Source organism: Lactuca saligna, chromosome 9 (assembly GCF_052625555.1).
Source record: "Lactuca saligna cultivar CGN05327 chromosome 9, ASM5262555v1, whole genome shotgun sequence".
In the NCBI taxonomy this organism is placed as follows: Eukaryota; Viridiplantae; Streptophyta; class Magnoliopsida; order Asterales; family Asteraceae; genus Lactuca; species Lactuca saligna.
The window spans coordinates 147,436,476-147,497,423 of record NC_136425.1 but is presented as its reverse complement, the minus strand read 5'-3'; the positions used below and the strand labels follow the sequence as shown (position 1 = coordinate 147,497,423).

At 36.6% G+C, this 60,948-nt stretch overlaps 5 protein-coding genes across 7 annotated transcripts; 3 read left to right on the top strand and 2 right to left on the bottom strand.

Moving 5' to 3' along the window:
• The first annotated feature begins 9,078 nt into the window (after window positions 1–9,078).
• Window positions 9,079–13,278, top strand: LOC145018308 (65-kDa microtubule-associated protein 1-like). Of its 2 annotated transcripts, none has more exons than XM_078976206.1 (10): window positions 9,079–9,208; window positions 9,888–9,968; window positions 10,104–10,307; window positions 10,401–10,649; window positions 10,746–10,961; window positions 11,064–11,219; window positions 12,036–12,347; window positions 12,417–12,504; window positions 12,580–12,728; window positions 12,792–13,278. In XM_078976206.1, the coding sequence occupies exons 2-10, from the start codon at window positions 9,897–9,899 to the stop codon at window positions 13,053–13,055; spliced, it is 1,710 nt and encodes a 569-aa protein (XP_078832332.1). In that variant the 5' UTR covers window positions 9,079–9,208; window positions 9,888–9,896; the 3' UTR covers window positions 13,056–13,278. The 2 variants fall into 2 exon arrangements, with proteins under 2 accessions (XP_078832332.1, XP_078832331.1); XM_078976205.1 differs by having other exon boundaries at window positions 9,876–9,968.
• A 1,585-nt stretch (window positions 13,279–14,863) lies between these two features.
• On the top strand, window positions 14,864–17,258 carry EXT-LIKE (hydroxyproline-rich glycoprotein family protein). Its single transcript, XM_078973486.1, has 6 exons — window positions 14,864–15,056; window positions 15,168–15,268; window positions 15,505–15,614; window positions 15,784–15,859; window positions 15,999–16,130; window positions 16,285–17,258. Exons 1-6 carry the CDS (start codon window positions 14,963–14,965, stop codon window positions 17,080–17,082), a joined length of 1,311 nt encoding a protein of 436 aa, XP_078829612.1. The 5' UTR covers window positions 14,864–14,962; the 3' UTR covers window positions 17,083–17,258.
• Window positions 17,259–17,520: 262 nt separating this feature from the next.
• Window positions 17,521–19,469, bottom strand: LOC145015032 (uncharacterized). 2 transcript variants are annotated; one of them, XR_013665708.1, is made up of 3 exons: window positions 18,604–19,469; window positions 18,257–18,510; window positions 17,521–18,034 (listed from the first exon to the last, which is right to left on the bottom strand). XR_013665708.1 is itself a non-coding variant. In XM_078973487.1 (3 exons), exons 1-3 carry the CDS (start codon window positions 18,827–18,829, stop codon window positions 17,697–17,699), a joined length of 762 nt encoding a protein of 253 aa, XP_078829613.1. In that variant the 5' UTR covers window positions 18,830–19,469; the 3' UTR covers window positions 17,521–17,696. The 2 variants fall into 2 exon arrangements, 1 of the variants encoding a protein (XP_078829613.1); XM_078973487.1 differs by having other exon boundaries at window positions 18,660–19,469.
• Window positions 19,470–55,413: 35,944 nt separating this feature from the next.
• LOC145017164 (syntaxin-52-like) lies at window positions 55,414–57,305 on the top strand. The gene is made up of 6 exons (XM_078975239.1): window positions 55,414–55,602; window positions 56,030–56,248; window positions 56,335–56,540; window positions 56,674–56,774; window positions 56,854–56,898; window positions 56,984–57,305. The coding sequence occupies exons 2-6, from the start codon at window positions 56,034–56,036 to the stop codon at window positions 57,113–57,115; spliced, it is 699 nt and encodes a 232-aa protein (XP_078831365.1). The 5' UTR covers window positions 55,414–55,602; window positions 56,030–56,033; the 3' UTR covers window positions 57,116–57,305.
• A 1,846-nt stretch (window positions 57,306–59,151) lies between these two features.
• Window positions 59,152–60,062, bottom strand: LOC145017420 (V-type proton ATPase subunit e1-like). The gene is made up of 4 exons (XM_078975453.1): window positions 59,886–60,062; window positions 59,683–59,794; window positions 59,441–59,488; window positions 59,152–59,341 (listed from the first exon to the last, which is right to left on the bottom strand). Exons 2-4 carry the CDS (start codon window positions 59,778–59,780, stop codon window positions 59,275–59,277), a joined length of 213 nt encoding a protein of 70 aa, XP_078831579.1. The 5' UTR covers window positions 59,781–59,794; window positions 59,886–60,062; the 3' UTR covers window positions 59,152–59,274.
• Window positions 60,063–60,948: the final 886 nt, after the last annotated feature.

The window sequence follows — 60,948 nt, the reverse complement described above, 5'->3', positions numbered from 1 at the left end:
CCATTCTGAAATACAAATAAATAACAACTGTTAGCGATACTGATACCCCCTGGAGGGATCCCACCCACTACAAGTTCCCTGGTCTTATCTTAGCCTTCCTCGGTTCGGGTACGGATCCTCTGCTTTCAGTAGTACGGGCCCATACTACCTTCCACATCTATCCGTACCTTCCTCAAAGACCGCCTCGACTCAACCAGGTCCCTTCCACTACCGTTGATCACTGCTACTCTTTATCCTAGGCTTACCCTAGGAAACCTCTGACTCCACCCAACCCAGTCCTCAGCTGCTGAAGGCCTCTTGGTGATGCCAATTAACTATTACCTGAATACAATCACATGTGATGAGGCTCGTATAATCCTTCGAGTAAGGGACTCATCTCTACGACGGTTAGGACTCAAACAAGAGCTACGCAATAGAGTCAGATCCAACACTCTGAGATTATTCAACCCTGATCACATGTGACTTTAACGTATTCAACTAACAGTTAACTCCCATCACTTCAAAGCCCACATAGCACAAAGCAAACAACATTTGGACATAAGGAAAACAATCTCAAGCAACTCTATCCTCGTAGAGAAAACTGAACTAGCATACAATGCTAAACTCGTACCATCAGTAATAACCTAAATAGGCTACCCTACTGTTGTCTACTCAACTCTGGCATGTAACTCTTTCATATACTGAAGCACATTAAGCAGGCACATAAGGCATCACTCCTAGATCCTTAGTCCTATTCTAGCATGTTGTTCTACAGAAACTGATAAACATAAATAAACTTGTATGGGTACATTGGGGAATACTTACTTGAGCTCGGCCGGTCGCGCACATCACACACTTTGTTCCTTCTTAAAACCCTTTACTTAGCCTTTTAGAAAACATTTTCTCTTTCCAAAATCGTTTAATCCCTAGATTTGAGTTCAAACACCCCCGAAGGTGTGTCTGAATCCCTCAAACCAGGGCTCTGATACCAACTTGTAATGACCCAATTTTCACGTCCAGAAATTTCGTTTTTAAAACTTTACTTAGAAAACACTAATAATTAAAACATTGTTTAATTAAACCATTTCACATCGAAAAGCCAAATTTGAAATCCACAACATGTAAACAACCAAAATATCAGAGTATCAATCCCAGAATAAACTCATAACTGCGGAAACAATAGTGTGTGTGATATGCTGCTACCGCGCCGACTCCTTTCCCTTAGCTGAAGAGGTACCTGAAACCAAAACTGAAAACTGTAAGCACAAAGCTTAGTGAGTTCCCCCACTATACCACATACCATATAATCACATAACATACATAATTGTCAGGCATATCTCGGTGCCCAACCTACCCCTTCGGTCCTCTCGACCGGATACTGCCTAGCATATCTGGGTGCTGGCCTCCCCTTCGGTCCTCTCGACCGGATACTGGCTAGCATATCTGGGTGCTGCCCTCCCCTTCGGTCCTCTCGACCGGATTCTGCCTAGCATATATGGGTGCTGGCCTCCCCTTCGGTCCTCTCGACCGGATACTGGGGAAACTATTTCTCCCCTCTACTACTACCACATAACATGTATCACAATATCAGAATCTATCTAACATGGTTGGGTATGACTACCCTTTCGGCCCTACCGACCGGATATCTTGGGGACTATCTCCCCCTACTGTCACTAGCACATAAATACAACACATGTAGTAGTAATCCCTTAGATTAATATTTCAGAGACAATCATCTACATACAACTCCTACTGGTGGGCCGGCATTGTGGCCTTAGACCCACCGCTACTGGAAGGTAACTCACCTCAAAGTAGCTATTGATCTGATCGGAAACTGACTGTCTATTGTTGTTGTTGCTGCTGCGGACGCCCTCCTGCTATAATTCCCACAAAACGATCAATCAAACACTGCTAGATGTACTTAGGGTAAAATGACCCTTTTACCCTTGACCAAGTCGAAATCCAAGTCAAAGTCAACTTCCAGTTGAGTGGACTCGCCGAGTCCGCAAGCAATTCGTCGAGTCCTTCCCTTACTAATCCGGTCCTACTCGCCAAGTCCCTCTCCCCACTCACTGAGTCACCCTTGACTCACCACTCGGAACTATGGGGCCGACTCGAGTACCGACTCGCCGAGTCCGCAAGCAACTCGCCGAGTTCCTCGAGCGGATCCCCTACTTGCTTCCAATCCACACCAGAACACCCCATACGAGGGTTTGGAGTTTTGGGGACTTCGCTACACGGTTAATTCTGTGTGCGGTTACGAAGGGTTGATCCTTCAACGCTTAAACCCCTCTTGCTCTGCGAAAGTTCATATGACTCGTCGAGTTTGAAGAAAAACTCGGTGAGCTCCAGGCAATCTTCATAGGACTCGCCGAGTTGTTCATCCAACTCGCCGAGTTCCACTTTGGGACTCGCCGAGTTCCTCGACCCATTTCCCAAGTAGGCCAGATCTGAGACATGCAATGCTTCAAAACCACAGATCTAAGGTCCTAGGGCATGTTTACCACGTAAAGTTGCAAACTTTACGTGCATGCACGGCCTTATGAGCTCAAACATGCAATTCCAAGCTCTTTAAGAGGTCCTACACTCAATAGGGACCTCAATCACCTCAACCACAGAGACTTTATGCTACTAGGATGTCCTAAAGGTCCAAATCCGAAGTCCTTGCAGATCATTAACCATAAACACATAGAGATTTAGGTTCTTAGGGCTTAAAACCTCTTTTTAGGGACAAGAAGGGGGTTCAATGAACTAAAGATCAAGGTAGGAACTTTTCTACCTGAATAGAAGCCCTTCACAAAGTAGATTCCGGATCTTCTTCCCTTCTTGCACTCTCCAACCTTCACCTTCTTCTCCCAAGCTCCAAACCACCTTCACAATGCTAAAAATCACCCACAAGGACACAAAGGGGGCTAGGGTTTCGTTCTACAGATCTTTGGGAGTGCTAGGGTAAATGGAGGCTGGGTTAGATCGTTTAAATAGGGTGCAAACACCCGGGTTAGGGTTTCAGTCCAGACATGGTCTACTCGCCGAGTCCCACGAGCCTACTCGCCGAGTAGACAGAGCTGATCCTGTGACTAGTCCTGCTCCTACTCGGCGAATTAGCCCTTCAACTCGCCGAGTCCAATATTAAAATGCAATACATAAGGAGAGTTAATAATCAATAATACATACCAGGAACCAGGTGCTACACATTTAACCCTAATTGTCATTTTATGTGAAACCTTAGTCTCACTTGGACCTTGAGTTGGGCTTTATATTGGGCTTTGATGATTGGGATGATAATGGGCCATCCAAGAACAAGCAATTGGGCTTAGAATAATTTAATGGGCCTAGAGTAAGACCCATGTGAGGTTTTGGGCCTAATTTGGAAAATTGGGGCATAGTTTTGGCCTTGATGGTTATATGTTATTGGGCCATTAAAATGCCAAATGTTGGACTAGACTAAATGGTTGGGCCTTTGATCAAGACCATGTAGAGACTTGGGCCCAATTAGGAAAATTGGGTTGTAGATAGGTCATAGTTGGGCCTTGGTCCATTATTAGACTTTTGGGCCTTTTTATTGGGCCTTGAGCTTGAATGGGGTAAAGTTGTCTTTTACCCTAAGCATGGACTTATGGGTATATGTGTTGGAACCTAATTATTAATTGGGTGTTATTTTGATATTGACAGACCGGGAATCTATCAAATAGAAGCTATGGTTTTATCAGTGAGACTTCAACATGTGAGGTGAGTTCCTTCCAGTAGGAGCGGGTTTACGACCACAATGTTGGCCCGTTTAGATGATAGTAGTTATGGACTGTGGTCCGATGCCGGGGTAGTCCCGAGAAGTAGTTTTGTATGCTTGATGTCTTTGTGATTCATGCATGTATATGTGATTATGTTATATGTTTACGATCATGTTTATGCTATGTTCATTTTATTCCGAAATTCGGTCTGATGCAGGGGGCAAGGCCCTAGTTATTCCGGACTTCGGTCCGATGCAGTGGGCAAGGCCCTAATTATTGTGGACTTCGGTCCGATGTAGTGGGCGAGGCCCTAGTTAGTCCGGACTGTGATCCGATGCAGTGGGTGAGGCCCTAGTTATTCCGGACTTCGGTCTGATGCAGTGGGCGAGGTCGTAGTTATTCCGGACTTCGGTCCGATGCAGTGGGAAAGGCCCGGTATTTTCTTTATATGTTATTGTATGATATGTGGTAGTTTGGGGGAGCTCGCTAAGCTTCGTGCTTATAGTTTCAGTTTTGGTTTCAGGTACTCAGTTTTCAAAAGAGGAGCTCGGGAAGATTGCAGTGCACACACCATTTGTTCAGCCTGGGATGTTTATACTCTGATATTTTGACAATTGTTACGATATTTTGAGATACACTGTTTATGGTTTTTATATGATGTTCGATGACTATGGTTTTATTATTAAATTAAAACGAAATTTTTAGACTGTATTTCTGGGATGTTTTAAAAATATAGTTTTAGATCAATACAAGGTATCAAGATGAAACACCATCACGAGTTTTGATTCATTAGAGTATTAAATGGATGAATCTCATGGCCGCTTAATAAATAAAATTCACTATCAACTTCATCCTTGCCTCTTTTTCTTCAAAACTGATTCACTAGCAGTTTTTAATGTTTCGGTCTGGTTAACCACGTTTTTGTAAAAACCGTCTGGTTCGTTTCAGTCCATAAATAAACACTAAATTGATGCTAATTGAACCACTTTCTTCTAAAGGTGGCAATCGTGTCGTGTTGTGATAGGTTCGTGTTGTGTTGAAACACTAAACAGGTTAAAAGTGTTTGACCATAACCCAACTCATTTAATTAACGTGTCGTGTCGTGTCAACCCGTTTATTTTCGTATCGAATTCGTGTCGGGTTTCGTGTTAGAGGTATACATTGAAATATTTCATGTCAAGTGAGGTTAAAAGATTGAGCATTTTAAAAAAATTAGGAGTTTGGTAGGCGGAAAGGAAAAACTAATAGTTTGGATGAAGTCATAGCAAGTTCAAACGACAAAATTGAAAGAGTATGAGTTGAGGAGGTGGACAAGATCATGAGGATGGGAGAGTGATTAAAATGACTAAATAGTTTGGGAGAGAATAGAAAAACTGAAAATGATGTCTTGATCTTGATGAATAAGTCATTTCAAGATTACAAAATAACTCGATCTAAATGTTTTCTTTTACTTATTGTTTTGGTTTTGTATCTTTCTATTTTATTTAAAGCATTCAAAAACCTTGCATATAAATAAACAAACCATTTTCGAGTCATATTCGAGTTGAAATTCTCAACCCTAACCTTACCCGTTTAGTTTTCGTGTCAACCCGTTTATTTAAATGAGTTGAAATATCTTATCCAAATCCGTTTATTTCGTGTCGGATTGCGTGTCCTGTCAATTTTTGTCACCTCTACTTTCTTCCCCATGTCCCAATTCAACCGATTTGACCGACCGATTCAATCCATTTTTTAAGATATTACATGATAGTCTAAAAAACGCATTATATTACTTAACTAGATTATGACCCGCGTTAAACGCGGAGAAGATAAATAAAATACATATTACATTAATAGGTGACATTGTTTTAGGTGAAATTTTAATAAAAAATGTTACTTAGATTCATTTTTAGACTTTTTGAATTAAACTTATTAAATTAAAATATTTAATATTTATATTAGAGCAATTTGATTTTTAATATAATAATTTTTAACATAAATGATCCACGTGATCTTTGTATTATCACAACATGATGCGACTTATTGATTAAAACATGTTGTGTAGTAGCTTTATGAATTGACTTTGTCCGGTGTACCAATCTCCGTGGAGGCTCACACGACTCTTTCATATTGGCATTGTAAACCAAAAGCAACAATAAGTTGTTATATGTATCAGCAACATTAAAGTCTGCAAAAGAAATTCGCTAAACATTACAGTTTAAGTGCATTGTCATAACCATAAACATCAAATTCAGATATTTTAATTTGGTAAATTTATAAAGTATTTTTTTTCCTATAAGAATTAAAATATGATTTTTCAGGCTACACCCAATCACATACACATATCTTCTTATCAAATAAATTATTACAAGAAAAAAATGTTATGAACAAAAATATAATATTAGTTTCATAATTTGCCAAAGGTTAACACTAATAAATAATAATGATTTTTCACAAATCTTGCATTTTGGTCACTGCATCCAACTAACAAATTAAATTCAGTTTAGAGGATTGATTCAAGAAGTGCATCCATGACTTCTTGTAGCCAAATTTGAGGAAATGCTAAGACCTACCAAGATATGAAGGAACAGTCTATAAGGCTACAGCTGGTTTCTGGAGGGCAATACAAATTCAAAATCGTTAACATATATCTTTCCTACCTGCTTCAATTATTAAATTTAGATCAAACTTATCAAAATCAAATAACAAAAAAAAATAGATATATAACCTAGCAATCAAACAACATATTTTTCATAGAATAAATATCACAAATCCACAATTTATACTTTATATAATATTCTTAAATTATATCTTACATTTTCATCTTTAATGGTTACTAACATCTCTTTCTGCCTTATTGTTGTAACACCAATGTATATCAAAAATAAGAGAAAGAACTTTAGAAAATGAATGTTGATAGAGTGATCCTTCATTAAAAACGCAACAAAAGTATCATAGAGCCACTAGGATTCTTCTATAGACCGCTAGAAGATCTGTATAGTGACAACTGGTGTGACTTCTATGAGAACGCACCATTTAAAGTAACAATTTTGATTAATGTAAGTGAAAAATCATTTGTAATACTTACCAATTGTAATTGTTTCTACTTGAATGTAAACATTAACATTCTTGTAAAGAAATAGAACTTCAAATGAATCGTACATAACCAAATCAACAAACATGACAACACAAAAAGAAACCTAAATTGATATATAACCAATTAAGTTTTGTTGAATAATTTTTTCAATTTATCAAAAATTTATTTTATTACAAACCTATATGAGTAATCAATAATCTTAAGCAAGTGAAAGAAATAATTGTTAATTTAAAGTTAGTAAAAAAAATACAATATTGTGAAAGTGCTTATGATTTGCATGTTTGTTTATTGTCATGGAGGTACCCAACCACTTGGACATGTATTATTATTTGATTCATTAGTACATTAATTACATTATAGAATATGAAATTTAACAATTGTTCAAATTCATTTACACTTGATTTGTTAATAGAAAACAAATTTATAGCCATAAAATATGCTTAATTCAACAATTTTTTTTTTATCAAAATTAGTAGAAAACTGAGTTTCTTGAAGAAACAAATCAAATACACAAAAACGATATAAATAAAAAACAAAGAACTGAGCAAAGAACATTTGAAGATTATGTGAGAAAGATATGACCAATATGATCTTTTTGACACTTTTCAATATAATCATGGTTAATGTTTTCTCATCTTCAAGATGATAAGTACAAGTGAGTAGAAAAAACAAATTTATAAGCATAAAAATATGCTTAATTCAACAAATTTGTTATCAAAGTTAATGGAAAATATTTTTTTCCGAAACACTCAATTATTAAATATGTAGGATATTACCACTAAGGTATTTAGAGTTTTGCATCATCCTCAAACTTCAATACAAACCTCGACTAATGTTCATCACTTTCAATTAAAATTCTCTGCAATTTAAACTTAAATATAATAAATATAATCAATAACATTATAAAAAATGGTAAGTTTAAGAATAAATACATACAATTATTGAGTTAGATGGTTGGGAATAAATCAATTGTAATTTAACATGTATCAAACCGATTATTACTTTCAAAACTTAAGGTATTTACTATATTAATAAGATTTAAATTCGAGATAACTGTTTTTCCCTTGATGAATTTTGGAGATTTTCGGTTATTCATCTAGAAAAAAATAATATCATTTATATTGAATCAAAATTTCAAATTAATTGACTTGCTTAATTAATAAGTTTTAAATTTAAAACCATTATCTCAAATTGATTTATTTTACGTATGATATACCGAGAGATAAGTTATAAATAATATTGACTTTATTTTTTACTCTTAAATATTTTGCTAATTTAAATAGATTAGATTAGATTTTATAGGTTAATGACCAAATTATGGATATGCTTATTTAATGAGTTTTTTCAAAAATAAATAAATCAATAAATAAAAACTAAAGGGTTTGAATTTTGAAGCCAAAAACTATAAATAAGAGAGTTAAATTATGAACAATATTAATTAGAGAAACTAATATATCGTATATAAATGGAATGATATGCTGTAATTGATAATGTAATTATTGAATTTAATGATTCTATAATTATTAAAGATTCTATAATTAAATGTAGTTATGTTTGAATTTTATTTGAACAATATGATGTCAGTAATCTAATCTAATGGTGGAAAACATGAGATTGAAATGCAATCAAGGGTCCTGATTGCTTCATTGGTAAATTAAAAGTTCTCTTTTAATAATATTTAGAGATATGATTTTTTCTATGAAAATATATATTGATTCGGTCTGAAATACGTAGAGACACATTTAAACATTAAGGTTTTTTTATTTGAGGAATTCGTATTATCATTTTGTGAATTTAGGAATTTTTATACTTGCCTTGCTTCTATTTGAAGGCGCAAACACATAAAAAGTTTGATCTTGGTTTTATGTTCTTCAACTTTGAAATACGAATAAGCTACAAATATATTTTTTGTTTCAAGTAATATTTTTAAGCGTAAAATAACAATCGTAGGTTATCATTTGCTTAAAACTCTAGGCAAAACCTCAAAACTATTCGGATGAGAATAATTATAGTACAATACACCAATTTAAATACATAAAAGTTGGCGGACAAAAAACTTATGCTATTTTGTATAAAATAAAGATAACGGTCTTAAAATAAGGAACAAATTAATTAATAATATTATTTTTAGTAAAAGATATATATTACCAAAAAAAATATACTGTTATTGCAGCTATTCAAACCCAAAATTAATGGAAAGAAATCAAAGAATCCAGAATTGCAATTATTTTAATTTTTTTTAAAAGAAGTAAAAACCAATTTATGACAACTTTTATTGTTCAACGACTGTATTTTTGACACGCTCCATTTCTTTCGTTTTTTTCTCTCTTTGGTTTCGAACAAAAAAAGAAAAGAAAAGAGAGGGAGACCAGAAGAACTCTGAAGGCAAAACCTCACGAAAACCCTAATCCAGAGTCCGATTGCTGTAAGTGTTTTTATTTTTTGCTTCATCATCGGTACAAATAAGCTAGTTTGTTGCTCAATTTTGATTTAATTGTGCATTTTGAGTACATTCTGTTCGTTTTTTTGTTTCTGCTTGAATTCGGTGCTCTTTTTGAGATCTATGACGTTTGAAGTTCGTAAAAACGCTTGATTCGTTGGAAATGTAGCGTTGTTTAGTGTTACATTGACGTACATTTTTGTGTAGCGACGACATGTTCAGAGAAGGGAATTGTTTATGTGTGTTGTTTCAAGGTTCTGGTTCTTGTATGAGGAATGTGAACATATTTTTTCAAGTGGTAATAGTAATTACAAGATTGGGTCACGATCGAGTTTTTGGAGTTGGTAGCATCAATGCCGAATGTAGGGTTTTATAGATTTTGTTCATACATGCCTATATCTGGGTTGGTTGTTTTAATTTTCTTACCGATGCAACGTATTTTATGAAATTTAAATACACAAATCACTTTTCTTGTCTGAATTTAGTTATAGCTTGAACCTAATAGTTAAACTTTTGTTATATTCTGATTGAAAAACATGATATTGCATTCAAGTGATGCCAATTGAAACAAACTCGCTTATTACTTTTAGCAATGTTTTCTCATTAGTTGTCAAGCACATTCATACTAGCTGTCTCATAAAAGCTTTGTTAGGCCAATTTTCAGGGATACCAAATGGCTGGGGTTGATGTTCAAAATCCTCTTCTTGGAGAAACAACTTGTGGCTCTTTGCTGCTTCAGTTGCAGGTAAAATACATTTGAGCTACTTGCTAATTTCATCTTTAATCATTTATTAGTTTCACTACCTTTCACAAAAGCTTCTCTGATAAAGGGTTTGATATCTTAATTGATTGGGTAAGTGGATTCTTTGTGGTAATGCAGAAAATTTGGGATGAAGTAGGTGAAAGTGATGTGGAAAGGGATAAGATGCTTCTTCAACTAGAGCAAGAATGCTTGAATGTGTATAAGAGAAAAGTGGAACAAGCTGCAAAATCAAGGGCACATCTTCTTCAAGCACTTGCAGATGCTAAACTTGAACTCTCCACTCTTCTTGCATCCCTCGGAGAGAAATCATTTATTGGCATTGTAAGTAACAGACTATATCCCATTTTGGAACTCATTTTTTTTCTTCTGTTATAGTATTTATGGTTTTTTGTTCCTTTGTGGATTAATTTGTAGCCTTTGAAGACTTCTGGAAGCATTAAGGAACAACTAGCTGCCATTGCACCAGCTCTAGAACAATTATGGAAGCAGAAAGAGGAGAGATTAAAGAAGTTTGCAAATGTCCTGACACAAATACAAAAGATCCGTGGAGAAATTTCAGGGACTAATGAACAAACAGGAAGCTTTACAGTTGATGAATCCGACCTATCTGTAAAGAAGTTAGATGAATTTCATGATCATCTGCAAGAACTTGAGAAAGAAAAGGTAAGCAATAAGCACTTCAGCTCATTTCTTAGAGGTGAAAATTTTGACACATTTGCCTAAAGCTGTGATGACTAATGTCAAACTCATGTTTTTCAGAGTGAGAGATTGAACAAGGTTCTTGAATTTGTGAACATCATACATGATATTTGTGGTGTTCTTGGGATTGATTTTTATGCTACAGTCACAGAAGTTCACCCTAGTTTGAATGACACCACTGATACACAATCTAAAAGCATAAGTAATGACACACTTGCCAGGCTGGCAAAGACTGTTTTATCATTAAAAGAAGCCAAGAAGCAAAGGTTACAAAAGGTAAACACACTTTCACACCTTCACTTCTTACAGCCTTTTACATACTATAAAAGGGTAAAAATATCTCAGTGATTTGAGGTGACAAATTTCTTGTCTTTTCAGCTTCAAGATTTGGCAGCTGAGCTAAATAAACTTTGGAATTTGATGGATACATCTGAAGAAGAAAGGAGCTTGTTTGATCATGTTACATGTAAAATATCCTCTTCAGTGGATGAAGTGAATGTCCCTGGGGCTCTTGCTCTTGATTTAATTGAACAGGTACTCAAAATTTAATGTTACAAAATTCAGCCCCATTTTTGGAACATGGATCAAAATGTTAGAAAAACTTCAAATAAGTGCCAAACTGTAAGGCAACTTTTTGGGACCAAAATTGCAAAAATCAGCTAAATATTTGACCATTTTTTAAATAGGGACCAAAACGTTACAAAAACTTGTATTAAGGGCCAAAATTGCAAAAATTAGCTAAACTTAGGGATCATTTTTGAAATACAGATCAAAAAGTTACAAAACCCCGACTTTAGGGGCAAAATTACAAAAACCAGGTAAACTTAGGGACCAAAATGTTACAAAAACCTCATGTAAGGGCCAAAATTGCAAAACTAGCTGAACTTAGGGTTCATTTTTGAAATACAGATCAAAAAGTTTCAAAAACCCAAATTTAGGGCCAAAATTGCAAAAACAAGGTAAACTTAGAGAGCAAAATGTTACAAAAATCTCATGTAAGGGCCAAAATTTCAGAACTAGCTAAACTTAGGGATCATTTTTAAATTACAGACCAAAAAGTTACAAAAACCTGAATTTGGGGCCAAAATTGCAAAAACCAGCTAAACTTAGGGACCAAAATGTTACAGAAACCTCATGTAACGGCCAAAATTGCAAAACTAGCTAAACTTAGGGACTGTTTCTGGAACAAACACAAAAACGTTACAAAACTCTCAAATAAGTGCCAAAATTGCAAGAGAGAACATTTTGGTACGAAAATTGTATAAAACCATCTAAACTCAGGGACCATTTTTGTAATTTACTTTAGATATATTATATAAATTCTTGATGTTACATTGTTACAATGTTAAGGCTGAGGTGGAAGTTGAAAGATTGGATGAATTAAAAGGTAGCAGAATGAAAGAAATCGCTTTAAAGAAGCAAGGGGAGCTTGAAGAGATATTTGCACGTGCACACATAGAGATTGACACGCAGTCTGCAAGGGAGAAAATTTTGGGTTTAATTGATTCTGGACACGTGGAGCCTTCTGATTTGGTAGCTGACATGGATGCTCAAATCATTAAAGCAAAAGAAGAAGCCCTCAGCAGAAAAGATATTTTGGATAAAGTTGAAAAGTGGATGTCAGCTTGCGAAGAAGAGAGTTGGCTCGAGGATTACAATAGGGTCAGTTTTATAAATTAAATTATTTTATTTTACATTTTTAATTTTTAATTTTTAATTTCATTGTGACAGGATGATAACAGGTATAGTGGAAGCAGAGGGGCCCATTTGAATCTTAAACGAGCTGAAAAGGCTAGAATTTTGGTTAGCAAAATCCCAGGTAACAAAATTCCAGAATTTTAGTCCTACTAAAATAACCAAGGGCAGATTCGTAATTTGTATTGTATTGGTGCAGGTCTTGTTGACACATTGGTTGCTAAAACTCGAACATGGGAAGAAGAGCATGGATTTACTTTTGCTTATGATGGTGTTCCACTACTTGCCATGTTGGACGAATATGCAGTGCTGAGGCATGATAGAGAAGAAGAAAAAAGAAGGATGAGGGTTAGTTTTGTAATTTCACTTAACGTTTTAGGGCTAAAAGTTAATTGTATTTGTATGTAACAGGATCAGAAGAAATTCCATGAACAACTGAACACAGAGCAAGAAGCCATGTTTGGTTCAAAGCCAAGCCCTGCACGCCCGCTAAGTAGCACGAAGAAGGTGGTGGGCCCGGGGTCACGAGGTCTTAATAGACGGTTGTCTTTGAATCAAAATGGGGGTGGGGGTAAATCGGTAAATAGAGATGTGAAAAGGGATGTCCCGAGGCCCGTAGCACCTTTGAACTATGTTGCTATATCAAAAGAGGATCCTGGTCTATTTACACCGTGAAGGTTGTTTAAATAAGTGAAATAGAAATATATATATAAAAAAATTATATATACATAATGGGTATATTTATGATGTAAGTTATTGGGGGGTTTATGTGGTTGATGCTTTAATATTCGTTCATAGTTCTGATTAGCTAAGACGATGCTACATATAATCATGGGGTGTCCATTGGATTTTTTTAGTGATGATATTTATTTTTTAGATGAAAAACCAAATCAATTAATATTTATATCGTTGTAGAGACTAGAGAGTAATATCTTTATAATTAAAATAAATAATATACATGCTTAGATAATATTATTCTTATTCATAACCCAACTAGATAATCAATTTTTATTTTCAGCAATTAGTTTTGTCACCTCAATATGGTGGACAAACATAAGTTTGTATCCTAGAGTTGCAACTTGCAATTGCTGATTAATGTGATAACCTGCATGGTTTTTGTGATGCATAATATTTGCCCAAATAACCTAAAGGTTGTGTGATCTGTTGGGTACTTGGGTTATTTACTTATTTCATTACGGATGCACCGATATTTTTTTTTTCTTCTTTTTCTGTTGTATTTGAAATTTGTTATAATTTCCTTCTTTTCTTTGTATAGGTGGATCTACTCTTAGAAAAAAATTGGGTATATGACACCACCTTTAGGAATCTCCTTTCTTTTAAGTATAAAGAAAAATTATAATTTATAAAGGAAATATAGATGATAGCTCTCAATTTCAGAAGAGTCACCGTAGTGATCTAAATATCAAAATCCAACAAAAAACCTAAAATCTTAATTATCATAATCTAAATAAACCTAAAATTTTAATAATATCTGACTGTATCAAAAAAATTATAAAATCGATAAATAAAAAAAAAAAACAAAATAAGTATCAAATATGTAATCCTAAAACTTTGAAATTAAATGCAATTAGACATTTAGTCCCTCTTCTGTCTTTTTTTTAATATTATACTCAGAATCGTTTACTTATTTCCTCTTTTACTTTAATTTTATTTTTTTAAACGACTTTCACATTAAATATTTTAGCTTCTTTCAATTTGTTTTTTACTATATATTTTTAATTACAGTTTTTTTTATTTTTCTATATTTTTTATTAAATTAATTGTCAACATTAGTCCAATCACAATAATTATTATAATCCTTTAATTTTGTGCGTAGATCATAATATTTTTAATCGTATAACTAATTTTTTTAAGAATAATATCTGTATAGCTTGGATCATATTATTGGATGTATAATTCCATTTTTGAACCACAATACATATGAAATAAAATTCTTATTTTTTTGAAAATAATATGATCCGAAATAATTATGGTTGAAAATGTTTATGATCTTTAAATCGTTATGATATATATTACGTTACTTAATCGTACATTTATTATTCAAAATTATATAATTTAAAAATCGTTATGATGCAAAATAATATGATCCAAACTATTATTATGAACCAAAGTCTATGTGAAAAGACTTTATTTGGTTTGATGTTATTTGGTTTTTGGAAATGATTTGATCCGGAAATATTATAATTGCAAATATTTACAATTTTTTGAGTTAGTTACTAACAATCAATGGATCGGGTAAGCTGTTGTGTCAATCACAGCTGACCGAGTCGGCCCTTTTATGAGTTTACCAAACGGGTTGAGTGGACCTGAGTCTGCCCAAAATTGCTGACCGGACCCGGTCAACCTTATATCAAATAGCCACTAAAACTTACAAAAAGAAAAAACAACATTTAGGACTTAGTATGTGGGTTTTCTCTAAGCCTGGGGACTACAACCGTAAATTACTTCGAATTTGCGATACGCGTCGAGGTCATCAATCTTGTTATTGCGTAGAGTAAGCAACTCCAACATCGATCAAAACCCTTGTCGTCCGCTTCCCATTGACATCGTTGAACGTAAAAATGGCGAACGAGAACGAACCAGCGAAGCTACTGTTACCTTACCTTCAAAGAGCCGATGAATTGCAAAAGCACGAGCCTCTCGTCGCCTACTACTGTATTGATTCTTCTTCATCATCTCACAATTTTACTCTAAACCCTAATATTCTCTCAACCTTCTCGATTTCAGTAATTAAGTTGTGGTTTATTGGGAAATTTTGATTTTCAGGTCGATTATATGCGATGGAACGGGGTTTGAAGATCCCTTCGAGTGAACGTACCAAAACCACTAGTTCCCTACTCGTTTCCCTCATGAAACAACTTGAAAAGGTCCGAATTCTTCTTTAAGACGCGTATTTCTTTCGAAGTTAACGGTTTAAGATAGTTCGTTGTTGATGACTTAATTTTGAATAGTCAGTATGTACTTTGTACGCTGTATTAAGTTTAAGATGAATGTTTTCTTGAGACATTGAAGTAATATTCTATGTCAAATATTAGGTGATTCTGTTTTCTCTGAGTATCAAAATCTTCTTTGTCCTTCATCTAGTTTGCTTCTTCATTTACAGGATAAGAAGTCATTGCAGTTGGGGCCTGATGATCATCTTCACCTTGAAGGATTTGCTTCAAATGTCTTCGCAAAGGCCGATAAACAAGATAGAGCTGGGAGAGCTGATCTGTATGAATTTTTTTTCTTCTTATGAATTATGATACATCAATGTTAACACTAGTTTGCTGTTAGAAACTAAAGATTATACAAACTACATATGAGATTTTGTGCTCAAGATAAACAAGATTAGTGTTGATTTTGATTAGAATACTAATACTTATCTGTAAACCTGTTGCAGAAATACAGCAAAGACATTTTATGCTGCAAGCATTTTCTTTGAAATCCTTAACCAGTTTAGTGAAGTCCAACCTGATGTGAGTCAAGTTTCTATTATCATTGGTTTATCACCATTTTTACTTGCTTTCTTATTCTTGATGATTGAGAAATGACAAAAAAAAAAAGGAAATAAATGTTGATGAATCATAAACTCATAATTGGTTTATTATTAAATAGCTTGAGCAGAAGCAAAAATATGCAGCATGGAAAGCAGCAGATATAAGGAAAGCTATTAAAGAAGGAAGGAAGCCTATACCGGGCCCCCCTGGTGGTGAAAAAGATCTCTCAGATACATCAGGCAGTGGATATGTAAGTCATTCTTGCAAAATCTAAAGGAATTGGAATTTCGGATTCCATTCCATCGACGGAATTCAATTCCATTCTTACTTTTTCTTAACTGAATGACCAAAATACCCTCATTATATGTTTTACTGAAATAAATAAAAAAATCAATTATTGGCAGGACATGGAACCAACCACCAGACATGCACCAGAATCTCATCCTTCATCCCAATTATACGACAGAAGTGATTCCCAAAAGTTCACAAATACTTTCGCATCACCGCCACGTGACCCTCCACCACCGCCACATTCCACCATGCCGCCGCCGCCTTCTTCAAACACTCAACCACCACCGCCCTCAAACTTTCCTCCACCATCTTCAACCATCCAACCACCCTCAAATTTCCCTGCACCGTCTTCCACCGCCCCTCCGCCACCGCCCACCTACTCCTCCGACGACTATCCATCCAACAGTTTCCATTCCCACAACACAGGAGGAGATAATTCAAATCCAACTTATTCTCATCAGAATTATCACCACCAGCCCTCATCTTTCCCACAAGAACCCCAACATCAAAATTACCAACATGACCCTTCGTACACATTCCCGAATTTCCAATCTTACCCTAGTTTTTCCGAAACTGCCCTTCCAGCAGTAGCCCCAGGTCATTACCCGTCATCATACTATCAGGGGGGGTCTGATGCATCAGCAGCAGTTACAGCTACAGGTGGTCAGTACAAAGTGAGTGGTGGAAATGGGGGGGTTCCAGTACATGGAGGTGCAGGGAGCTCTGGTGGACAGGCGGCGGCGTATGAGTATGACAGCAGCAGTTATCAGCCTCCGGCTGATAAAATTGCAGAGGCACATAAGGCTGCAAGGTTTGCTGTTGGAGCATTGGCGTTTGATGATGTTTTTGTTGCTGTAGATTACCTTAAAAAATCTCTTGAATTGCTTACTAATCCAAATGCTACTGTTTGATTGATTCATCATCAATCGTGAATCAGAATCTGTTTGGAATGTGGATTTCAACCTTTTGGTTTTATTCTGTTTGCTGTAAAAAGTTTAGATTTGATTTTTTTTCTTTCCCTTTAAACATTGATTCCAACTACGTCTACATGTGGGTTTATGATGTATGCGATTTGTGTTGCGGAAAAGCTCGTGGAAATGCTCTTGATTTGTGTTGCGGAAAAGCTCGTGGAAATGCTCTTTGAAAGCTATTTCGAGTAGTGTTGAAAAATGTTTTTGTATGTTATAGCAAAATTACTGTGTTTTCATTAAATTAATTACGTATCTAATAACATTTATTTAATGAATAGACCTTTTAATAATATAACAACAAATCTAATATCTTATTTTTTAATAGTGTAATTGTTTTTTTAAACAAACATATTAGCAATAAACAATATAATAGAAATGTAAGCAATAATTAACTGATCAATTTATCTGGTATATGTTTATCAATGACCATTGCCTACTTTATTCAGAGCCACTAAGACGCATTCAAAGATCACATTTGTATTTACATTCGACAATTAACCTATAGCATTTATCGAAATCACTAGATTTCCAAAAAAAAAAAAAAACAATTCAAATTAGCTTGTAATGACAGGACCATATTTAGGGGGTAAAGCTTTCCTTTTCCCATTGGTGATTGATAAACATTTTACACAATGCCAATCTTGCCACTTGTCACTTGAAAATGATTTTGGGATATAGTGTAGACATTTTAAGTGGTACCCTTTTTCACATGCATCACATACGAGTGTTGTATCCACTTTGGTAATTGTGGTTTTGCAAGTTTGACAAGTCAAAGGCTTGTTCATGTAGTCCCTTGAAGGAGGAGTCCATTTCTGTTGCTCTGTTATCTGTGCTTGTAATATTTTCTCAACAAATTTACTAATTTCTTTGTGGGTAATTGGTGCTCTATGATCTGCAAATGATGGAAATTTTGGATGAAAAAACTTAAAAATAGAGAAAGTAGAAACGTAGTAGTAAAGATTAAGTATTCTTTGAGGGTGTCTAGAATCTAGATGTGTATTTTGAAAGTGATTATGTGATAATGAGTAAGCAGAATCAAATAATCGGTTGTAATAACATATGTTGCTGAAAAATGTAATAATCATTTTTAATAGTGTTGAGTATTTATACTAACAATTAAATATTTCATCAGATCTTAGATGTGGTCTCCCAGATCTTAGACTCGGTAGAATGCCTTCCAAGATGACTGCAAGTGGGCAATTGATATGGTAAAGTTCTCGAATTTGAAACTGGGGAAGCATGAAGAACTGTTGAATGATGATGCAATCCTGAAGATGAATTGGGTGGGTGATCTGCTTTATTTGATGGAAAAGCTCCAACAGCATGTGAAGTAGCAGAGTGTAATGGGAACACCTCATATTTTTCCATCTGATTCGGAATGCAATGACAAGAAAAGAGTATAAGCTACAAATTCGAAAGAATCAGTAATGATTGATTAATTCGCAAACAATAAAGCATCACCTTTTGTTTTGTATGTAGTAATTTCTCAGAAATTGACAACTTTGGAGGACGAATACCTAATTTTGTTTCCGTCAATCAGTTCAGAAATTGACAACTTTGGAGGACGAATCCCTAACTTTGGAGCAAGATCTTCAATAATCGTCCCAAAAGCGTCCTTAGGGAAAACATATTTTGGCGCAATTTTTTTACAAACGTCAGCCAACTTCTCAATCGCCTGTGCCATCATCTTAATCTACACCGGCGTAGGGTTCCTACCAGCTCTCAGTTTCCCGATTGTAGCCAACACAAGCACTATCTCCGCCACCTTCTTCACATTAACCCTCTGTCGGACCTCACCACATACTCTAACCTTCTTGTTACACAAATCGCTTTTGACACCTTCCTCCAACGGTCTCTTCTCGCCTAAACTATTGGGTCGCACCTCCGATTGATCCATAGACTCGTCCACCGCTGTCTCACCCACTGATCTCAAACCAAAACGCTTAAAACTCGTGTTTCCGCAGTTTCGAGGTGAAATCGACTGGGAAACCCCGGATTCTTGGTCAGAAACCGGCGTGATTGAAAGAGATTAGATGTCATGACTCATGAGAAAGGGGAGCTGAGAGAAAACCCTGTTGATGGAGAGGTTTATGGTTTGAAACTGAATACCTTTTATCGGGTAATTGAGGGTGAGATGAATGCGGGGGAACAAAAGGAAAAGAAATGCAAAAAATAATTCAAAATGATGATAGATAACATGGCCAACCTGAATGCTACATTGGATGATATGGATTCGATAATTGTTGGATTTGAATGGTTGATGATGGTTGGAACTCTACTATTCAATTTCAAGAGAGATAAAACTTTGAGATAATCGATAATCAAGTCTTACATACTAATAATTTTGCTTTATTTATTACTGGCAAAGCCTTATTTATAGACTCTTAAAGAGTTGGTTACACACGAAACATTTATATTATTGCAATCGTATGATTGCAAAAGGACAAACTATAATTCACACCAAAAGAAAAAGAAATGCAAAAAATAATTCAAATGATGATACATGAGATGTTGAACCTGAATACTGCATTGGATGATGTAACATTCATAAAATTTCATAAAAATTTAAGCTTTTCAAACCAATCCCAAAATTATCATTGTTTACATTGTAGTTTTAAAAACATGATTAACATCTGAGTTTTTTCCAAAATCACAACATAACAGGAGGAGGTGAACGATCAAGTCTTTGCTTTCCCATGATCATCAGAGGTATCTGAAACATAACCCAAAACCGTAAGTCCAAAACTTAGTGAGTTTATCTCAAAGTACCAACACAACAAACAACATATATACAATAGCAACATACTATGGGCCTAATCAACCATCGGGTTGGAATACAACAGTCTCTCAACCATCGGGTTGGAATGCCAACATATTATGGGTCCAAACAACCATCGGGTTCGAATATCCTAGACCCTCAACCATCGGGTTGGAATGCCAATGTACTATGGGTCCAATCATCATCGGGATGGAATACACTCGGGCCCATTCAACCATCGGGTTGGAATGCCCTGGCCTGTTGGCTTACGCACAAAGCAATGAAGTCTCAGCCGCCGACCAAACATGTACATATAATACATATAATCATATAACAGTCTACAGCCAAACAAACAGATCTACAAATCACTAATCATAACATTATCCTATATACCGGGATACTTACCTAACATATCACTACAACATAAAGCATGCATAATAGGGTATCAAATTCAAAGGACCGGCCTTGGTGCCTTAGACCCATTAGTACAGTGAGGAAAACTCACCTCACAAGTAGCACATAACTAATAAGGTCCAACTCCGAATCTCAGCTCACAACTCAAAAGCCCACAACCACCAATTCACCAATTCCATCAAGGCCCAAATACCAAAAATACCCCAAAAGTCAATGTAACACCCATAATCAGAAAGACCAATAAAGGAAAGGAAAACCCTAAGATAAAGGTCCAACTCGTCGAGTCCAAGGAGGAACTCGACGAGTCCGAGCGGGATCCGGGTCGAGGAGTAAGTGACCGACTCGGCGAATCGAAGAATGGACTCGGTGAGTCCGGTCTGAAGAGGAAACCCTAAATCCGGGACTTTGTGCACTATTTAAGCACCTCATTCTCTTCCTTAGGGTTCCTTTACAACTCCCCTCATCCTACACATCGAACCCTAGCCACCATATCCGTTTTTGAGCAAGATCTAGCCTTGGTGTTGTGATTTGAAGCTTGGAAGAGAATGAAGTTCATAGTGGTGCAAGAGGAAGCCTTGGATCCAGTGTTGGTGTGACTTTTCAGAGCATTTGAAGGTAAGAAGTCATTACCTTCACTCCTTTGCTCATAGTTTCCTTTTTGTTATGAGATTTGGGGCTTTTATGCAATGTCCTAGAGCCAATTGGAGTTAGAAGTCCAGATCTGAAGTTGCTACTTTAGATCTAAGTGTATTGGGGGTGTAGGTGAAGCATGGTTGTCTTAAACCCGAGTATGGAGTGTTTTGGGCCTAGATCTCCTTAGCTACACGTAAAGTTTGAAACTTTACGTGAGGAATAGACCTTGGAAGAGTGGATCTACAGTTTGGAGTCCCCGCATGACTCAAAAAGCCTCTGAATGCATGAAGGACTGAATAGACTCGGCGAGTCCTTCGAGTGGACTCGGCGAGTAGTATGAAGATTAAAAGGAACTCGACGAGTTAGATGAACAACTCGGCGAGTCTGTTGAAGTTTGCCTTGGACTCGGCGAGTCTGGTCGCGAAACCCCGAACCCTTCGAGTTAAGACACGAATCAGTGAGTCGAGTGGAGACTCAGTGAGTTGGATAAGACAGGACTCGGAAATCGGTGGACTCGGCGAGTCGAGTCGCGAGTGGAAGGACTCTGAGCATATGAACTCGGCGAGTCAGTAGGCAGACTCGGCGAGTAGGGTTGACCTGGAAGGTTGAATTTGACTAGGACTTTGACTTTGTCCAGAGTTGAATTAGTTGACTTTTGGAGGACAGTTAGACTAAGTGTTATATTGGTATTGATAGCTCGGGGAGCTAGTGGAGCCGCAGTTCAGAAGAGTTGTCGGGCAGCAGCAGAGGGGTTTCAGCAAGTTCAGCAAGTGAAGGTGAGCTGTGTGAATGGGTCTAAGGCCACAATGCCGGCCCATGTAGTTATGAGTAGAAGACCCGGGGGTTAGCCCTAGGCACAATATGCTAGTATGATATTCAGGACGAGGTCCAATAATAGCGGGCGGGTACCCAAGGAAGTGTTCATGTGATAGTTTATACTTGTTGTCTGTGTGATACTTGTATGTGCCTGGTAGGGAGGTGAGTGTGGGCGAGGTTCCGTATCTCACCAATAGCAGGGTGTGGATGGTGTTCCACATCTCATTAGCATCAGATCAGGGGCGAGGCCCAAGCTAGGGAAAGAGTGAGTGTGGGCTGGGCCCGAATCTCACTACCAGTAAGGGGAATGGATGGGGTTCCATGACTCATAAGTAGCAGGAAAAGGGCGAGGCCCAGGATAGGCGAGGCCTTAGGACAGGATCCATTAGTATATGTTTAGCTTATGTGTTGTGATATGTTTATGTGCTATTATATGTTAGCGGGGGAGGCCCTGTGACAGGCGAGGCCTAAGTGAAACAGATCTGTATGCGAGTGGGGCTCGAAGCCAGACGAGGCCTGGAGCGGGGGGGCCGTTGTAGCGGGCGAGGCCCGAGGTAGGGGGCGTGGCCCAGAATAGCAGGCGTGGCCCAGTATGTGCAGTATATGGCTATGCATGATATGTGGTAGGTTGGGGAACTCACTAAGCTTCGTGCTTATGGTTTTCAGTTTTGGTTTCAGGTACTTCCGGTAGCGGAGGGAAGAGCTCGGGGTGATCGCATGGCACACAGCACATATTAGACAGCCTGGGAATGTTTTACTCTGATAAAGAACATATGTTTTTGTCACAACCTAGAATTTTTTGTGCCTTGTAGATTACAACAATTAAGCCAAAGTATGAATCAAAGAGTCAAGAGCATGTATGATGCATACTCTATGACAATAAAATTTCAAACAAACACCCCATGCAAGCATTTCAAGTAGTCAATAAGCAACTGGAAACCCTAGAAGTCCTTGTTTAAGTCCATTTTGGACTAGGACTTCCTTATTGGGCCCAATGGGCCAATATGCTTCCAATTTTGACTATTTTGGGCTTAGAACTCTTAAATGGGCTCTAATTGGACCCACTTTCATTTATTTTAACATTTTGGGCCATAATGGGCCTAGAATGAAATAAAATACCCTTATTGGTCCATACAAATCTAATTAATCTAAATGGGCCATAAAACCCATTATTTTTGACAAATTGGGCCGTAAGCCATAAAGGAGCCCAATGGGCTGAAAAATAATTATTGGGCCTCATAAATTATAAACCAAGGGAAGGATTTGGACCAAGCCACTTCATCCTTTCTCCTAGTCCAAGGTTCTCGGCCCAACACAAAAAGAAAAAAAAAAGAGATTAATTAGAATTAAACCTTGACACATCATTATTGCTCAAAGGATATCAAGGTTTAATACATTACATACATCTAGGGCATGTCATGTTCCTATGAAACTTCTCTTCCCCCCCTCTCTTCTTATGATCGGCCGAGAGCCAAACCACACACACACACACAACATCAAAACTCTTCCAAACTCTCTCAAATATTCTCCTCCTTCCCACTCCAAAATCTCGAAATTTTGCTTGTGCATCAAGAGGATTTCAAGAAAATATCATCACTTCTTGGTAAGTTATACATATCCAAGGATTTTATAACTCTTTTCTCATGATTAGATCCCTTCTCTTAAACATTTGTGGTAATCATACTCTTAGAATCACCTCAAGTTCGAGATCATCATCAAGGTGTTGCTAGGGCCGAAAATCACCCCACTTTCTTCCATTTCTTCTTCAAAACCGTGACCAACAAGAAAAGGTGAGCTTCATACCCCCTTATTTTCGGTTTTTATAAGTTTTGTGGGGGATAATACAAGCAAATGTGTAGATCTATGAGTAAATGTATGCCTTGTGTGATTTTTATACTTATATGTATGATTTATGTGATTTGTGATGTTTATGTTAGCCCAAAAGAACCTAAAAACTGAGAACTACAATATGAGGAGTGAAATAAGTATAACTTATACCATTTCATACTAATCAAGTCTAGAATAAGAGTTTAGTTGGCTAAAATGAACATTTTTGGACTTAAAACCCATTTTTGGGCTCAAAATGTCAAAAATACAAAACTAAGGGGCCCAAAACAACAAAAGATAATTTCTGGAGGCTGAAACAAGTCCAAACAGTTTTTAAGATAATTTTTCTGAATAAAAACACTTTGGAAGGGCTTAAAATGTGAATTTTAAACATAATGGGCTAAAAATGGGATTTTCGGCCCAATAAGCCCAAATTGCGAAAATTTCGAAATATAGGGGCTGAAAATGCAAGTTCTGTAAAACAGGGGACTACAAGTGTATTGAAATTATTTTGAAGGTCAAAAATGCTTTTCAAATTCAAAAGGGATCAAAAATGCAAAAATTTTCCATTTTGAGCCAAAATTGTAAAGATTGCGAAAAATGGGGGTTCCAACCGAGAAAACCTCATTTTGAAGGACTTAAGCTGTTTATTAAGTAAATCTTGGCTGAAAATGTCTTTTTCAATAAGTTTTGATGCTAAAGTGTCAAGAAAAATGGTTAGGGACTAAAATGGAAATTCTTTTATATAAAGGGTTAAAAGTGTATATTTTATCCAAGTAGGGTCACAAAAAGGTAAAACTTTTACTTATGAACAAATAAATCCCATTAGATAAAATACGAGCACTATGACTACCGGTGAAACGTAATTTCAAATACACCTTCAACACCAATATCGTTACCAAACGATTTGATTCAGTCTCGAATCAATTACAAAACAAACATCAACAAACATTAGTACTCCAATAAAAACGTGAAATTTTTGAGAAGTCAATACACAATCTTTGGGCTTGAAAGTTTCAAATCGTGCTTGTTGGGCCTAGCTAGCCCAATGACATGATCTTTAGGCCCGAAGGGAACACGCTTACATGTTATTGGGCTTCTATGACCTAATTCCATGTAAAAGGACTTTCAATAGCTTTATTGTGTTGTTGGGCCCCAAGGGTCCATTAGTACTGCTAGCAAAGTCGAGAAGTCAAATGTGAGTCGGGCCAAGTGCCTTTCGCATTCACGATAGCCTTGAACGACTTAAGGAAATAACGAGGGCTTCGTACCCTATTTTCTCCTCGGTTGTGGGGTTATGAGAAGTCAGGGTGGTTGGATTAAATGAGTCTTACGGACGACGCCAAAAGGATCGTTTGTAATTGGTAGTTATAAACTAGTCATTTTCGTTAATGCGTGATTATAACGACTCACAACCCATAATTAATCCAATGTCACCTGGAATTATCGGAAACAATCATCGTATCGGTATAACAATTAGTAAAGACATGTAATTCTATGTATTGGGAAAATATCGGGTTTTCCCGGGAAATCAACACTTTTAACTATGTGATGTATACAAGGTTTAACAATTATACACGCTTAAAAAAATCCACAAGCATACTACGGATCTCCACACTTTTTCTTATATACAATACTTGTTTCAAAAAATATCGGATTTTATGGGTTTTCCAAACTTCACAAAAATCATTATCTTTCAAACATGACTTGTGAACTCACCAACATTTCATATGTTGACGTTTTTCAAAATACTTGTATTCTCAGGTAACAGGTAAATCGAAGAATAGGTATCCAGTGATGTCTTGGTGTTTTGTTTAAATTAGTATCGTACGGTTTAAGTATTGGAAATGTAATGTTCAAACAATGTACCGAATGTAAACAATATCTGTTGTAAAATTTCAATGCATGGTGGTGAATGATGTTATAATTCATGTATATTCATTGTGATGGTATTCAATTAAGTCACAATAGCCCTCGGACGTTTCCGCCGTCTGGTTCGGGGGTGTGACAGGTTGGTATCAGAGCACTGTTTATAGTGAACTAGCATATCTAACCACACATTGATATGCAACTATAAACCAGAAAGAGGGACTAACACAACTCTGAACAAAACAAGTAAAACACAAAAATAAAAACATCCTTGCCTGTATTAGGAACAAGAACATAACGCAGAACCAAACAAGATAATGTTAGTATCTCGGTTAAGCCAGAACTGTTCTAGTCATATCAAGAAGTGGATGTAGCCTGATCAACTGCATTCCCTCCAAGGTATAACTATCACACGTTCTGAGGAGATCGTGATAGCTAGGGAACCTAAGAACATACCTCTTTATCACCAAAAAGAAAACATCCGTTTAGTCTGTACAATAGTTGTAGCATCCTAGGGATAATGTTAGCATATTTACACACTCTCGCAGACAGCATGGCTGGTTTCCATCACCCCGAAGATCCTTACTTCCCTAACCAAGGGAATAACAGATGGTTAGACGAAGAGCCTGAAGAAGAGCCTGAGGAAGATCCCGAGGAGGAATCTGACGGAGAACCGGAGGCAGAAGTCGAGGGCGAGCCTGCCGAACCAGAAGAGGAACAGGAGGAGGAAGAAGATGAAGGAAGCTTTGAGGAGGGACCCGACGATAGTGAAGAGGTTGATTCGGACGCGGAGTCCGAAGTCATCAACCCCCCTTACCCGATTAGGGTGCCTGCTTACCGGGTGGGCCCCACTGGTCCTACATCCCCCTTGGGTATTGATCTTTGGAGGTGGAGCAGACAACAGGGACAGCGACCCCCGTACGGCATGTCACGCTAGTTTTTTGACCTAAGGGACGGAGGGCCGGCTGATCGAGCCCTTCCAGTCATGGTAAGACGATTACGAAACACTGGTGACCTCGCTCAGAGCACCGCGGATCAGGTACGCCAGCTGTGGACTAGGGTCGAGCGTGCATAGCAGGAGACACAGGACGTTCTTCGAGAGTTCCATATGAGGCAGGTGAGATGGGAGTCACGACTCCAGGACGCAGAACGACAGGTGACTCGTCTTCAGGGAGCATCCACTTCCTCAGCACCACCCCCAGGCACATCTCACCGCGACTAGAGATAGACTTATCTTACTAGGTCATTAGGAACTATGTTATGTACCCCGACTCTATGTTTAAGTGACTACACTACTCATAGAGTCGTTATGCTGTCGAACTAGTACCGCTTATGTATGCTCTTTCGAGCAAAATTTTCATGTATCAAAGTGCGGATAATAGTAATGAAAGATTTTATATGTTTTATTATGATGTTATAATCCGCTATGTGTTATGTATCCTTGATTGTATGCTAAATTGTAGAAGTACTTAAGTGGTGCCACACACCTAGTCTATAGGATCACAACCTCACGAAAACCACATACACTCAACATCTTTCCGTTCTATGACAGAAAGATGCCTCCACGACCCACTCGCGGAAACCCGGGACCAACCCCACCCGAAGTTGACTCAGCCGCATTCCAGGTAGCTGTATTTGCTGCGATCACCGCAGCAATGGCACAAATTCACCAAGGGAACAATGGAGGAGTCAACGGGCAAGGGACCGGAAGTTCGAACAACGGAATGAATCAAGGACCCACCAAAACATGCTCTTACAAAGACTTCACCAACGCCAAACCACGAACCTTTAACGACACTGGAGGAGTGATCACCCTAAAACGATGGATCGAGAAGGTGGAATCGGTGTTCGAGATATGCGATTGCCCTGAAGAGATGAAGGTGAAGGTTGCTACATGCACTTTTGTTGACCAAGCGCTCACTTGGTGGAACAGACACGTAGAAGCCATGACACTCCTTGTAGCCAATTCCATGCCATGGACAGAAATGAAAGAAATGCTGATGGCCGAATATTGTCCTCGTGGTGAAATTCAGAAAATGGAACAAGAGCTGTGGAATCTCACTGTCCGGAACATCGACATAGATGCCTACATATCCAGGTTTAGCGAACTGTCTCTGTTATTCCCTGGCATGATTACCTCAGAGGGTAAGAAGATCGAGCGATTCATCTGGGGACTAACTTCCCCGATCCAGGGAAATGTGATAGCTGCAAATCCTGAAACTTTCGACAGTGCCAAGAGATTGGCCAAGAAGCTATATGACCACAACAACAAGAAGGGTGAGAAGCCAGTGAAGACTGAAGTTAAGAAGGAAAATGATAGCAAGAAGGGGAAGAACAACAAGAGAAAGGGGTGTCAAGGCTCCAAATCGTCCAAGAAGCAGCAAACAGTAGTAGTTAATGCCGCGACCACGCAAGCTCCATCCACACCACATGCTCTAGCCTCAGGTGCACCAAGTGCTCCTAGACCTTATTCTGGTAATCTTCCCAAGTGCAACAAGTGTGGTTTCCATCACAATGGAGAATGCAAGGAGATACAGTGCACCAGTTGCAATCGGAAGGGGCACACGGCGAGGTACTGCATGACTTACCCTCCTCAAAATCAACAACAGGGAAGCAACAACAACAACAACCGCAACAACAAACAACACCAACACTGGTGGCAATAATGCAGGACCTAGCCACACCTGCTATGGTTGTGGAACGACTGGGCATTTCCGTCGAAACTGCCCCAACAACAACAATCCCGGAAATGGAGGAACCAGAAGAGTGCTGACCATGGGTCAGGGGGAGGCGATTCAGGATCCCGCTGTTGTTACCAGTACGTTTCCCCTAAACTACACATATGCATGCATCCTATTTGACACCGGAGCGGAGCGAAGTTTTGTGAGCAATAAGTTTAAACATTTGTTAAAACAACAACCCCAGAAGCTCAATGAAACCTTTACGGTGGAAATGGCCAATGGGAAAACCGAATCCACTGGGGAAATCTACCCTAACTCTAAATCAACACGTCTTCCAAATAGACTTGATGCATGTTTCCATTAGGAGTTTCGATGTGATTATTGGCATGGACTGGTTAAGCCCATACCATGCTGAAATTATGTGTCACGAGAAGGCCGTTCACCTTCATCTTCCCAATCACGAAACCCTAGTTATTTAAGGAGACAAACCTAGCACGAACCTTCGCATCATCTCGTGCGTCCAAGCACAGAAGCATCTACGAAAGAAAATTTTGACGTTCTTGGCTCACATAGTGGATAAAACCAAGGAAGAGGTTAACATTCAAGACATCCCAGTAGCACGTGAATTCCCATACGTATTTCCTAAAGATCTCCCTGGAGTACCCCCAGAGAGACAAATTGAGTTCCGAATTGACCTCTTTCCAGGAGCAACTCCACTTGCTAAATTGCCTTACCAGATAGCTCCTGCTGAAATGCAGGAATTGTCCAGCCAACTCAGTGAACTCCTGGATAAGGGATTCATCCGACCCAGCTACTCACCATGGGGAGCTCCGGTCCTCTTTGTCAAAAAGAAGGACAGATCTTTTAGGATGTGTATCGATTACAGGGAGCTAAACAAACTCACTGTCAAAAATCGTTATCCACTCCCACGAATCGACGATTTATTTGACCAGCTCCAAGGAGCTAGTTACTTCTCTAAGATAGATCTACGATCCGGGTACCATCAACTCAGGGTTCGGGAAGAGGATATTCCCAAAACCGATTTTCGAACTCGTTATGGACATTATGAATTTGTCGTAATGCCCTTCGGTCTAACAAATGCCCCTGCCGCATTTATGGACCTGATGAACCGAATCTGTCGACCATTGCTCAACAACTTTGTAATCCTCTTCATTGATGACATTCTCGTCTATTCCTGAAGCGAAGAAGAGCATGGCCAACATCTCCAACAAATCCTAGAAACCCTACGAACGGAAAAGCTATATGCAAAACTTTCTAAGTGCGAGTTCTGGCTCCATAGCGTGAACTTCTTAGGTCATGTTGTTAGTCGGGAAGGAATTCATGTGGATCCTTCTAAGGTCAAAGCCGTCGAAGGATGGGCAGTCCCGAAAACACCCACAAAAATCCGCCAATTCTTAGGCCTAGAAGGCTACTACAGGAGATTCATTCAAAACTTCTCTAAGATCGCCAAGCCACTTACCTTGCTTACACAAAAGGGTGTACCATTCAAATAGATGGACAAATAAGAAGTTTCATTCTGAACCCTGAAGCAAGCCCTCTGTAGTGCCCCGGTACTATCTCTACCAGAGGGAACGGAAGATTTCGTGGTCTATTGTGACGCGTCGAATTAGGGTTTAGGTTGCGTTCTCATACAGCGTGGAAGAGTGATAGCTTACGCATCCCGCCAACTAAAGATACACGAAGTGAATTATACAACCCATGATCTGGAATTGGGAGCGGTGGTCTTTGCTCTGAAGATTTGGAGGCATTACCTTTATGGTACGAAGTGCACCATCTTCACGGACCACAAAAGTCTCCAGCATATCTTGAACTAGAAAGAGCTGAATATGAGGCAACGAAGATGGGTTGAACTATTAAACGATTATGAGTGTGAAATCAAATACCACCCAGGCAAGGCCAGCGTGGTAGCTGATGCCTTGAGCCGGAAGGAGTACTCTAATCGTCGCGTGAAAACTCTCTCAATAACCATCAAATCTCAGCTAACCACTCAGATCGGGGTAGCCCAGTCAGATGCCATGAAAACGGAAAACAGAGCAAGTGAAGCATTACGTGGAATGGAGAAGAATCTAGAGGTAAATGAGAACAGAGTATACTACTTCATGAACCGTATTTGGGTCCCTAAACTCGGAGGATTTAGGGAGGTATTCATGAATGAAGCTCACAAAACGCGATACTCCATCCATCTTGGTTCGGACAAGATGTACTTGGATATTAAACAACATTATTGGTGGCCTAACATGAAGGCAGAAATTACCACCTATGTCAGCAAATGCCTTACTTGTGCCAAAGTAAAGGTGGAGTACCAGAAGCCCTCGGGGTTATTACAGCAACCGGTGATTCCCGAGTGGAAATAGGAAGGGATTTCTATGGATTTTGTGACCAAGCTACCCAAGACGTCAGATGGATTAGACACCATATGGGTAATAGTTGACCGACTGACGAAATCCGCTCATTTCCTGCCAATAAAAGAATCCTACAAGATGGAGAGACTGACACGATTATACACTCGAGAAATCGTGAGACTTCATGGAGTACCAGTGTCTATTATCTCGGATAGAGACAGTAGATTCACTTCACGTTTTTGGCAATCACTTTAGAAAGAACTTGGAACCCATCTCGACATGAGCACCGCTTATCACCCACAAATGGGTGGTCAAAGTGAACGAACCATCCAGACGCTCGAAGACATGCTTCGCGCATGTGTGATAGACTTTGGGAAGTCTTGGGATACCCACTTACCCTTAGTCGAATTCTCGTATAACAACAGTTACCATTCGAGCATCAAGGTCGCTCCTTTCGAAGCACTATATGGGCGTAAGTGTAGATCACCGTTATGTTGGGCTGAGGTGGGCGACACCCAGCTAACAAAGAAACTGGCATCGGACAAGGAGTTAATGGGACCAGAGATCATACGTGAAACCACGGAAAAGATAGTTCAAATCAGAGCTCGACTACAAGCATCGCGCAACCGACAAAAGAGCTACGCCGATAAACGACGAAAGCCCTTAGAGTTTCTGGTCGGGGATCGAGTGCTGTTAAAAGTTTCGCTTTGGAAGGGGGTCATTCGTTTTGGAAAACACGAAAAACTGAACCCACGATACATTGGACCTTTCGAGATCGTTTCCCGAATAGGTCCAGTGGCGTACAAACTGCAACTACCCGCTGAGCTAAGCAATGTACACCCCGTGTTCCATGTTTCTAACCTAAAGAAGTGCCTATCAGATGAAACTCTCATCATTCCCCTTGACGAAATTGAAATCAACGAGAATCTCCTGTTCGTCGAAGAACCAATCGAAATCATGGACAGGGAGGTGAAGCGTACTAAGCAAAGACGCATCCCGATCGTGAGAGTACGGAGGAACGCGAAGCGTGGGCCAGAATTCACGTGGGAACGCGAAGACCAAATGAAACAAAAGTACCCTCACCTATTCTAGCATTCTCAAATCTAGCTTTCAAAAGAATTTTGGGACGAAATTCCCTCTAACGGGGGGATGATGTCACAACCTAGAAATTTTTGTGCCTTGTAGATTACAACAATTAAGCCAAAGTATGAATCAAAGACTCAAGCGCATGTATGATGCATACTCTATGACAATAAAATTTCAAACAAACACCCCATGCAAGCATTTCAAGTAGTCAATAAGCAATTGGAAACCCTAGAAGTCCTTGTTTAAGTCCATTTTGGACTAGGACTTCCTTATTAGGCCCAATGGGCCAATATGCTTCCAATTTTGACTATTTTGGGCTTAGAACTCTTAAATGGGCTCTAATTGGACCCACTTTCATTATTTTAACATTTTGGGCCATAATGGGCCTAGAATTAAATAAAATACCCTTATTGGGCCATAACAAATCTAATTAACCTAAATGGGCCATAAAACTCATTCTTTTTAACAAATTGGGCCGTAAGCCATAAAGGAGCCCAATGGGCCGAAAAATAATTATTGGGCCTCATAAATTATAAACCAAGGGAAGGATTTGGACCAAGCCACTTCATCCTTTCTCCTAGTCCAAGGTTCTCGGCCCAACACAAAAAGAAAAAAAAGAGATTAATTAGAATTAAACCTTGACACATCATTATTGCTCAAAGGATATCAAGGTTTAATACATTACATACATCTAGGGCATGTCATGTTCCCATGCAACTTCTCTTCCCCCCCCCCCCTCTCTTCTTATGATCGGCTGAGAGCCAAACCACACACACACACACTCAACATAGAAACTCTTCCAAACTCTCTCAAATATTCTCCTCCTTCCCACTCCAAAATCTCGAAATTTTGCTTGTGCATCAAGAGGATTTCAAGAAAATATCATCACTTCTTGGTAAGTTATACATATCTAAGGATTTTATAACTCTTTTCTCATGATTAGATCCCTTCTCTTAAACATTTGTGGTAATCATACTCTTAGAATCACCTCAAGTTCGAGATCATCATCAAGGTGTTGCTAGGGCCGAAAATCACCTCACTTTCTTCCATTTCTTCTTCAAAACCGTGACCAACAAGAAAAGGTGAGCTTCATACCCCCTTATTTTCGGTTTTTATAAGTTTTGTGGGGGATAATACAAGCAAATGTGTAGATCTATGAGTAAATGTATGCCTTGTGTGATTTTTATGCTTATATGTATGATTTATGTGATTTGTGATGTTTATGTTAGCCCAAAAGAACCTAAAAACTGAGAACTACAATATGAGGAGTGAAATAAGTATAACTTATACCATTTCATACTAATCAAGTCTAGAATAAGAGTTTAGTTGGCTAAAATGAACATTTTTGGACTTAAAACCCATTTTTGGGCTCAAAATGTCAAAAATACAAAACTAAGGGGCCCAAAACAACAAAAGATAATTTCTGGAGGTTGAAACAAGTCCAAACAGTTTTTAAGATAATTTTACTGAATAAAAACACTTTGGAGGGGCTTAAAATGTGAATTTTAAACATAATGGGCTAAAAATGGGATTTTCGGCCCAATAAGCCCAAATTGCGAGAATTTCGAAATATAGGGGCTGAAAATACAAGTTCTGTAAAACAGGGGACTACAAGTGTATTGAAACTATTTTGAAGGTCAAAAATGCTTTTCAAATTCAAAAGGGATCAAAAATGCAAAAATTTTCCATTTTGAGCCAAAATTGTAAAGATTGCGAAAAATGGGGGTTCCAACCGAGAAAACCTCATTTTGAAGGACTTAAGCTGTTTATTAAGTAAATCTTGGCTGAAAATGTCTTTTTCAATAAGTTTTGATGCTAAAGTGTCAAGAAAAATGGTTAGGGACTAAAATGGAAATTCTTTTATATAAAGGGTTAAAAGTGTATATTTTATCCAAGTAGGGTCACAAAAAGGTAAAACTTTTACTTATGAACAAATAAATCCATAATTAATCTAATGTCACCTGGAATTATCGCGACCCACAACCCATAATTAATCTAATGTCACCTGGAATTATCGGAAACAATCGTCGTATCGGTATAACAATCAGTAAAGACATGTAATTCTATGTATTGGGAAAACATTGGGTTTTCCCGAGAAATCAACACTTTTAACTATGTGATGTATACAAGGTTTAACAATTATACTCGCTTACAAAAATCGACAAGCATACTACGGATCTCCACACTTTTTCTTATATACAATACTTGTTTCAGAAAATATCGGATTTTATGGGTTTTCCAAACTTCACAAAAATCATTATCTTTCAAACATGACTTATGAACTCACCAACATTTCATATGTTGATGTTTTTCAAAATACTTGTATTCTCAAGTAACAGGTAAATCGAAGAATAAGTATCCAGTGATGTCTTGGTGTTTTGTTTAAATTAGTATCGTACTATTTATGTATTGGAAATGTAATGTTCAAACAATGTACCGAATGTAAACAATATCTATTGTAATATTTCAATGCATGGTGGTGAATGATGTTATGATTCATGTATATTTATTGTGATGGTATTCAATTACTTCACAATAGCCCTCGGACGTTTCCGCCGTCTGGTTCGGGGGTGTGACAGTTTTGGAAATTAATACTCTGATTATGTTATGGATTGATAATTATGTTTTAAGCAATGTTTTATAAAAGAAATTTTTAGTCTTGAATTTTGGGACGCTATAGTCAAACTTGGTTAACTGGTCAAAATCCATAAACCCACTTAGTCAACTCAGCCGAGTCAAACCAATCGAGTCGACCTAGCCGAGTCAACTCACAACCAACTGAACCATGCGAGTACGCAGGGCATACACCGGAGGTACGCACAGGGTACAGAAGCTTCGCATTGACTGAAAAATGGGGACGTTGACCAGGTACGTAGGACATACCCCCTTTTATGCATGGTGTACCCTCGTAGACTCCAAAACTTCAATAAGTTCTTAATGGATTAAGCATTTAAGTCCAAACTTCAGATCCATGGTCCAAATGCACCTTAGAGTCATAAATTCTCCAACTTTATGGCTGTAGACGTCCAAAAAGTCCTTAATATATAGTCTTAATCCATTAAGACCTTCCATACAAAACATGGAGCCAAGCTAGCTAAAGGGATCTCATTTTTATGGCTTGGAACCCTTCCTAGGGTATGAAAGGACAGCCAAAAACTCCCAACACCAAGCTTGCACAATAATGGGACATTTAGGGACAAAAGAACATCATAAAAGCTACCAAGATGAGATCTAAGCACACCAAGCATAAAGGAAACAACTTTTTACCTTTTGGAGCTTCCCAAGAAGATGATGATCCAAGATCTACAAGCTTGTTTTCCTCTTTAGACTCCTTGATGCACTTCTTTCTCCTTTAAGCATACAAATAACACACTTTAAGATCAAAACACTAACTTATGGGATTAGGGTTCTTCAAGGATGACACAAAGGCTTGGAGGATGAAAGGGTGAGGCTAAATGGTCCATAATGATGTTTAAATACTCCTCAAACCCTAAAAATTAGGGTTTCACCCGGATAGTAGTATGCCCAACGTACTAGGGCGTCCCTTGGTACGCCTAGCGTACCTACATGTATGCCCAGCGTACAACTCCTGCTCCCCAAATTACCATTTTGACACTAGGGCTTCTTAGGGCTACATCTTTATAATCCAAGGACCAAAAAATGACACCTGAAACCTGGGATGTTACAGATGATACATATTCGATAATATATGGATTTGAATAGTCAATGATGCTTCGAACTCTGCTATTCAGAAATTTAAAACTTCAATAGAGATAAAACTTTGAGAGTACTCAAGTCTTACACACAAATAACTCTGCTTTATTCATTACGGGAAAAGCCCTATTTATAGACTCATAAAGAGTCAGTTACACACAAAACATTTACATTAAAGGAAAAGAAATGCAAAAAATAATTCAAATGATGCTAGATAAGATGGCGAACTTGAATGCAACGTTGGATGATATGGATTCGATAATAGATGGATTTAAATAGTCGATGATGCTTCGAACTCTGCTATTCAGAAATTTAAAATTTCAATAGAGATAAAACTTTGGTAGTACTCAAGTCTTACACACAAATAACTCTGCTTTATTCATTACGTGTAAAGCTCTATACATAGACTCTTAAAAAGCTGGTTACAAACGAAATGGAAAGGGTTTATGGTTTGAAACTGAAGACCTTTTAGTGGGTAATTGAGGGTGCATATGAATGCTGCGGGGAAAAGGGAATCACAGAGCTACAAGTTCGCATATGACCATTTCTCGGCTAGATGAGCTTGAAAGTTGAAACACCACTTTCTATTTTTTTAATAAAAATTAAAAACTAATAAGGATAAATTACTAATAGAAAAATAAGAAATCATGTTCTAAACATTAAATATTATTAAAAAGACTAGAAGTAAAAAGTGGAATGGGTGAAAGATACGAGAACTGCACCCAGGAACACCACATACTACGTGCAGTTTAGACAGTGCGGGAAAGAGTAAGGAAGGGTATCTTGATTTCTCTCTCCTCATGTGATTTGTTAGCTTTATTTTATGTATTTTATTGGTATAATATTTTCAAAAATAAAATAAGTAATATATTTTCAAAATAAAAAAATGAGAGAAAGTGAAAGGTGATTATTTTCTGGCTTTTGGTGAATGGAAATTGGGTGAGTGAAAAACTGACGTGACATAGAAAAAGTGAGTGGTAAGGTGTGAATACACCCTCAAGTCTAAAAGATAACAATATAATTATTTTTAAATTACAATTTTTTTATAAATAAAAAATACTACAAAAGTCATATATTTCAAAGTTAGCATCTTCATTTACTCATTTTTTGAAAGCGCTTTATCACTCATTCAATCTTAACATCCATAAATGATTTTTTTTACATTGCAATTCAAAGCATTGTTCATAAAATCAACACCTATTATATTATCCAGGTCAATCTTCAAGACCTTCATTGCGGAAAAACATCTTTCAACGGTTGCGTTTACGATGAGCAAACCAAATTCAACTTTAATAACCTATAAACTAAAGGAAAAAGAATGATGTTTCCCGATTTTCATCATCAAATGAGCAAGGTCCGCAATGCCCTTCAATTTAGCTAATCTCTCGTCATCAATCAAATAGTGATAATGCATTTCCAGTTAATCATTAAGACATACCCTTTTCGAATCATTAAAATCAATTTTGTACAAGTCACTTAGTTTCACCAACTTTGTTCCATCAAACATAGAAAATGAATTACAATGATTCAAATTCAGCATATATTCTAGCAAATCAGTGCTAACTTCACTAAAACTATAACACCCCAAAATTTTCAAATTTTAAAATGATATATGATTTAAACAAAATCATTATGGGTATTAACCTACATTAAACATGTGACAACCCGAATATTTCATATATATAATTTCTATAGTCAAACACTTCATTTGGAAGTCAAATTCATTTCCGCAATTTTCTAGCAAATTTAAAATCCATTTTAGTATTCCAAGCTTTTCACACTTAACAATCAAGAAGGGGCAGTAGATCCAGAGTTGGTGTGATATTTCAGATCATTTGAAGGTATGAAGCTCATACCTTGGCTGTTACTCATTTAGATCCCCTTTCCTAGTTAGATTTTGTCACTTTTGGGCCATTTCCAAGGCCAATCCGAGTGTTGTGCCTTTGAGGATGAAGAAGACTTCAGATCTGAGTACTTTTGGGTTCTAGAAGCTCAGAGTTGTTAGCTCTTTCCATCCATGGCTCCATTCTATGTCATAGACCACCATTTTTTCTTGGATTTGGTGTTTTAGATTCATAACCCTTTTGCATGCATGTAAAGTTAGCAACTTTATGCGTGAAGCTAGCCTTAGGAGTCCAGATCTATGCATGGGAAGTAATGGAATGGGCTGAAATCGACAGAATGAAAATGATGAAGGTGGACTCGGCGAGTCTGTTCTTGGACTCGGCGAGTCAGGTCGAAACCCTAACCTCTTTTGGATGCGAGTCGAGTCAGTGAGTTAAGGCGGTGACTCGGTGGTTTGGTCAGAACCAGGACTAGGACTCAGAAGTTGAAGGACTCGATGAGTCACAGGGTGAATTGGCGAGTCAAGTCGCAATTGTGGGGGTTTTTGAATTCATGAACTCGGCGAGTCAATAGGCTGACTCGGCGAGTAGGGTCAACCTGGAAGGTTGACTTTGACTAGGACTTTGACTTTGACCAGGGTTTACTTAGTTTGACTTCTAGTTTTCAGTTTGGGACTAAGTGTTATATTGATATGGAAGCTCGGGAAGCTATTGGAGAAGTGGTTGGGGGAGTTGTCAGATAGCAGTAAGAAGAGTATCATTCAGAGTTTCAGTAGTGCAAGGTGAGTTTTCCTTTTTGTGTGCATGGATCTACAGCCACAATGTCAGCCCATGTAGATATGAGTAGGAAGACCCGGGGGTTAGCCCTAGGCACTGTATGGTAGTATGATATTCAAGACCAAGGTCTATCGTTAGCGGGCGGGTGCCCAAGGATCGGTTTACATGATAGTTTATACTTGTTGTCTGTGTGATACATGTATGTGCCTGGTAGGGAGGTGAGTGTGGGTGAGGTCCCGTATCTCACCATTAGCAGAGGGTGGACGGTGTTCCATACCTCATTAGTAACAGAGTAGGGGCGAGGCCCAAGATAGGAGTGGAGTAAGTGTGGGCAGGGGCTCGTATCTCACTTACAATAAGAGCTTGGACGGGGTTCCATGATTCACTAGTAGCAGGTCAGGGGCGAGGCCCAAGATAGGTGAGGCCTTAGAGAAACAGATCTGTATCCGAGCGGGAATCGAAGACAGGCAGGGCCTAGGATCGGCAGGGCCGGTGTAGTGGGTGAGGCCCGAAGTAGCGAGCGTGGCCCAATATATGTAGTATGTGATTATGCAGGGTATGTGGTAGTTTGGGGAACTCACTAAGCTTCGTGCTTACAGTTTTCAGTTTTGGTTTCAGGTATTTTCGGTAGCGGAGGGGAGAGCTCGGGGTGATCGCATGACACACACCATTGATTAGTCAGCCTGGGATGTTTTACTCTGATAATGGAAATATGTTTTGGAATTAATACTTTGAATTATGTTAGGATTTATTTATGGTTTGATAATTATGATTTAAGCAATGTTTTAAAAGGAAATTTTTAGACTGTATTTTTGGGACGTTACAAGTTGGTATCAGAGCCTTGGTTTGAGGGATTCGTACATACTTTCGGGTGTGTCTGGACTCAAACTAAGGAATTGGTATATAAATATTTCCAAAAGAAAACCAGTTTTCATAATTATGAATTGTTTTGGGAAAAAAAGAGAGTTTTAGAAAAAGAAAATGGAATTTTAGAAAGAGAAGAACCTTAAAAAGAGAAAAGGGTGTGGTGCATGTAATCAGTCGAGCTCAAGTAAGTTCTACCAAATTACCCATACAAGTTATGTTATAATTATTAGTTAGTAGAACAACATGCTAGATTAGGACTAAGGATCTAGGGAGGATGGCTTATATGCCTATTATATGTGTATGAGCTTTATGAGTTGCATGCTAGTACATATTCTTTTTATGTGGATAGAATTGATTGATTATGTTCTGGTTAGATTTTCCTTTTAAGCGTCACCGCTTACCCTATCAATGTTTAACAATTGCAGGTGATAAGTAACTAGTATGTTTACATACTATTGAAAGATGTAGAATAGTTAATAGTATTTCTCTGTATTTTTAATGTTCATGTATGTATATGAATAGTAGATTCCTGGGTAGACATGAAATGTAATAAAACTTAGTCGGTTTGTATCCAATCCTTTGTAATCACTTTATTAATATATAAAATATTGTTTTATAAATATGCATGTAGCATGTTTTGATGAAGTAACTTAAGAAATCTTTTAAAATAGTATGAAATTTTGGGCCTTTCATAAATACGAAAGTTGGGGTCTTTCAATCATGGTATCAGAGCAATGGTTTAAGTGAACTAAATATCACGGATTGGTATTTAGACTTAAACTGTTGGAAGCTCAATATATGAGCTTATTCGTAATAAGTATATGGATACAAACCATAGGAAATATTTAAGTGGGAATTGGGTAGTGATAAACCCTAGTATTCTATGATATTAAGTTACTTCAAAATTTTAAGAAAATTAGTTTAAGTGAACTAGAAATTTTAAGAATTTCTAAACTTAAACAAGAATTATTAAAAGATGATACGATATATTTTAGGTTGAATACCTAATGGAGGCAAGCACTAGAATATTAAGAGGATATATGCCTTATATTCTATTATGTGCTGAATGATAAATGAATATAGAGAGGAGATATGCCTTATATTCTATTATGTGCTAAATGATAAATGAATATAGAGAGGAGATATGCCTTATATTCTATTATGTGAGAAAGCTTAAGGTCTGTTGCCGACCATGTTTTAGAAAATTTTAAGAACTTTCATAATAGAATTTTTCGAAGTGATAAAGAGACTTATGATAGTTGACATCGATAAGTTTATAAATAAACGATCGCGAGATATCGTAAAATAATGAGTATGAATTGTTATCATAATAAGTGTATAAATACCAATAGAGTGGTAATATACATTTAAAGTATGTTTGATATATAATAACATCTTTGGAAGAAAGATGTGCGTTTGAAACACGTTTGGACAAGATAAAATGTGTTGGTACAAATCCAAGAAGTTGTTCTACCGCTGTTCAGATTGAAGCAGTGATTGTTTAGAAAGTCGAAAGAACCAAAGATGGCGATCAATACTTCGATAGTATCTCGATTGATGTGGTACAAGATTAGAAGAATTAAATGAGGATAAAAAGAAAGGCTAATGAAGTTTTCAGACTCAATAGGCTGAGGCTTTGTGATATAAAGTTCCATTGTGTGTTAAGCCGACTTTAACATACAAGATTGGGATGGTGAATTGAGTCATTTAGTGGTAAATGGTTAAGCAACTTACTTGTTCAAGTAGGGTAGAATGATTAATTGAAGAAGAAATACACCCATAGTATCATATGAAGAGATCTTGTAGTCAGGAATGACAGAGAACCAAGTTAAAGCTAGTAAAGCCTGCTAAGATGCAGCTAAGATGTAGACTTCTTAGGATAGACTCCTATGAAGTAGACTTAGACTTAATTAGATACAAGAATAACGATGTCAAGGAAGAATAATGAAATGAAAAAAAGTGCATGAGTTAGAAGATGATGCAGGTAGTAGAAGACCGTTTATCTCCATGCTGCTAAAGTAAATTTTGGAATAGTGTGTCTTGTAGAGTAGACACTACTCAAGAAAGAATTAATATGAAGAAATGGAAGTAAAATTTCTATCGACCTATGGAAAAGTATTAGGATATATTAAATCGAGCATATGCATGAGTAGAATCCTAAAAAGAAAGTATAAGTAATCCAATATATGTTTGATAGAAACCTGAAAACCCTAGTTGAATCTAGGAGAAAATGTTATATGTATTTGTTTAAACACGTTCATGTGTGATAAGTTGCTTTGTGAAAACTTTTGAATGGTGACTTGGGAACTACGAGGAAATACTTGGGACGAGTATGAGTAGGTGTGAATAGTAGTAGAGGCCTATACTACTGGAAGCACAGGACGCACACTTGGATCAGGAAAAGTCACAAGGTTACCAAGAAGCTAGTAAATGATTTCATTTTATTCATGTGTGTCGTTACCTTCGTTTCAGTAATGACTAAGAAGATAATTATCGTTCAAATCTTAATGTCATAAAGAATCTAGTCCGATTAGTATAAATCCGCGAAAGGAGTTAATCGGTTCAGAGAACCATGTCTTATATAGTGACAAAACATCAGTAAGAATACTGAAGAAGTAAATGGTCGAGGTAGTCGATAGAAATATAACGATCTTCATTAAAGAGTTGAGCAATCATTAGTCAGAGATGTGACTTGCTATGTGGTGTTACTGGACACAAGAAATGTATCCACCCTACTCTTATTAGTCAAATGATGGGAAGTCAAGTTGCCGATCAACAATCAAAGAGTACTCCAACTAAAAAGGAGGAGGTGCCAAAAGCTAAAAGATGTGTAGGTCCGAAAGCACGAATTATAGATACGTGGTGCTATTCTTTCTGTTCCAAAGCATCTACGTGTTGATCAAACTCTTTTTGTTTTCGTTATTCTATCAGCTCGATTTATTCGATCTGATTCTGATATAAGAGTTTGGATCGTTATATGTCTTGTGTGAGATAAAATCAAAGGTCATTAGAATATGACCATTCGAGTTGTCGTTATAGCAAAAGTAAAGACCTTATCTTGGGTTTAGTTTATACACCAAGAAGGAGCAGGAATCTGCAATGAGAATTGAGTTTTAACTCAAAGATTAAGATTGGATGTTCAATAAAGAATGAAGAGCGGGTGCAAATTTGAACACCGCCAGTAATTAGGAAGTTTGAAGAATTTGACAATCATTTGGCAAACTAAAAGTTAAATATCATACATTTAAGATTACCACAAAGGGAGTAAGTTAAAACTCGAATGTTGTGACTAGTAATATTCTCGTAAACTCTAGATCTACTCACATCTTATTTGATTTCAATGCCTCAGATTCTTTCGTGTCTTATAAATTCGCATATTCTTTTCAAGTTGCTTGTTACGCAGTTGTCCAATCATTTCATATAGATAACATAGGAAATATATTATTACTTGCTGATAAAGCCTATAGAGTTAGTGTTATAGGAATTGAAAGTTATAATCTTCCTGCTAACCTAATTCCTATCTTTGATATTATTCTCGACATGGATTGGTTGTTAAAGAACCATGCAAAGCTCTTGTTCTAGAAGGGATGATATCCCTATCGGAAGGGAAGATTCTATTTATGTCTATGGTGAAAATAATAAATTTCTTTCTTTAAAACTCGTAAATTATGTCGAAGGGATATTCTACTTATCCGGCTTATATATTTAATACTTTGAAAGAGGAAAAGAAAACTGTGAATGATAACATTTGGATAATTATCGACCGGCTGATGAAGAGTACATATATTCTCGCCACACGTGAAACAACTCCATTGGAAAAATACGTGTAAGTTACTTAGACGAAATTGTGGCAAGTTATGATGCGCCATTATAGACTATTTCCGACTGTGATACTCGTTTCACTCCTCACTTTTGGGTGAGAATGAAGCATGAATTAGAATCTCGAGTTGCTCTTAGTACAACTTATCATCCTCAGATAAATGGTCAAAAGAAGAGAGCAATCCAAACAGTAGAAAATATACTGAAGGTATATAAAGTACTGTATGAGTGTAAATGTCATACTCAAATATGTTGGTGTGACGTAAGATAGAAGATCTTTAAAAGATCTAAAATGATTCAAGACATCACTAACAAGATACAAATTTTCCGAGAAGGAATGAAAGCGACCCAGGATCGATAAATTCCCTATGCAGAAAAGAGGAGACGACCCGTAGAATTCCGGGTGGATGATTTAGTAATACTGAAGGTATTTTATGAAAAGGCATTATACTACTTTGGAAGAAAGAATGGTTGGTAATCAAGCATACTGCTTGGAATTGCCTGAAGATTTGACAGATATTCATGAAATGTTTCATGTGAGCTATTTGTGTAAAGGTTAAGCATATATGATGAAATGGTTCTATTATCCGAGATGAATAGAAGAGATTGTAAATGAAAGAACGACTAGTTTACGTAATAAAGAAATGAAGTTGGTGATTGTCAAGTGGAAGCACCATCGAAGCCCAAATTATACGTGGGGAAAATAAGAATGAAATAAGAGTGAAGTATCCCTAATTGTTTTAATCGTTATGATTTCGGGGACGAAATCCTCAAAAGAAGGAGGTATTTGTAACATACACGTTCTGAAATTGTTTATTGTTATTATTAAAAGTGAATAAAATTGAGTGTTGAGTTCTAACAACTAGTTTTTACTAGAAATGAAGTAAAACTATGTTTAGAATCACTCATAAAATATTGGAAGTCTTATGAGATTCTAATTAATAGCCAAATAGTGAAATTTAGCGAAAATATAAAATTTGAAATAAGTAAAATTTTATTATTTGATATTGTAAATCATCTCGTTAGAAACTTGTAGGCGAAAACCTCGTCAAAATCCGAGTTATAACGAAGAAGTTATGACCAACCGAAGATCCGCGACAAAACCGGCACGGCGCCGAATGACGTAAAAAGTGAGTTTTTGATAAACTACTTTTTAGCCTTATTAATCTAAATTAAAGTCGTAGTATTCGTTAAACCGATAAATTCGATAAAAAGAACGCAAAAATCTGACTTCGTATGAGAAAGTTATGATTTTTCGAAGTTTCAACTTAGCAGTAGACAACTAAAAACTCGAATTTTAGATTGAGCGATATTTGACCGATACATTCTAAACGAGAATTGAAGGTCTCGTCATATGTAGTACAACGGTAAAAGGTCTGACAAAAACGGATGTCGGATGAAGAAGTTATGAATTTTTAACGGATTTTCCTGTCCCGGTCTGTTAAAAATAATAATATTAAAAATAAAGTCAAAATTAGCCAAAAAAGTCTAAACGAAAGTTGTAGATCGTAATTTTAGCTACGCATGCATATAAAGAACGTCAAAAACGGAGCTCGTATGCGAAAGTTATGGGTTTTAGAAGTTCGGGGCTCAAAATCCGAAGATTTTCGCATGAATAGTAACTGCCACGAAGCAGCCACGTCACCTCGCACGAAGCAGGTGCGTCACCGGAGACGTGGCCTCGCCTCGCAATGCCGCCTGTCGCACAGGTGTCCGATCTCGCTGAGTCATCCGAATCGTGGCAAGTCCGCAGTCCGATGCGTGTTTGGTCCGGATTCCGAAGCGCCGACTGCCCCCTTCGCGTGTCCGAGCTCACTTAAGCCGCATCACCGAGACGTGGCCTCGCCTGATTGGTCCGAAGCTCGCAGGTGCCACGTCTTCTCCCCTCCTCTCGCTTCATGGCCTTCGCTCCAGCAGCCACGTGCTCGCTTCTCAACCACAGGATCCGAACCTCGCCCCTATAAATAGGAGGGTGCGAACCCTCCAGGCTAGAACTGGAAAATTTCCATTTTTGGCCCCTTTTTCCATATTTTCACTATTTTGACTTTTCCCGAAGCCCTGGTATCAGTTTTAGCACCCGAAACACGTCCCGAGACCCCCGAGAAGCCCGAAAATTTTATCTTTTCGGTTTTGAAGCCCTACCTTTGCAAAGCCTGGTTTTCAATTAAGCTCCCGATTTTCAACATAGAAAGTCATATTTAAAGCCGAAATGCTGTCCAAATTACTATTTTAACCCTCGGTTAACTTAAGGTGAGTTCAATATATAGGAACAATTGTATGTTATGTGTTATATGTGCTATGTGCTTCTCAGTGTTATTATTCTGAGTTATTCTCACGTGTTATTTTATTCGCTATGTTTATAGCAATTATAATACCTTTGACCATGTGATCAGTGAAAGGACTTAGATTCACATTGGTACTGGTACGTAGCCTCTGGCCATGTAGAGTATGTCTCCTTAAGAGAATGAATTCTATTCTATGGCATTGGCATAAGGTTTGATAGGAATGGTATGTAGCCTCTGACTATGTAGAGCATGACTCCGTAAGAGAATGAACTCTATTCTATGGCATTGGCAAATGGTTAGACAGGACTATAAGCCTGAAATCTAACAAGATGTTAATCAGAAATTGCATGTCTTCTATGCCATTTGGGCCAAATCTTTATTGATGTATATCAAGAATTGAAATGAATATCTTTGAATAAAGTTTTTGATTGATATGAACGCTTGTCACATGATCTCACATACATCTTGTTGTTCCTCTTTGCTTTTGCCACATTGAAGTATATATATGGCATAACATTATATTGTATCTATTTTTGAATTCACTAAGCGTCACCGCTTACCCTATCAATGTTTACCAATTGCAGGTGATAAGTAACTAGTATGTTTACATACTATTGAAAGATGTAGAATAGTTAATAGTATTTCTATGTATTTTTAATGTTCATGTACGTATATGAATAGTAGATTCCTGGGTAGACATGAAATGTAAAAAAAACTTAGTCGGTTTGTATCCAATCCTTTGTAATCACTTTATCAATATATAAAATATTGTTTTATAAATATGCATGTAGCATGTTTTGATGAATTAACTTAAGAAATCTTTTGAAATAGTATGAAAGTTTGGGTCTTTCATAAATACGAAAGTTGGGGTCTTTTAATTGGACCCCATAACCGGTTGAGATAAACCGGAGGGTAGGTGTTGGGTTTTGAGCAATCTAACACTTCCTAAGTGTGCATGCAACCCTAATAAACCTTGGATCTATGTTTTCTTCTAAAATACATGCAAATAATAATTTCCAAGGTTTCTTCCTAACTAGCATAGCATAAGGATTATGAATCATAAAACTACTAGTAGAAATCCATACCTTTTGATGGTGGTTGATTACTTGGAGTTTGAGAGCCTAGCACCAATAATGTGAATGCCTCAAATGGAATCACAAATCACCACAAATACTTGGAAAACTTTGAGAGAATAGTATACTTTCTTATGAAATCGGCCACCACTAAGTCTCACACAACTAGAGTGTCATTTCTTGCATCATATGCTTCTTTATATAGTGTGCATGGTTAGGGTGAAACCCTAATAACCCATGTCTTTTCCTTTCTAAGGATCCATGGGTTAAAAGCTCCATGGATCATCCATGGACTTCCATATTAGTTTAGCCCATTAACAAATGAGTATTAGCCCACACTATATAAAATATAATAGCCCGTAATTTAATCAGTCTTCTTTTTAATCTCTAAATTAATTCATAATTAATTTAAGACTAAAACTAATTAAATAACATGACTTCATATTAATATATTATAACTTATAATATATTAATAAATCGTAAGTATACAATTCTCATAAAATTATCCATAAATCGTTTGGATGAAATGCAACCCAAATGGACCATGCCGGGTCGGGTCAAGTATATACCAAATAAGTTATGGACTTAGACACCTTATCCAACAGACTCCCACTTGGATAAGTCTAATAACTATATTTGCGTATGTTACTTCAGGAACCAACCAGCAATCGTAGCTCTCGAAAACTCTGTTGAACTATGAAGCGCCATTTTAGATAAGTGATCATATAATCCTCTGTTCTCATGATATCAGCCGAACAAATACATGGAACAATGTCGTACTTATTGTCCAATAGTTTGTTTCCCGATTTTCGATTTGTTTGACAAAAAACTTAATCGAACACATCAATTTAGTTCCGACCGGCCGGTACATAGGTCACAACAAAATCATCGAGGGACCCAGATATCGCTTCTATTTCTAGAAGGAACAGATAAACTTCGACTCATATGCTTGTTCTACTACTTGTTGAATTGTACACAAAGGCACGTTTTATAACATCAAGTTACTGATGCGTTTATGTGCAATCAATGCACAACCAACTCATAGGTAACAACTCATATCTCTAGGTTTGAAGATTTATATGATATTACCGTCTCACGATCACTCGAGATAAATTCCATGAAGTGATACAAGTGAGCGTGGGTTTATTCCAATACTCATAACTTATGAGCACTCATGAATGCTGTAGCAACCATTGCTATGACTAAACCCATTTAGCCATCTACAAACTCGATTCATGACAGTCTTGATTCATACCTACTTCCAACATATGAACGACTGTGGAGTGTTTAAATAACTTAGTCATTCGGAAAGAATAACCTAGCTATTTTGGAAGTCAAAACATGCAAAGTGAAACACAATAATAATTGAATCCAATATGGTCTCAGAACCCTTTTGAATATAAATAGAACCACCTTTTATTTATCACCATATTGATTACACATTATTCATTGTATAATGTTTCAAATAATCAACTTAAGACTTGAATAAAAACAACAGTCGTCCCATGCTCCTAGCATGTACACTTTGTTTTTCTAAACAATAGTTATGCCATACTTCAAGTATGCACACTATGTTTGTCTATGATCTTTACTTTGTGAAGTAGATCAATTGAACATGATTCCAATGTTGCTCATTTCACAATCCCAAATCCTTATTGTAAATGTAAGAATTTCTAATTTCTACCATTTACCAAAAATCTGTTAGATTTTAAACTTATATGCATTGATCCTCTCATATTGATTATGCGCAAGGTCACCAAAACCTTGTCATCAGTCATTACAGAGGATTCCAAAGGAGATCAACTCTATGGAAACGAAGTCTCATATTCAAAGTACATTGCTTTGAACATCCTTCTTGCATTAAGTTTTTCTAATGTTACACAGATTGAATAACTTCCTCCTATGCAGACATTTCCATAGTCCCATTTTGACTATCACTTCCGAACAAGAGTTACTTCTTTTCAGAACATGTCAATACGGTCCTTTCCGACAACTTACATCATACTTCCAACTTTCCCTGAGCAACCAATCTTTGGCGAACCTCAGATTGTCCTCGACAATTACTTAATCACTTTAGTCATATCCAGTTCTAGACTTTTCCTTTCTCAATGCCTTAAGCATTTGGAAAATTTAGAAAAGATGAATATTATAACACAAGGAATCGATCCTATATTCGAAGCATATGGGACACGATTCATGATATTTGACATAAAGACATGATACTAGACCAGTCTTTTGCTACAATATTTTTTATTTGCCATGTTTTCAAAATTTAACTATGAAGAGGGATGCCGTAATCATAATCGAATTTTGAAAACGCAATATATATAGAATTTCTTCAAGTTGAACCATTACAACATAAAATTCATATATATATATATATATATATATATATATATATATATATATATATATATTCTTGACTAAAGATGATTAAAATCTCAATCTAAGCTTTAGAATTGAAATGAAGTATAATTTCCTCTCCCTTAATTATAGCAAAACAACTTTTCAACCCCTGCAACTTCACGAATTGAAACTTTGTTTTCTATAATTAACATTGCTAACTTGAAACACTAAACGTAATAATCATGCTCCACTAACATGATGATTATCAGCATAACACTTATGCTCCCACTAGCTCTGACATATTTCCAGAAATCTGCTGGACTTCTGAAATTTAGATTCACACACCCTTTCTTAGATAGCTCACATGTGTGTCTAAACAATTTTTAGAACTATGAAAAGGGATACCGTAATCATAGTCTTAATTGTTTAGACCGTTGCCATTTCTCACATGTCCATGTTAGTGTGCTGGTGAACCACACGCGCTCCACTAACGACTTTTGAAAATGCAAATAACACAATTGATATCTACGTAAAATCTACTTAGTGAAAGTGTTTCCTCACCATCATTTTCATGAATCGGAGAGAAACTTTATGACATTTAGATTTTATAGTGTATGAGTTCCTATCCATGTGAATTTGTCAAAACCATAATCACAAGATAAGGTTAGTGACAAATTCAGCCTTACATGGATTAAACTTGTTCAATCTTAGTTTCTTGTCACCTTGGTAGCACAAGGCCCACCAATGCTTTCAAGTTGAACTATGATAACTCACATGTAAATTCAATTTATTTGAAGTAGGTACAAAAATAAGAATTATGTCAACACGATAGGTTGCAAACCTTAAGTCGTGTGCTAGTGATAAATTACAGGTTTTACTCTTGATTAAATCTTGAAACTCTTTCAGGATCTTTAAGGCTCCCACTATCCCCTTGACATATAAGTTTCCCCAGTCAAGAACCATTCCTTGACAAAACAAATATTCAAGGGATAGTGCGGATTCTTATCAAGACTAACACTTCACACAATTGGTCTTAGTTGATCTTTGTCTCATCCAAGACATCACAACTTACCAATCTCAAATGTACAAGAGTAGAAAACATTTTACTCTTACATTTGACTAGTGTTAATAAATCTTCCTTTATGTCACTCAAGGTTACAATCTTGGAGTATGACTCTAAGAATTGTTTTGGAACGAAGTATGACTCATCTTCTTGATTTTAACCAATCCAACAATTCATGACCTCTTTTCTTAGCCATAACAATGCACTAAGACGTCCTTAGAGTATGAATTTGTGATATGGTTTCATAATCATTAAGATGATCATGAAATATGATACTAAAGTACTCTCCCATCCTTTCAGATTTGAGAAACTTTTATCTTTCTGCCTAATTTGATTCTTCTCATTTGTTTTGTCATACATTGTAACCTTTCTAATGTTACAAAATTATACTTAACCTTATAAGTATAATCATATTTACTAATCTTTAGTAAATCATAACAAATCAATCTTTGTGGTGGACCTTGACCATCGCACACCCAGTGTACCTAATTCCTTAGTCCTTCAATTGACTCACATATACATGTGATCAAAGAATTAGTCTTAATTTTCAAAGATGAAAATTCTCATTCATCATACAATACAACTTGTATGATTCCAAGTTTCTGTCCAATTGAAACTTGGGTGATGAAAAACTTTCTTCATTTGGTAAATTCAGACACTACCACAAATGAAAGAATCAAATCCACTTTCCAATATTGCTATTACTGGAAACATATAAGCAACAATTTTCCACAGATGTCATTGTAAGGATATTTTTAAAATAAATAAAATTAAAACCCTTTTTTTCTTTTATTTTAAAACTTTGCGGAAAAACATATCCTTATAATCCACATGAAAACCTTGTTGTTATCTATTCATAAGCAATATATTATAACTCTTAAGCAACAACTCAAAATTCTGATTGCTGAACCATGCGATCGAAACCCACCTTCGCAATCAGAATCAACATATACTTAATTTAAGCTTCCTATCTTTTCTTTGATTCTTAAAAACATCAACATGTGACCCATTCACATTATGTAATAAGAATCTCCAAATAGGAACTTAATAGAGTTAGTCAGTGGACTTTAACTGAAGTAGAGTCAAACTTTTTGACTTGATCAATCTTATGATCTTTCAGGTAAATATGGCAGCTTCGCAATCAGTGTCCCTCCCTTTGGCAATAAAACATATAGACCCTTTGGTAAAGGCACATGAGACTATCTCAGACTTAGCCTTTCTCTTTACCATTTGGTCAACCGAGTTGACTATGGCCGATCCCTTTCCATTGGGAAGAGAAATGCTTTTCTAAATATCCAATGCTACCATTGCCAATGTCCATTTAAGGTTTGGGAAGTTGATCAAAATTTGCTTTACTAGTGTTCCAAATCATTGCTAAATCTGCAGCACTGAGAAAATAGATAAGATCATTAAGGCTCGTGTCATAGTCTGTCTCATAGTAGTCCCAAAGAGACTCACTATGTTACCAAGAAGGTGATTAAACATCCAACTCTCACAAGACTTTGACACCCAACTCTCCCGGCTTGTCAATACGTGACTTCATCACCAAGATGTGATCACATATAGATCTTGCTTGCCAACATGGCTTGAGTGACTTTAAACTTGTGGGTTTGGGAGAATAAATGGAGGAGGTGGAGGAAGTGAAACATGATGTTGAGGGACACCATCTTCAAGAGATTTAGGAAGATCATAGTTGTCTGAACCAGACATCTATAATGGGAAAAAATCAAGTTAGTTGATTTAAAGTCCTTAATATAACACCCAATATGAAATATTAAGGCTAGGACCCAACACAATATTTTATAATTTGGAAGAGGGATGCCGTAATCCAAGCTATAAAATATTTGAAGGTAGGCGAATGACGATTCACCAATTTCCACCATGAAAAACGAAATAATTTATTAGGTTTTAATTGGATTTGAAATTCCTAGATCTTTTGAGATTCATTGAACTTTTCAATGGCATGTTTCAATCTCTAGTGTGCCCTCTCAAATTTTGTGACTGGGATGCCGAGGATCACAAAACAAGGTGTGAATAACCATACCAATTCACTTGGTACCCTTAATATTATCACCAATCAATGTGTCGGTTAACCACACACGCTCCATTGATCTACGACAAACATTAAGTCACCCTTCGTGATCCTTACTAGTCCAAGTTAGTGTGCCGGTTAACCACACACGCTCCACCAACGACTTGGTAAGGTACAAAGTGTGAATTCCATGGACTAGCACCATGTTCACATTTTTCCTAAAGTAACTAAGATTGGGAATTAAATAAAACATTTAGTTACTTTATAATATTCATCATACTTAATGAGAATTTATAAGTTCTTGTCTTACCGTTCGGCTAACGACCCTCCACCAGTCAAGCAAGCGGTGGGTGAGAGTATACACCCATTAAGTCGCCATTTTATAGGCAACAACCTTATACCCACCTTATAGACCGGCTTCGTGAATTAGGCCTACTAACGGTAAAACGACTTGTTCTTATACAAATATATATATATATATATATATATATATATATATATATATATATATATATATATATATATATATAAAATAATAATAATAATGATAATTAACCATTAATATTATAAATAGTATAAGTGTTGAATTTTAAGTTTTAAAACTCTAAGGGTTTGGAATTAAAGTTTGTGTGAGACTTTACAAATTCCAAAACTTGAGGGAAAGTTTTGAACAATTCATAAACTTTTGGATATTCATAACTTATGAGTTTTAATTAAGTGTTTAAAACTTTTAATGAAGAGTCTCTTGAAAATCCATAACTTGAGGACAAGTTATAAAGTCCATAAAAGCATTTATTAGAAAAACTCTTCAAAAGTGTAACTTGTGACTTCTTAAAAAACATTTAAAAGAAAAAAAAACTTTTGGAATTCCATAACTTGAGGACAAATTATGAATTCCATTAAAACACATTAAGATCAAGAATTAACTAACAAACAATTTGCAAATAATTCCTATGATCTAATAAAACTCATATGAACATGAACATCCACATCAACAATTTCAAGAATCATATGAACACATATAAACTTGAAATTTTGATTATAACTTTGAAATTGGTCCACCATCATCATTACCACATCAAAAACAGGTTTTATGAGTCCAAAACAGTTTAAGGCAATGATTCTAGACCAATTCCAGCACCAAACTCGAAGATATGCTGTCTGGGGGTCCAACTCGTCGAGTGCATGAACCAACTCGCCGATTTGGATGCATTTTGTCTTGGAATCGTCGAGTTCCTTCATGGACTCGGCGAGTCTGCTGTGCAGACAACACATAAACTTCGATTTTCGGCAATTTGCATCAAGTATTCAAGAAAACAAGCCTAGGCTCTGATACCACTGTTGGGTTTTGAGCAATCTAACACTTCCTAAGTGTGCATGCAACCCTAATAAACATTGGATCTATGTTTTCTTCTAAAATACATGCAAATAATAATTTCCAAGGTTTCTTCCTAACTAGCATAGCATAAGGATTATGAATCATAAAACTACTAGTAGAAATACATACCTTTTGATGGTGGTTGATTGCTTGGAGTTTGAGAGCCTAGCACCAATAATGTGAATGCCTCAAATGGAATCACAAATCACCACAAACACTTGGAAAACTTTGAGAGAATAGTATACTTTCTTATGAAATCGGCCACCACTAAGTCTCACACAACTAGAGTGTCATTTCTTGCATCATATGCTTCTTTATATAGTGTGCATGGTTAGGGTGAAACCCTAATAACCCATGTCTTTTCCTTTCCAAGGATCCATGGGTTAAAAGCTTCATGGATCATCCATGGACTTCCATATTAGCTTAGCCCATTAACAAATGAGTATTAGCCCACACTATATAAAATATAATAGCCCATAATTTAATCAGTCTTCTTTTTAATCTCTAAATTAATTCATAATTAATTTAAGACTAAAACTAATTAAATAACATGACTTCATATTAATATATTATAACTTATAATATATTAATAAATCGTAAGTATACAATTCTCATAAAATTATTCATAAATCGTTTGGATGAAATGCAACCCAAATGGATAATGCCGGGTCGCGTCAAGTATGTACCAAATAAGTTATGGACTTAGACACCTTATCCAACAGTAGGTCGGACACCTAAATATGCCTGACAATATGGTTATGATATGTTATTATATGATAGTAGTGGGGGTGAAATAGACCCCATAGCCGGTTGAGATAAACCGGAGGGTAAGTCGGGCACCCAGATATGCCTGGCAGGTGAGGTCGGGCACCCAGATATGCCTGAAAGGGGTAGGTCGGGCACCTCGGTATGCCTGACATGGGTAGGGTGAGCACCTAGGTAAGCTCATCAGGTTAGGTCGGGCACCCAAATATGCCTGATAGTATGTTTATTGTATGGTATGTGGTATGATGGGGGAAACTCACTAAGCTTCATGCTTACAGTTTTTAGTTTTGATTTCAGGTACTTCTTCTTCGAAAGGAAAGGAGTCGTCATGATCACATCACATCACACTACGTTTTCTGCACATGAGATCTTTGGGAGTTTTACTCTAATATTATTTTTCTATGACATGTTTTGATTATCGACATATGGGTTTTCATATGGATGATACTATGGATGTTTTCAGACTATTAGTTTTATAAATACTTAAATAAAAATGAAATTTTTGGTCATGAATTTTGGGATGTTACATTTGTAATGAATGTTTTTTCCATAGATATATCGGTAGCAATATACCAACAAATTTTGAGTCGGTAACAGTTTCTATAGCAATCCCCACGTTAGCTACTGGAAATTAATTCCATAGAAAATATGGTAGCAAATTAGCTATGGAACGCCGTTCTATAGCATGGTCCATTGCAGGATACCAATGAAAATACATTCCATAGAACCATTTCCTAGTAATATCAATTTTTTCTTGTAGTGGATGCGCTGAAAAGCTTCAAGGTTCACTCAAACTCCAAGGACAAGAATATTGGGACCAAAAAGCTCATAAAATGACCTATAACAAGATCTAGAGAAGTAACGAGCAAGGTTGAGACTTTATACTTCCATATGGTCAGAAATGTGATGAAGATGTTGGATCTAAGCTAGAACCAAGCTCACAAACCACAAGATGGATTCCTTCTTCCTTCAATCTTAACAAAGATGGTTTTACACAGTCAAAACACACACATAGAGGCTATGGTTTAAGTGGGGATCAGTTTCATAGGATAGAGACTACCAAATGAGGCAGCCCTAGGAGTTAGTGCCTTTAAATAGGACACAATCCCAAAATCTAGGGTTTTGAACCTTAGCCGCCACTAGATCGTGGCCAAGGCCTTGCCACATCGTGGTGATTCGTAGATGCACGTTTTCTGAACCGAGTTGCTACGTCGTGGTCATTTCATCAGCACATCGTGGCCAAACCAAACTCCCACAAACTTAGATTTAAAGAAATTAAACCCGAAAGAATCATACCTGAAATTGGATGTTACAATATATTATTAAGGTAGTTTTTAGTGTTACTTGAGGTTTTTAGTGATGGAAAAATGACACAGACATGTAATGTATAACAAATCGACATTGGTGCGAGTTGAAATTTTTGAAAGTTATTTTGGTAACTTGGGTAGTAACAAACAAACGGAAAACAAAATAGGAAAACAAAATAGAGGGAAAAAATCAATTTTGCATGGATTTAACATAATAAATAATCAACGGTTAACGGTTAAGTATAGGTTAAGTATAGAGACCGAATCCAAAAAAGAAAAAATTATGTATTTGACCAATGATTGAAATTAAAGTTTTTTTGGACCTCATCTTATCGTTTATAATTTTTTGCAAATCAAAAGGACTAATTTTGACAATATAACCTACTTATTGTGTCGACTTGAATAAATTGCAACAATAATGGAAGGAAATAATTAACGAAAGTAATTGGTTGACAACGTGGAAGTCTTGCTACGCTAGGCCGGTGAATACGACGTCGTTGCAAGGGTTGAAGAATGAATCTTTATCTACCGAGTCATAGAGTTGTATATCTCGTCATTTAAAATTGTTATATTAAAGTTAAATGTAGACGACGCGACGATAGCGCAAGACAAGCTCGCCGGTTAATGGTGGCGCCGTGTGTCTGATACAATAATCATCATCTCCAGATTCCTCTTTTAAATCAGTTTAATCGATTTACAGCTCCAATTTTTGATCACACAATCCGAATCACTAATCCATTGAGGTAAATCTTGTTAGGTTTCGTATGATTTCGCCGTTTCTTTTGAGTTTCAACGGCTATGCATTAATCTATCACGATTCAACTCGTAGGATTAATCGACTATGATAACTTATTCATTCATGGAAACGGATATCCATAATTTCCAGGAATCGATTGTTTTCATCGATGCCCTAATTTCTGGGAATTTCGAATTTCTGTAGCGATCATGTTAATTTCGTCAAATCTACAAAGTTATCTTCCATATGAATGACATAGATGGTTTAATTTCACAGCGCCTGGCGTTTTCATTACGACTTTAAACCATGTTTGGGAATTTCGCTGCCCTAATTCGTGATACTCTAGTTTTACACAACTGTACAGTTTATAAAGTGGATCGTATGATTGTCACCGGTGATTGACGTGTTTGTGGTTTTTGTTCCTTGTGTTTCAGGCAAATGGCTTCTTCATCGGATCCATGGACGAGGGAATATAATGAAGCGTCTAAGCTTGCTGATGATATCACCAGCATGATATCAGAGAGGAATTCCTTTGGGTCAGGCCCAGAAGCACAGCGCCATTCATCTGCTATTCGGAGAAAAATCACCATACTTGGAACCAGACTTGATAGCTTACAGTCTCTTCTCACAAAGCTTCCTGCTAAACAACCCTTGTAAGTAGAACTCATTAACCCAGTTATTAAGTTTTGCTCAATGAAATGAGACATTTCTGAATTTGTTTTGATTTATTGGATTGCAGGACAGAGAAAGAAATGAACAGACGCAGAGATATGCTTGGAAATTTGAGAACAAAGGTAACACAGATGGCCACCACATTGAACATGTCAAACTTTGCTAATAGGGACAGCTTGCTTGGGCCAGATATTAAGCCAGCTGATGCCATGAGCAGAATTGCTGGTTTGGATAACTCTGGTGTTGTTGGGCTTCAAAGACAAATCATGAGAGGCAAGATATTGTGTTCTAAATTCTAATTATTATTTACAACCCTTTTTAATTTTGGAAATTTATTCCCACTTCAAACACTTAAGACATATGTTCTTGAGTTTCTATGGTAATCAATTGGAATCTGTTTATGCAGAACAAGATGAAGGTTTAGAGAAACTGGAAGAGACAGTGATAAGCACCAAACATATTGCTTTAGCTGTCAATGAAGAACTTGACCTTCACACTAGACTCATTGTATGCCCTTCTTTCTTTTTTTTACTTAGTATTTGGTATTCAATTGAGCCTCTGAAAGTGATCTATTTATGTTACACAGGATGATCTGGATGAACATGTAGAAGTTACTGATTCTCGACTCAAGGTAAACTCTTTTATGTAAAAGAATGTATAAAAAGCTTTTAATACTTTAAAATCTTTTTACAATTTATATTTGGGAAAAAAAACAGAGAGTGCAGAAGAATTTGGCGATTCTGAATAAACGAACAAAGGGTGGTTGCTCATGCTTGTGCCTACTGTTGTCAGTGATTGGAATTGCTGTCTTGGTTGTGGCTCTTTATATGATCATAAAATACTTGTGATCTCATTTGCCAACTGTATGTAGCTTTCTTTTGTGTGAGGTGATTCGAGTGCTTTTTGTTTGTGTGATAATATTTCTTTCTATTTTTTTTTCTTGTTTAAATTAAACAAAGTATATGTCGGTTTCTTGAAAGTTTGTTGTCTACAGATGTTTGTGCTATGCTACCGAAGAACAAAGTTCGAGTTGCTAAATGTTTGCTTGTTGCACCATATATTGATTTAATGTGATATTTAAAATGTTTGCTTGTTGCTAAATGACCATTTTATCCCTATTCCAACCGAATATATTTATCAATTATAAAGTGAGGAGTTTGGAAGGAAAAGGGAGTAAAAACAAGTAGATAAAGGGTTGGTGTCTTGATACATTAAGTCTAATACATTAAGTCTCATAAAGTCATTAGGTCCAGAGTAAGTGGAAAGGAAATAACCATGTATACCCTTTCAGATTAACTGCTTAATCCATTAAGCACATCAAGTAAAAAAGAAACAACCTCTTAGTTAGAGAGCAAATTGTGGAGAATGCCAATTTAGTTTGATCTTGCTTCAAATGTATGTTACGTATAATTGCAAAATACATTATCTTTTACCTATAAAGGCAACATATTTATATTTTGCTATTAATTTGGGCATTGTATTTTATTGATTACTTATTGCTATTGTTGGTAAAAAAAAATATAAGTATGCTGCTATTTTGAGTAAAAAATTGTAATGGAAGTTATTATTGTGTGTAAAGAAAATGTAAGTACATTGTTATTATGAGTTATTCTTGTGTAAAGAAAATATAAGTACATTGCATACACTAGTAAAACAGGCGAAGCACTTTGTTCTTTTTTTTTTTGTTTTTTTTTTGTCTTGTTTTTTTGTTTTGTTTTTTTGTTTTGTTTTTTTTTTAATTTTTTGTTTTTTGTTTTTTTCAAATTTGTCATTTTGTTGGAACACAAAATATCAAAATATGATAACCATGAGAATCATAATATACACAAAAGTGATTAAGTGAATAAAGTTTGTATGCTCTTTTTGGTACGCAAACTTGAAAAAGTGCAAAGTTTGTATGTCATTTTCGGTTTATAAACTTGAAAAGTGAATGACTTAAAGAACAATTGTGTTGGTGATTTTAGATTATAGGTAATTAATATGTACACAATGTTGAATAGAATTTTAAGCTTTGAACATAATTTAAATAAGATGTGGAGTGAATACTTATGTGGATAAGCTTGATCATTGATGATTGATAAATATCGGGGGTTAAGAGACAACGTCCCATGCATGATCTAGGGGTTTTCTCCCTAGGACGGTCTCACTAAATGGATCTTAGGGTTGCAAGTGGAATTGTAGAAGGTGGAAAACATGTTCCAACACTGAAAATGACATGTAACTAGTAATATCCCTGCGATGAGAATCTAGTGGTTGAGGTGCAAAATTTCATAATGAAGATCCAATATTCAAAACTTGGCATGACCAAAACATTGACAATGCTTTGTGATTTACGGTAAAATAATGGATCTTCAGACATCTGTGATTTACCCTAACATAATGGATCTCGAGACAGTTTCGACGTAAGGCAGTCAGACAGACTGTAACTGTGTAAACCACCCAAAAATTGTTTTTAACCACTATTTGTGTTGTTTATCAATTTTGGGTGTACCATTTTTCAGACTCTTTAATCACTTACAAACAAGTTTAGTCCCATGACTTTCTTTTTTCCTCGAACAATATTTAGATGTCCAAGGTTTTTATTATAACATTGGACCTCTTTTATACAACCCAAAAGTTTACAACAAGTTGTTTGCTTAAGCAATCTATGCTGATCTCCTTGTAGTAACTAATTATCTTCCTTTTTTTGCAATTAAGTTAATAAAAAATGAAACTTGTTAACAAGGGTAAATGTAACTATGTTCTTGTCATTCAAGAATGACTAACTATTGTTTTTTCCATTCAAGTATAACTAGCCTTTTCTTTTTCATCTTAATGCAACATATTCATACTAAATTAAGTGTAAAAAATTGTTTATTCGACTAAAATGAAGAAAAACGAGACATTAGAAACATAAACTTTATTTAAAATGATGAATTATAAGGAAGAAAGAAAAATGCATACATAAAAATTTCAACAGTTGTGAATATTTTCCATATTCACCAACTTTCTATATCCATAGGACCCCTCATTCTCCTTCACTCAAAATTGGAACAATGAGAGGATTCATTTGTGCAAGATAAACAATTGCCCACCTGCAATAACCCACAAAACATATATATTCATGTTCCAAATTCAACATGTCATAAGTTTTGGTATGAAGGTTCAGTTAATTATCAAGAAAACAAACTTACATCATCCAACAACACACAGTTGCAGTAATCACCAATGTAAGGTGGAATCTGCACATTAAATATTCATATTCAAGGCATGAACATCATAAGTTACTAAGATACAATCAAATTTTAGTGACCTAATTTAGTCAATGCTGCAATTTTCAATAAGCATGAAGCCTAAAAGGAAAATTTCACATTAGTGTGTGCGTAGATATGGCGACAAAAGCAAAGATTGAGAAGTAAAATGGAAGGAAGCATACAGGTTAGCGGAAGGGCCTTTGTTGCAGCAAATTCGAGCGCAAAGGCAAGCAATGATTCCGATAGCTACAAAACTCAGAGTTGTAAGGATAAACCCCATCGCATGCGATTGATCTTGCAATTTCAAATTAAATAAATATCAAGTCCAAATCGAAATCTATATTCCTAAGGATCTAACTGAATTAGAACAAGAAAATGTACGAACAATTATGTGTGTATAGTGATTCTCGGAAACTTATAACAAACTCGATCTCCGGTGACCGGCGAATGGCGATCGTTCGAGGTAGAGGCTCGTCGATCCGGCCTGAGAAAAGAATTTAACCCGATCCACTCATTTCCAAAATTCAACAGCGTAATGGGATATCAGAAAGAAATGTTGTAAATTTAAGGGTGGTTTTGCAAAAGCGATGAAGTTAGAGGTCTCTTAGTTAAATGTAGAGGTGGGTTCTTAAAAAAAAAAAACAAAAAAAAAAAAAGTCTTCCACCGTTTTCAATCCATCTTCATTTTTTCCCTATAAATGGAGTAAAGAGTGTTTCATCTTCAACCGTATTCCATTTTCTACTTTATTTTTTACCCCAAAAAATATATTCTTGGAATATTCCATTTTTATAACTTATATATATATTGTCAAATACACACTCTACTAATTAAACTCTGTATTTATGATTAATTAATATATAACATTATATTATAAATATTGAATATTGTATTTAAATTATTATTAGTAAATAAAATAAACTAGAAATCTATAAAATAAAAATAAGAGGGATTAAAATTGACAACCAAACTTCACCTCCATTTTTGGAGATATGAATAGTATTCCCCCATATATGGGGAAATACTATTCATATCTTCAAAAATGGAGGTGAAAATGAGGTAGGGTTAGAGAAGAACGAGTGAAGAAATAGGGAAAGAAATGGAGTTTGAGAGTGGGTTGGAGATGCCCTTAGAAGATATATGTGAACATCAAACCCAACATGAGGCCGGGAGGTGGAATCTGATGTGTAGCTCGGCAAAGAAAAAGAATATCATCCCTTCAATTCAGCATGTTGAGGTTTTGTGTAGAGATCTCTTGTGGTTTTCACGTTGGTAATTTTCCTTTCTTTTACTCAATATATCATCAAACTTTTTTACTCAATATACCATCGAGCTTGTTGTTTATGTTCACCATAACCCTTTTGACCGGCTTTTGACCTGTGTGATAGCCGGTCAAATGGTTATGATGAACACAAACAGCAAGTTCGATGGTATTGAGTACAAAAGAAAA

Excerpts from the sequence above, each read along its gene's own strand:
- LOC145017420 (XM_078975453.1), bottom strand. The coding sequence starts at position 59,780 with ATGGGGTTTATCCTTACAACTCTGAGTTTTGTAGCTATCGGAATCATT. Across the intron at positions 59,489-59,682 it reads AAAGGCCCTTCCGCTAACCT|ATTCCACCTTACATTGGTGA; the intron begins GTATGCTTCCTT and ends TTTAATGTGCAG. Across the intron at positions 59,342-59,440 it reads ACTGTGTGTTGTTGGATGAT|GTGGGCAATTGTTTATCTTG; the intron begins GTAAGTTTGTTT and ends GGGTTATTGCAG.
- EXT-LIKE (XM_078973486.1), top strand. The coding sequence starts at position 14,963 with ATGGCGAACGAGAACGAACCAGCGAAGCTACTGTTACCTTACCTTCAA. Across the intron at positions 15,615-15,783 it reads AGAGCTGGGAGAGCTGATCT|AAATACAGCAAAGACATTTT; the intron begins GTATGAATTTTT and ends AACCTGTTGCAG. Across the intron at positions 15,860-15,998 it reads TTAGTGAAGTCCAACCTGAT|CTTGAGCAGAAGCAAAAATA; the intron begins GTGAGTCAAGTT and ends ATTATTAAATAG.
- LOC145018308 (XM_078976206.1), top strand. The coding sequence starts at position 9,897 with ATGGCTGGGGTTGATGTTCAAAATCCTCTTCTTGGAGAAACAACTTGT. Across the intron at positions 10,962-11,063 it reads AGAAGCAAAGGTTACAAAAG|CTTCAAGATTTGGCAGCTGA; the intron begins GTAAACACACTT and ends TTGTCTTTTCAG. Across the intron at positions 11,220-12,035 it reads CTCTTGATTTAATTGAACAG|GCTGAGGTGGAAGTTGAAAG; the intron begins GTACTCAAAATT and ends TACAATGTTAAG.
- LOC145017164 (XM_078975239.1), top strand. The coding sequence starts at position 56,034 with ATGGCTTCTTCATCGGATCCATGGACGAGGGAATATAATGAAGCGTCT. Across the intron at positions 56,541-56,673 it reads TCAAAGACAAATCATGAGAG|AACAAGATGAAGGTTTAGAG; the intron begins GCAAGATATTGT and ends CTGTTTATGCAG. Across the intron at positions 56,899-56,983 it reads TTACTGATTCTCGACTCAAG|AGAGTGCAGAAGAATTTGGC; the intron begins GTAAACTCTTTT and ends GAAAAAAAACAG.
- LOC145015032 (XM_078973487.1), bottom strand. The coding sequence starts at position 18,829 with ATGATGGCACAGGCGATTGAGAAGTTGGCTGACGTTTGTAAAAAAATT. Across the intron at positions 18,511-18,659 it reads ATTGACGGAAACAAAATTAG|ATGGAAAAATATGAGGTGTT; the intron begins GTATTCGTCCTC and ends ATTCCGAATCAG. Across the intron at positions 18,035-18,256 it reads ATCTGATGAAATATTTAATT|ATCATAGAGCACCAATTACC; the intron begins GTTAGTATAAAT and ends CATCATTTGCAG.